The sequence below is a fragment of the Hibiscus syriacus genome, unplaced genomic scaffold (genome assembly GCF_006381635.1).
Source record: "Hibiscus syriacus cultivar Baekdansim isolate YM2019G1 unplaced genomic scaffold, ASM638163v2 tig00003454_pilon, whole genome shotgun sequence".
In the NCBI taxonomy this organism is placed as follows: domain Eukaryota; kingdom Viridiplantae; phylum Streptophyta; class Magnoliopsida; order Malvales; family Malvaceae; genus Hibiscus; species Hibiscus syriacus.
In genome coordinates this window covers 1,370,378-1,442,466 of record NW_024061972.1, presented here as the reverse complement: position 1 = coordinate 1,442,466, position 72,089 = coordinate 1,370,378, and positions in this window count along the sequence as shown.

The following is a 72,089-nucleotide window of genomic DNA, read 5'->3' as shown; positions in this document are numbered from 1 at the left end:
ATAGATAGGGGTGACGCCACAAGCATAAGCTTGATAAGTCCATAAAGTTCACTTAAGAACTAAAGAGAGAAACTCTCACAAATATTTAACTAAACAAAGTCAATTCCTTTCTTTAAAAAATGTAAGCTAAACTATTTATAGGATTAAGGATTTTTATGATGCATGTACAAGCTTTAGTGAGTAAACATTCATGGATGAATGTTTATTCTTTAAGTATATACAAAGCATGGCTTAGGTGAATGAATTTGATGAATGGATGTTCAACTTTTAATGCAATACATCCTTTGGCCGAATTCATCCCTCCTTGTGTGAAGTTTTGTTGATTTTTCTTCTATGGATGAATGTTCATGAATGTATCTTTGCTGAAATTCTTCCCCCTTGTGTGAACATGACTATTCAGCTTCTTGCATGAATATGCATGAATGGATGAACTTAAAAGCCTTTGAATGAATCATTGCACCTTCTCACAAATGTGTTGATTCATTTTAATTTTCTATTCTCATCCATGCATGTCTCCATTAATGCCTTCCATGCATAAGTCCTTTGAAGGAGATGAATGGTTGCAAATCCCGTATTTATTTCTAGCATGCACTGTCTTCAGTAATTTGGGCATATCTTGAGCTCCCGATATCATATTTATACGATTCAAAGTGAGTTGAAAAGATAATAGACAGAGTATTAGATTTAAAAAAGACACCATGACCCAAAAATTCCTAAAACTTGTTAAACAATAGCGATTAATATGAGTGACGTGAACTGTCCATTGGATTGCCTTGAATGTACCTGGCACTAAATACAAATTGTCTATAAGTTACAATGCTCAAGTTAACGAATAAGTAATAATTAACATTCTAATTTAACACATGATTCCATGGCTAATATAATAATGCAATTGATATGATAACATAAGTAAGGAATGTGCAACATATGCATGAAGTAAGCTAATAATGTGACAGATAGGAATATCATATAGAATGCAATAATAGGAAAATATATGAATATTCAAGCATAGTTTAGAATGTCAAAGCATGCTTATAACACATATAAAACATAAAAGAGTAAATAAGTAATAAAATAAGGAAGAACTCCCTTAGAATCATCTTGGAAGAACTTCAAAGTTGTGATCATGTTTTGTTTGAACTTGGTGGTCGGTAGGATCACATCATCCCCTCTTATTTACGATAATTTCTCCCCAAATCGATGTTTGGTACATAAGGGAACAACTTTTATCTCCATTGAATTGAAAATTCTTTCATCTTGCACCTTCTCTAACCTCATAATGCTTCACATGTTCAATCCTTTGGTTTTAAATCGTCATTCTGAAAAATAAAGTAAAGTTAGAAGTAAGTAATTCAATATCAAAGAAAACGAATGGATCAATTTCATGAATGGATAAATTTGGGCGTTTGAGGTCCTCCTTGGATTAGTTCATTGAAACTTCCCTTTCTTGAGATTGTTTGAACATTGAATGTAGAATAAACGTACTTCGAATGTCAAAGAGCACATGCTTTGGAATACCAATTGTTACATCCTTTGGAACTTCAATGGACAAATGTGATTCATCAATTTGCAATGGTATGACCTTTTGAATAACCTGCAAATCAAATGAAAGAATAGGAAGAAAAGATTGATTAATAGAAAGCAAAATTTCATTCTTCTCTCATTCTTTTCTCTCATAATCATGTCCCTTTTAAAATTTCTCTTCTTCATACTTCTCTCGTATGCTCTATTTACACTCTCATTCTTTTTTAGTTCCACTTTCACACTCATATTTTTCTTCACACTCAATCTCTTCAATATTCTCATTTTCAACTAATCCAAACGCCTTTGTTTTCTCACAATGTTATTTTTGCATAGCATCAAAGTTTTTCTTAAGCTAATTTTGATCTTGAAGTGCTTGGTGTGATGGTATTGGTACTAACGTGATTTTTTTTCTCCCATGGATGAATGAATAATGATTTAGGAACCTATCATACAATGCTTGTTTATCAAACTACTAAGGACGTCCGAGAAGTAGATGGCTTGAATTCATGGAAACAACATTACACAATACTTTATCTTCATATCTCCCAATAAAAAATGGCACAAGTACTTGCTCTATGACTTCTAACTCTTCATTTTCGTTTAATCCATGCAAAACATATGGGATGGGATGTTTGAACATTGTAAGTCCCAACTTCTTGACCATATATATGCTTGTAAGATTTACACAACTTCCATCATCAATGGCTACAAGGAATACTTTATCATTCACACGAAAATGAGTATGAAATGTATTCCCCATTTTCTATCCGTATTCCATTTGAAAGATTGGAAAATTGTTAGTGAAAAATTAATAATTGAGTAAGATGAAAGGAACTTACCAATAGTCACTCACAAATCCTCACGATCACTCAAAAAAAATGATGACGCTCCACTCAAAGCTCGTGTTTGCACTCGGGAATATAAATTGGCTTTTGCAATTCCCCTTATGGTCTCACACACTCGTTTAACCTTTTTTCTACTTGTTCCTCTCTTTCAAAGTTCTTAAAAGAACTAACTCAAGACCTTTCAAGTGCTATGGATGTCGGCTGAAAAGTTTGATAGTGTAGAGGAAAAAATAGAAAGGTAAAAAGATTAAATAATGAACGGTGGTCTTAGAAAATAAAGAAAAGAAAGAAAGGTTCACTTACAATGAAAAGATACTCACCATCTTCCTAGAAGAAACAATCAAAGGTCTTGAAGGCTTCTTTAGGATCGATTGGAATGATGATGTTACTTGTCACCTTTGGCACTTCTTTGCATTTTGCTTTCTTTCTTTCCTTTCTAATGTGGTCACACCTACACTAGATCCAGAAGTGATGCCTCAAGGTCCCATTACTCGATCTAGAGCCAAGCAATTCAAGGAATTACTCTTAACTAAGTGTATTGAAGCTTTCAATTTATTTGACAAGTTAACACGACCCAATACTAAGTTATATAATGTTTTAATAGCTTAAATGTAACTTAACATAACCACATCTTTATATTACGTGATGCATTATGGTATTTCAAGCATATTATTTAATTGTATTAGTCTTGCATTCATTTAGATAAGTTTCATTTCATTCATGAATTGCCAGCATGTTCATTTATTCATTTCTTAGCTAATTTCCATTCAATTCAGCTCCTAAGTCATATACATTACCTCACATATATTATATCATATAGTTCTTAGCTCATGACATGCATTTATAGCTCATAAGTCCACAAACATGCATAGTAGGAAGGTATTTCATTCATTCCAGCTCATTTCCTTTTATTTACCTTTTTTCTTTGCACATATAGGATCATGAGAGCATGACACACATTAGGATAACTTGAGGGAGTATTTGGCACTGTATAGTAGCTTACAATTTCCATGAAAGCTCGTGAAAAACAATAAAAAGCTCAATTAAGCTGGAGGAGCTAAGAGCTAGCTAAACTTAGCTTGGTGGACTAAATGAAGCTAAGTTGATAAAGGTGACCAAATGGGCAGCTGAAGCTAGCAAAAAGAATTGCTAAGGAACCAAGGAGGTCTCAGCTAGGACATTCATTCGCCACCAGCCCTTGCATTGCTAGCTATCTACACACTCAAGCAAGCATGAAGGAGAACCCTTGCACGCACAAGAAGATGCACATGATGATGTACTCCTGTGATGTGATCCAATTCAACATCATGTTTACAATGGCTATTCCACCCTTACAAGGGAATAAACTTTCTAACATTATACATATATATGTTTATTTAAAAAGTTTTAATATAGTTATTTTCATCTATATATATTATATCTATAGTTATTATGATGATAACTTATCCACTAATATGTGAGATATAAGTTATTATAATATATTATAGTTCACATTCTTATATTATACATTATATAAGTTTATATACTTAGTTTATTTCTTTATGTTATGTATGTAGGCATATTTGGCCAATACTTGGGAGCTACATTGGAGCTAAATGGGGCATGCAACAGTAAGGAAACTTACACGGGGACGATTAGGAGAGCATAAGGAGCAATTGATGAAAAGTTGTTCGGAGGCCGTGAGCTCATAGTTGGATTGAGCTGAAGATTCGAGCTACAAGATGACCTTATTTTAGCTGGGGAGCTGCACCATCATCATCACCAATTATGACTCTTCAAATATGTCCTAAGTTAAAATTTATGAAATCGTACCTTTTCTCGAATAGATGCCACCTGAAGAGGTACCTTTTCACAATAAGCTGCCATAATGTTTACCATGCTACAAGTCACCCATGGACAGCTCACCTCTAACTCATTGACAACATAAGTATCTCAAATATGAAGGGTTACCTTTCCCAAACGTTGTGACCTTTCATGAATGATGCTGCCCATGAAGATTCCTTTTAATCTAAGAGCATGCTGATGAAGGAATTGCAACCATTGGAGGTTTAAATCATCAAGAAACATGAGATAGAGCTTCATGTCTTTTCGACCACACACATGCCATGCACATGAAAGCCTTTGGCACCAAACATGAGGAGATACATCACCATTCAGCCAAGTGGAGAATAATGGCACCAAGATGAACAAGTATATCAATTCGGCCAAGGGAGATGTGATACGATCCAAACTTGCTCCAACTTTCTCCATGACTTGAAAACATTATGGATGTTATTCAAAGTTATTTCTAAGGGAGTTCTTCCTTACCATATCTTATATTATATCATTTATACATTATATTCTATCATAATCATGCATTCACATGTTAGTGTAAATTATCATATCATTCATACCATCCTATGTTTAGTTCATCATGTTTTCCATATCATTCATATCTATGCTATGATTACATATCATTTCTTGGGATATTATTATTACATGTTTCAATTTATCATTTATTATGAATATCATGTTATATGATATTCATGCATATAACATATCCACATGTTTATATTAATTGCTACACAATGATACTTCAAGCATGTTATTGTTTCATATTCGTTTTGCATTCATCTAAGTATGTTTCAATATATTCATGACATGGCAACATGCTTAATCATTCATTTGTTAGCTCATTTGCATTCATTTCAGCTCATAAGTCATATACATTATATCACATATAGTATATGATGATATACTTAGCTTATGTCATGCATTCATAGCTCATAAGACCATGATCATGCATATCGGCAAGGTAATTAGCTCATACAAGCTCAATACCATTGAATTACCTTATTTTCTTTGCACATGTAGGTACATTGGAGCATGGCACATTTTGGGAAAGCTTGGTAGAGTATTTGGACATTATATGCAGCTCACAAATAGCTCACAAATATCATGGCAGCTTGTGGAACACTAAGGAAAGCTCAACTTAGCTGGAGGAGCTAGCATGTAGTCGAACTTAGCTGGAGGCGAGCTTTGGACCAAAGTACTGAAAAAGTGGACTAAAGGTAGCTGGAAGTAGATGGGAGAGTAGCTGAGGAGCTAAAAAGACCAAAGCTAACTAGCTTGAGTTCATCAAGTTTTAGCTCACCTAGCTAGCTACCAAGACACTCACCTAGCTTACCTTGAAGCTAGTTCATTTCTAGGATGCCCATGGACTTCAAGACATCATCCTACGGTTGAAACCTCACCAAAACATTGTAATAAGACCCATGTACATTCAAGTAGGCTGCCATGTGCATCATTCAAGCATGTGCACTCCATGTGACATCAAATTGGTGCCAAAACACAAAGGGATGTTTCCTATTCGCCCAAAGACTCTTTCCTCTTCATTTTGGCGCCCAAATAACTTCCAAATGCATTCAAATCATCCTTAGGGCCGAACCAACACATAATTTTCGGCCAAGAGCATGTATCTTCTTTTCATCAACAACATCATCCATCTCTTCCATCAATTCCGCAACCATCTCTATCCTTTCTTTATTTTATTTCATTCTTATTATTTATTTTCATTACTTATATTATTATTCCCTTTATTAAGTCCATTATTAATCATATTTCTTATCTTATTTTGCAGCCCAAACTTATAAATTCAAGGACATCAGTACTTTTCAATCCTAGATCGGGACACAATAAGGCTATCTACTCTTCTCACCAAAATGTGTAGATTCGCCTTACATCAAGCGGTAATCAGAGCATAGTTGGATTGACAAAAAAAGTGTCATTGGCATGCAAAGCAAAAGAAAAACATAAGAAAAGACTCCTTCATCAAAATTGGAGTGCAAAAAGAACGAAAAAAAGACAAAATAAGAAAAAAATAAGAAAAGAAGAAAAAAAAAAGAAAAAGAGAAGTTCAAAAAGAGAAAGCAAGCCAATGAAAGTGATATACCATTGCGAAGTACATCAAAGAGGCCATCAACACTAAGAGAAGATAACCTTATTGTTTCTTGAGAAAGGTTGCAGTAAGTGTTGTTTCTTGAATTGTAAGTCACCTCTTCATTTTCTATCCTTTCATTTTTTTTCTTGTCTTCAACCATTTCCTTCTTTTAATACCTTGAATCATTTCTTCTACCTATCCATATCTTCTTCTTTTTTTCTACCCTAACCTATTTGCAGCCGATGCACACAAGGAAGAAATTAACTTGTTATAATCTTGAGTAAGTTCTTCAAAGGACCTAACAAGAGAAATTGAGTGGAAAAAGGCTAATTTAGAGAGTGAGATCAGAAGGGGAATTGTTAAAAGCCAAATTATATTCCCGAGAGTAAACACGAATGTTGAGTGGAGTGATCTCTTAATTTTCTTTGGAGTGAAGATTGTGAGGCTTTGAGAGCGTGCTGGTAAGGTTTTAATTTTTTTTTCTTTCTAATAACAATGTCTTATGATCTTTCATCTTTCCAAATAATGGAGAACGAACAACAAAGAACAAACACATTTCACACTCGTTGCCATGTAAATAGTAAAGTGTGTCTTGTAGCTATTGACGGAGGAAGTTGTACAAACATAGCAAGTACATACATGGTGAACAAATTGGGGCTTACAACAATTAAACATTCCATCCCATATGAATTGCAATGGTTGAACAACGAGGAAGAGATGAAGGTCACTGAACAAGTACTTGTTCCATTCTCAATCAGAAGATACAAAGACGAGATTCTATGTGATGTGGTGCCTATGAGTACGAGTCATTTACTTTGGGGGAGACCATGGCAATTTGACAAACGGGTTGTCCATGATGGATTCACAAATCGATACTCAATCATCCACAATGAAAGAAAATTCATTTTGACTCCATTATCTCCTAGCTAAGTGAGTGAAGATCAAACTCATTTGAAAATGATAATTGAAGCAATGAAAAAGTAACTTAAAGATAATGCAACTGAAGGAGAACATTTCGAGGAAGATTCAAATGAAGAAAAGCTTTTTGAAGTTGAGCAAAAGAGAGTGGATGTAGAAAACGTTGGAGCTAAAAATGAGAAGAATGAATTTGGAGAAAAAGAGGAGAGTGAAGAACAAATTTTATCTAACCTTTCTTCTCCCATCATTCCTTTTGTTTTGCAGGACCATTCAAGGGACATATCTTTTCAAGGAGATAAATCAAGAATCATGGCTTTTGGAGGACTAAAAGATGTGACTTTTGGTGATCCATAAAACATGTCTCTTGATTTTCAAAGGAAGTGTCACTTGAAATGCCAAGAGTAGCAGCCGTTGACATTCCAAATAGACTGCACATATTGAAGGGATTTCAAAAACCAATGGAGTTCTCTATCATTAAGCAACCAACTCCCATTAAACATCCACCTTAGTTTGATATTTCCATTCATCTTGTTTATAATTTCTCATATTCTAACTTTGATTTAATTTGCAGGAAATCAATTGATATACATGGGATTATCCTACCCAACGTTGATGCATCAAACGTGAAGGATGATTCAAAGGACACAACTTGTCATATGGAGGAACCAAGAGGCATGATCCATGGAAGCTTAAGAGAATTATCTTTTCAAGTGCCAAAAGCTATAACTTTTCATTCAATGGACATGACTTTTGAAGAACCAAACAATATGTCTTTTGGGGTACCAAGAGATATGATCATTAAAGACAACATGTCTTCAAAAGACATGACTCTTGACCATCCAACAAACATAGATAGGGAGTACTTATTTCACTTATTTATCATTAATCATTCTCTTACTTATGAGATTGCTTTCCTTTTTCAAGTCATGGACATTCAAGGAACTTATTTGAGGGATGTGATTTTTGATAAAGATCATTTCATAAAGATGACCGATGAATGGGTGAACGATTTGGAGAAGTCACTTTTCGATTTGAGGACAAATCACCCAAAACAAGGGGAGGATGATGTGATCCTGTCTAGCACGAACTTTCTTCATGACACACTCACATCAATGAAGATTCATCATGCTCAATATAAGGGAGTTATACCTTACTTTATATTATATTTACTCATTTATGCACTATATATTATTATGAGCATACTTTTGCATCTTAAACTATGCTTGAATAATCATATGTTATCATTCACTTGAAATTATATGAATTTATTGCATAACATATGTTTTCACATCTTTACTTAGCCTTATATTATGTTTACATATGTTTTAGATTCATTCATTATGTTTGCATATCATTTAGATATCATGACAGCATGTATTCATTCATTCATTAACTCATGTCATTTATTCTAGCTCATGTTATGTTTACATTAGCTCACTAGCTTTAAATCCATGTTTCTTTAGCTCATTTGCAGGCATGCGTCTATTTTCTAGCTCATATATGTTTTCTTAAAGCTCATGAACGTCCTATGCCTTTAATCTAGCTTATATACATGTTATCTTAGCTTCTAGATGATCATTCATATCACTCAAACACCTCACGACAACATGCATTTTACCTTAAATGAGCTCACACATTGCTTACTTGGTTTGTTTGTTAATTCCTATAGGTGAAACACAAAGCAAGGCATATTATGGTAGCTTGGTTAGCTAAAAGGATAAGCATACAAGCTCACACTAGCTCTTGAACATTATGGTAGCTCATTTCATCACTTAAGGAGCTTCAACTTAGCTGGAGGAGCTAGCATGTAGCTGAACCTATTTGGAGGAGAGTTTTGGACCAAATTGTTAAAAAGTGGACTAAAGGTAGCTGGAAGTAGCTGGGAGAGTAGCTGAGGAGCTGAGAAGACCAAAGCTAACTAGCTTGAGTTAATCAAGCTATAACTCACCTAGTTAGCTACCAAGACACTCACCTAGCTTACCTTGAAGCTAGTTCATCTCTAGGCTTCCCATGGACTTCAAGACATCATACTATGGTTGCAACCTCACCAAACCCTTGTAAGAAGACCCATGTGCGTTCAAGTAGGCTGCCATGTGCATCATTCAAGAATGTGCACTCCATGTGACATCAAATAGGCGCCAAAACACCAAGGGATGCTTCCTATTCGGCCAATGACACCTTCCTCTCTATTTTGGCATCCGAATAACTTCCAAATGCATTCAAATCATCCTTAGGGCCGGACCAACACTTAACCATTCGGCCAAGAGCATTTATCTTCATTAAAATTATGTATTTTCATTAAAAATCTTGTGTTTTCAAAAGGGGTTTCAACCTTGGCCGAACCATCATGTGTCTATTCGGCCTAAACCCTTTGAAAAACTATAAATAGGCTAGTGCAATTCATTTGTACTCATCTCATCTCTTATATAAAACATACTCTTGTGAGTTATTTCTCTTCAAAGTTCTTTATGTACTTTATCGATTAAACAAGTATAGTTCCTATACTTGTGGCGTCATTCCTTCAATTTTGATTCAAAAATTTCCAGATTGATATCTAGTGGGTTGAAGACACTATCACCACCCCTCAAGCAAGTTTGTGAAGACCGGGATTGTGCTTCATAGCATAGTTTCCTCTTTGGCGTGTTTGGGATACAACATCACCACTATTGCCATTTCATCAACAACATCATCCATCTCTTCCATCAATTTCGCAGCCATCTCTATCCTTTCTTTATTTTATTTCATTATTATTATTTATTTTCATTACTTATATTATTATTCCATTTATTAAGTCCATTATTAATCATATTTCTTATCTTATTTTGCAGCCCAAACTTATAAATTCAAGGACATCAGTACTTGTCAATCCTAGATCGGGACACAATAAGGCTATCTACTCTTCTCACCAAAGTGTGTAGATTCGTCTTACATCATCCATGGTTGAATGAATATTGATTGGTAAAACAATCATGAATGGTCCTCCTATCATATTACCATGGTCATCCAAGGAGTGCATGGCTAGCATGCATAGGAACAACATCACACATAACCTTGTCCTTGTACTTACTAATTGAGAAAGGAACCATGACCTGTTTGTTGACATTAAGTTCTCCTCATTCATTTAACCATTGTAATTTGTAGGGATTGGGATGCTTGAACGTTTTCAAGCCCAATTTCTCCACCATAATGGTACTTGCCACATTGGTACAACTTCCACAGTCTATGATCATGAAACACACTTTTTCATTAACATGGCAGTGAGTATGAAAGATGTTTTCCCGTTGTGCAGTGTCCTCTACCACTTGAGCACATAGGCTTCTTTTGACCACTAAGGCTTTGCCTTCCACTGGAGCACCAATCTCTGCTTCTTCCTCAACTTCATTTGGTGTTGTTTCTTCCTCCTCATAGTCAGACTAAATTTCACCATTTCCAAGTAGTAACATAGTGTTTTGGTTGGGACATTGTGTGGATACATGACCCCTCCCAAGAAATTTAAAGCATTGGATGTCTCTTGATCGTTCAGGGATCTCTTTTCCTTGAATATCCTTGCCAGGCTGAGAATCATTTGATGATTCAGACTATTCCTTCATAGGAGTAGGAGTAGACTTCTTCAAATTGTTAGGACTCCATCTTGAAGGCATGGTAGTGCGAGATATAGTTCTTCTTTGTAATTGCCTTTCTATTTTCATAGCCAATTGCACAATTTCATCAAGTTCTATGTAATGGTACAACTCTAGTGTGTTGGCAATCTCGAGATTTAGTTCGGTAAGAAATCTAGCCATGGTTGCTTCACGATCCTCCTCAATATTGACTCGGATCATTGCCACTTCCATTTCCTTATAATAATCCTCTACACTCCGTTGGCCTTTCTTCAGGTTCAGCAATTTCTGAAACATGTCCCGGTGATAATGAGTAGGAATAAAACGTTTACGCATGATACCTTTCATTTTGAGCCATGTCGAGATTGGTCTATCTCTATTCCTCCTCTGGGTAATAGTAAGTTGATCCCACCATATCAAATCATAATCGACAAACTCCATGGCTGCCAATCTTACTTTCTTGAGTTTAGAATAGTTGTGGCAACTGAAAACATGTTCCACCTTGCTTTCCCATTCAAGATATGCTTTCGGATCAATTTTTCCTTGAAATTAAGGAATCTTGATTTTTATATTGCTCATGTTATCATCAACACTGGCACCCCTAGGTCCATGTATCAATGTTGGTTCTTCTTTATCATAATTGTTTAGGACATCATCTTCTAGAAGAGGTTGCTACCTCCGAGGAGTATCATTGTTCCGAGTTTGTGGTTGATCTTGTCTTTGGTCTAGTTTCTCATGGAGAGCATCAAATTATGTTTGATACAATCTCATCATTTCTCCAATCAGTGCTTGCATTTGCAAATTGGGTTGACTTGTATTTCTTTTAGGACTTTGAGACATGGTTAATAGATAAATAAAACAAAAATAAAACCTTACCAACACACTCACAAAGCCTCTCAAAATTCACTCCAAAGAAATGATAGTATTACTCCACTCAACACTCGTGTTTACTCTCGGGAATATAATTATGGCTTTTAACAATTCCCCTTCTAATCTCACTCTCTCAATAACCTTTTTCCACTCAATTTCTCTTGCTAAGTCTTTTGCGGAACTTACTCAAGATTATAACAAGTTAATTATTTCCTTGTGTGCGTCAGCTGCAAATAGGATTAGGGTAGAAAGAATAGAAGAAAATGGAAAGGTAGAAGAAAAGTTTTAAGGTAAAAGAAAGAAATGGTTGAAGACAAGACAAATGAAGGTATAGAAAAGGAAGAGGTGACTTACAATTCAAGAAACAACACTTATTGCAACCTTTCTCAAAAAACAATAAGGTTACATTCTCTTAGTGTAGATGGCCTCTTTGATGTTCTTATAATGATAGAGCATTTATCCTTGGCTTGCTTTCTCTTTTTTTGACTTTTCTTCTTCTTTTCTTCTTTTCTGAATTTTTCTTATTCTTCTTTTTGTCTTTTCTTTTCTTTTTGCACTCCAATTTTGTTGAAGGGGTCTTTTTATCTTTTGAACTTCTTTTTTCTTTGCACGCCAATGACACTTTAGTTGTCAATCCAACTATGCTTTGATTACCGCTTGATGTAGGCTGATCTACACGCTTTGGGAGAAGAGAGTAGATAGCCTTATTGAGTCCCGATCTAGGATTGACATGTACTGATGTCCTTGAATTATAAGCTTGGGCTACAAATAAGATAAGAAAGAAATAAGATTAATATAGGAATAATAAATGGAATAATAAGATAAATAATGAAATGAAATAGTAGGGATAGAGATGGCTACGGAAATGATGGTCTTGATGGATGAAGTTGATAGTGTTGATGTTGAAATGGAGATGGTGTTGTTGTTGTATCTCAAACACGCCAAGCATGAAATAGTGTTAAGGAGCACAATCCCGGTCTTTACAAACTTATTTGAGGGGTAGTGATAGTGTCTTCAACCCACTAGATATTAATCTAGGAATTTAGGAATCAGGATGGAATGAATAACGGCACAAGTATAGGAATTATACTTGTTTAATCGATAAAGTTCACAAAGAACTTTGAATAAAAATTAACTCACAAGAGTAATTTATATATATGAGATGAGATAAGTACAAATGATGGCAAGCCACTCTTTTTATAGGAAATAGAAGGGCTTGGCCGAATGGTTACATGATGTTTCGGCTAGATACATGACTTTAGGAAGATACATAATGCTTCAAAATAAAATAACATGTTTATAGGCTTGGTGTTGGTTCTGCTATCCCTTCATGAAGGGGCTTGATAATTCGGCTAAGGATGGGAATGCATCTCCCTTGGCCGAATAGGCATGCTTGTTCATCTTGGCGCCATTTTATTCTCTTTGGCTGAATGGGCTTGTATATCCTCATGTTGGCGACAAATGCTCTCATGTGCATAGCATGTGTTGTGGCTGAATATATATGAAACTTTATATCATGTCCCATGGTGATCTAAGCCTCCAATGATTACAATGTCTTCACCAGCATGCTCTTAGATGTAAAGGCATCTTCATGGGCAGCATCATTCATGAAAGGTCACAATGTTTGAGAAAAGTAACCCTTTATGTTTGATCTACTTATGGTGTAAATGAGCTAAAGGTGAGCTGGCCATAGGTGACATGTAGCATGGTGATCATTATGACAGCTCCTTGTGAAAAGGTACCTTTTGAGGTGGCAACTATTCGTAAAAATGTACGATTTCACAAATTTTGACTTAGGACATATTTGAAGTGTCCTAAGTGGTGTTAATGATGGTGCATCTCCCCAGCTGAAAGGAGATCATCTTGTAGCTCAAATCTTCATCTCAATCCAGCTATGAGCTCACGAACTCTACACAACTTTTCACCACTTTTCTCCTTATGCTCTCTTAATCGTTCCCATGTAAGTATCCTTGTTGTTGCATGCTCCATTTAGCTCCAATGTAGCTCCCAAGTATTGGCCGAATGTGCCTACATGCATTACATAAAGAAATAAACTAAGTATATAAACTTATATAATGTATAATATAAGAATGTGAACTATTGTATATAATAACTTATATCTCAGATATTAATGATTAAGTTATTATAACAACCATAGATATAATATATATGAAAAATAACTATATTAAAACAATTGAAATAAACATATATATATGTAAAATTAGAAAGTTTTTTCCTTTGTAAGGGTGGAATAGCCATTGTAAGCATGATGCTGAATTGGATCACATCACCTTTCCCATTGATACTTCTAGTTCCTAATTCATATAACCAGTAGGTCAAAGTCCTTCATACCACCCCTTAAAGAAGCAATATAAAGTCTGGGTCTTTGCTCTCTATAGCATTGGTTCTTCTTTGAGTCTTTTTAAGATATTATCCTCACAACCATCCCTTTGTTTCATTAACCATAACCCATAGCCATATCAATCATCTTCCGCTTCCATCTCTCATTTATTAAACAACCCACCTATTCACCCTTACGTCTACCACCCTTAACCATCTCTTTTGAGCCATTCACTTGTGCAGGTTTTTTTCTTCCTTCCTAGATCCACAATTAATTGAAGAGGTACAAGTGCCTTATATCAAGATGTCTTCCCATACTTAGCCGAATCATTAAGCCCCTTCATGAAGGGTTAGCAAAACCATCACAAGCCCAAAGGATTCAATCATTCATTTTAAGCATTATGTACATTCATTAAAACTCATATATCAACCGAATAGCTATGTAACCATTCGGCCAAGCCCTCTCATTTCCTATAAATAGAGTGGCTTGGCATCATTTGTACTTATCTTATCTCATATATTAAAATTACTCTTGTGAGTTAATTTCACTTCAAGTTCTTTGTGAACTTTATCGATTAAGCAAGTATAATTCATATATTTGTGGAGTCATTCCTTCCATTTTGATTCTTAAATTCCTAGATTAATATCTAGTAGGTTGAAGACACTACTACCACCCCTCAAGCAAGTTTGTAAAGAACGGGATTGTGCTTCCTAGCACTATTTCCTATTTGGTGTGATTGAGATACAACCTCACCACCATCTCCATTTCATCGTCAACATCATCCATCAAGACCATCAATTCTGCAGCCATCTCTATTCCATCTTTATTTCAATTCATTTATTATCATTATTATTCCATTTATTATTCCTTTATTAATCATATTCCTTTCTTAACTATGTTAAAGCCAAGCTTATAATTCAAGGACATCAGTACTTGTCAATCCTAGATCGGGACACAATAAGGCTATCTACTCTCTCCTTTCAAAGCGTCCTATCCAGTTCCAACTTTATCCATGACTTGATCACACCATGGATATTATTCAAAGCTGGTTCTAAGGGAGTTCATCCTTACTTTATCTTATATTTACTTATTTATCCACTATATATTATTATGAGCATACATTGCAGATTAGACTATACTTGAATTATCATAACATGAGAATTCATTCATTATATGGTTTGCATCATTGATTGATATTCAAGCATATAATCTATAGTTATAATATTATTCATTCATTATCATATGATGCATGAGTTATTATTATAACCTATATTTCACATCTTTATATTATAAGTTATTTACTTTAAATACTTATCTTATATAATTCTTTCTTTTGTAGGTACATAGATGGCCACATGATGGGAGCTAATTTAAAGCTAGCATTGAAGTCCAAGAGCTATGGAAACTTGACTAGGACAACTCCGAGATAATTCATGATCATTTTGCGACAAAGTTGCCAGCTAACCCCCGAGGCTTTTGAGCTAGCTAGAGGTCTCATTTTAGTTGGAGAGTTGCACCATCACCACCACCACACAGAGCACTACAAATATTGTTTAGGTCAACTTTTTTTGGATTCGGACCTTTTCAAAAGAGTTTTCATTCCAAGAGGTGTCTTTTCACAAGGAGCTGACCATCACCATTTTTACGCCTATAACATCACCATATTTCATCACTATTTCATTCCTATATAATCACCATTCCCTTACCATTTGTTCACCATTAAATCATCCTTCATTCATCAATAAGGCATATGTCCATTTCACCATTCAAGGCCGAATTCATCAACACTTGAAGGATATTTATTCAACACTTCCGCAACCTAATTTTATATCATTTATTCTTTTCAATTGTGCAGATTACTTTAAATTCAAAGTGTAGCATTTGATGTCTCTCATAGATAGGGAAACAACAAGGTTGCCCACTTCTCCATCATTGAAGAAGTCTGGTTAGCCTTAGTCGGATTGACAATCAAGTGCTGCAACAAAAAGGAAAAGAAATGAGAAAAAAAAGACTCCTACAACAAATTTTGGAGTGCAAAAGAAAGAAAAGAAAAAGAAGAAAAAATTTCAAAGAAAAAGAAAAGTGAAGAAAGATGCAAAGTACAAAGAGAAGCAATATACTATCTGCCCAACAACAAACTAGAAGGAGGTATCCTTGTTGTTTCTTGTGAAGGAAGATAGTAAGTGTTGCAACTTAAGTTGTAAGTTATATTCACTTTCTTACTATTTTATTTCTTTATTCTTTCATCTTTTCTTATTTCATTACCATATCCTTTTCTTAACCTTTTTCTATCCTACCCTATCATAACCATTTCTATACCTAACCATCTCTTTTAAGACGGAGAACAAACTAAGAAACTTGCTCAATCTTGAGTTAGTTCTTAGAAAGGACACACAAGAGAGAATCGAGCGAAAAAAGGAAAACGAGAGGGTAAGATCATAAGGGGGTTAAAAAATCCAAAGAACATATCCCCGAGTGCAAACACGAGTGTGAGTGGAGTGCAATCTGAATTTTCTTCAGAGTGACCAAGTGAGGCTTTGTGAGTGCACTGGTAAGGTTTTAGTTTTCTTTATTTTTCTACTAACAATGTCTTGTGATCTTCCATCTTTCCAAACATTAGAAGATGAACAGCAAAGAACAAACACATTTCACACAAATTAGGGCTTTTAACGATTAAACATTCCAACCCATATGAATTGTAATGGTTGAATGACGAGGAAGAGTTGATGGTCACTGAACAAGTACTTGTGCCATTCTCAATTGGAAGGTACAAAGACGAGATTCTAAGCGACGTGGTGCCTACTAATATGAGTCATTTGCGGTTTGGACGACCATGGCAATTTGACAAATGGGCTACCTATGATGGATTTACAAATCGCAACTCATTCATCCACGATAAAAGAAAATTTATCTTGACACCTCTATCCTCTAGCCGAGTAAATGAAGATCAAAACACCTCGAAGGAATGCAATAAAGCAATGAAGGTGCAACTTGAAGAAGAACGTATGAAAGAAAGTTCATGTGGAGGAATGCAATTTCAAATTGAAACTAACATTGAAAATGATGAAAATCAAAGAGTGGATGAAGAAAACATTGGAGTTGATAATGAGATGAATGAAATTGGAGCAGAAGAGGAGAATAAAGAACATATTTTATCTAACCTTACCCTTCTCCTATCATCCTTTTTGTTTTGTAGGGAAATTCAAAAGACATGTCTTTTCAAGGAGATGATTCAAGAAATATGTCTTTTGAAGAACCAATATGTGTGACCTTTCGTAAAGACATGTCCTTTGACGTTCCAACAATTATGCCACTTGAAATTCAAAAAGATGTGTCGCTTGAAGTGCCAACAGTTGTAGCCATTGAAATTCCAAATACATTGCACATATTGAAGGGAATTCAACAACCAATGGAGTTCTCCATCAGTAAGCAACCAACGCCCATTAAACATCCACCCTGGTTTGATATTTCCATTCATCTTCTCAATAGATTTTTATTTACTTATTTTGATTTATTTTGTAGTAATTTGATTCATGTATGTGGTATTATCTTATCAATTTGTGATGCAAAGGATGATTCAAAGAACATAAATTGTCAAGGAAAAGAGCCAAAGGACGTGACTCTTCAAGAATCTAAGGTTGTGACTCTTCAATCAAAGGACATGATTTTTGGAGGACCAAGAATGTGTCTTTTAGAATGAAAAAAGTTATGAACGTTCAAAGCAGCATCTCTTTTCATTCAAAAGACATAACTCTTGGCCATCCAAAAGATGTGAACAAGGAGTATACTTTTAACCTAACAACGATTCATAATACCCATATTTATGAAAGTTTTCTTTCTTTTCAGGACAAGGAGGTTCAAGGTACTTATTGAAGGTTCATGACTTTTCACAAGGATCCTTTCATAAATCTTTTTAAAATGGAATGCCTTGAAAAAGTTGCTATTGAATGGATATATTTTGAATACAAATCAACAACGATTGAAGGGGTGTACAATTTGGAGAAGTCGCATTTTGATTTGAGGACAAATTGCCCAAAAGAAGGGCATGATGATGTGATCCTATCCAGCTCCAACTTTATCCATGACTTGATCACACCATGGAGATTATTCAAAGCTGGTTCTAAGGGATTTCATCCTTACTTTATCTTATATTTACTTATTTATGCACTATATATTATTATGAGCATACATTGTAGATTAGACTATACTTGAATTATCATAACATGGGTATTTATTCATTATATAGATTGCATCATTGATTGATATTCAAGCATATAATCTATAGTTATAATAATATTCATTCACTATCATATGATGCATGAGTTATTATTATAACCTATAGTCGACATCTTTATATTATAAGTTATTTACTATAAATACTTAGCTTATATAATGCTTTTTTTGTAGGTACATAGGCGGCCCCATGATGGGAGCTAATTTAAAGCTAGCATTGGAGTCCAGGAGCTATGGAAACTTGACTAGGACAATTCTGGGATAGCTCATGATCATTTTGGGACAAAGTTGTCAGCTGACCCTTGAGCTCATAGCTAATTTGAGCTGGAATTTTGAGATAGCTAGAGATCTCATTTCATCTGGAGATTACACCATCACCACCACCACACAGAGCACTACAAATATGGTCTAGGTGAATATTTTGTGGATTCATACCTTTTCGCAAAGAGTTGCCATTCCAAGAGGTGCCTTTTCACAAGGAGCTGACCAAATACTCATCTTCATGTACTTCATCTATAGCTAGCTCATCTTAAGCTCAAATACATGGAAAGTAGCTCAAATGATGAAAGGTTACCATCTACACATGTGACCTTTCATGACAAGTTGCTGCCCATTGAAGACCATGACACCTAGATGCACGTTGGAAGCTAAGTCTTGCCTAGTTGCTGCCTATCTTCATTCCATGGACTGCAAGACATCATCCTATGGTTGGAACCTCACCAAAGCATTGCAAAAAGCCCATATGCATTCAATTAGGCTGCCATGTGCATCATTCAAACATGTGCACTCCATGTGACATCAAATAAGCGCCAAAACACCAAGGAATGCTTCCTATTCGGCCAAAGACTCCTTCCTCTTCATTTTTGTGCCCAAATAACTTCCAAATGCATTCAAAACATCCTTAGGGCCGAACCAACACCTAACCATTCGGCCAAGAGCATTTATCTTCATTAAAATTATGCATTTTCATTAAAAATCATGTGTTTCAAAGGGGTTTCAACCTTAACCGAAACCATAATGTGTTTATTCACCCTAAACCCTTTGAAAACTATAAATAGGCTATTGTATTTCCATTGTAGACTCAACCCTTTTGATAAATTAAACTTTTGTGAGAATTATTCTCTCTTAAGTTCTTTTTAGAACTATATCGATTAAGCAAGCTTAATTCTTAAGTTTGTGGCGTCATTCCTTCCCCTTGATACTTTTGGTTCCTAGTTCTTATAACTAGTGGGTCAAAGTCCACGTTTACCACCCCTTATATGACTTATAAGAGAATGGTATTTGTTCCTTTATAGCATTGGTTCCTTCTTAGTTTTATAAGATATTATCTGTTCATCACCATCTTCCATTACCATTTCATGACTATATAATCACCATTCCCTTACCATCTATTCACCATTAAATCATCCTTCAGTCATTAACAAGGCATACGTCCGTTTCACCATTGAAGGCCGACTTCATCAACACTTAAACGATATTTATTCAACACTTCTGCAACATACTTTGATATTATTTCTTTCCATTTCATTCCTTATCAATCTCCATTTATTTCAATCCTTATTTTCATTTAATCATTTCTTCTTTTCAATTGTGCAGACCACTTTAAATTCAAAGTGTAGCATTTGGTGTCTGTCCTAGATCAGGAAACAACAAGGTTGCCAACTTCTCCATCATTAAAGAAGTCTGGTTAGCCTTACATCAAACGGTAATCAGAGCTTAGTCGGATTGACAATCAAGTGCTGCAATAAAAAGAAAAAAGAAGAAAAACAAAAACAAAAAGAAAAAAGAAAAGAAAAGAAAAGACTCTTACAACAAATTTTGGAGTGCACAAGAAATAAAAGAAAAAGAATAAAAAAATCAAAGAAAAAGAAAAGTGAAGAAAATTCCAAAGTACAAAGAGAAGCACTATACAATCTGCCAACAATAAACTAGAAGGAGGTATCCTTGTTGTTCTTGTGAAGGAAGATAGTAAGTGTTGCAACTTGAATTGTAAGTTATCTTCCACTTTCTTACTATTTCATTTATTTATTCTTTCATATTTTCTTATTTCATTACCATATCCTTTTCTTAACCTTTTTCTATCCTACCCTATCATAACCATTTCTATACCTAACCATATTTTTAAGTCGATGCACAAACTAAAAAACTTGCTTAATCTTGAGTTAGTTCTTAAAAAGGACACACAAGAGAGAATCGAGAAAAAAAAGGAAAACGAGTTGGTGAGATCACAAGGGCATCGAAAAAGCCAAGGAACATATCCCAAGTGCAAACATGAGTGTGAGTGTAGTGCAATCTGAATTTTCTTTGGAGTGACCAAGTGAGGCTTTGTGAGTGCGCTGGTAAACAATGTGTTGTGATCTTCCATATTTCCAAACATTAGAAGATGAGCAACAAAGAACAAACACATTTCACACTCCTAGCCATGTAGATGGTAAAGTGTGTCTTGTAGCTATTGACGGAGGAAGTTGTACAAACATTGCAAGCACATACATGGTGAAAAAATTAGGGCTTTCAACGATTAAACATTCCAACCCATATGAATTCCAATGGTTGAATGACGAGGAAGAGTTGATGGTCACTGAACAAGTTGTTGTTTCATTCCCAATTGGAAGGTACAAATACGAGATTCTATGCGACGTGGTGTATATGAATACGAGTCATTTGTGGTTTGGAAAACCATGGCAATTTGAGAAACGGGCAATCTATGATGGATTCATAAATCGCAACTCATTCATCCACGATAAAAGAAAATTTATCTTGACACCTCTATCCTCTAGCTGAGTAAATGAAGATCAAAACACCTTGAGGGAACGCAATAAAGCAATAAAGGTGCAACTTGAAGAAGAACGTATGAAAGAAAGTTCCAATTAAGAAATGCAATTTGAAATTGAAAAAAATGTTGAAAATGATGAAAATCAAAGAGTAGATGAAGAAAACATTGGAGTTGATAATGAGATGAATGAAATTGGAGCATAAGAGGAAAATAAAGAACAAATTTTATCTAACCTTACTCCTTCTCCTATCCTTCCTTTTGTTTTGCAGGGAAATTCAAAAGACATGTCTTTTCAAGGAGATGATTCAAGAAACATGTCTTTTGAAGAACCAATAGGTTTGACATTTGGTAAAGACATGTCCTTTGACGTTCCAATAGTTATGCCACTTGAAATTCAAAAAGATGTGTCGCTTGAAGTGCCAAGAGTTGTAGCCATTGACATTCCAAATACATTGCACATATTGAAGGGAATTCAACAACCAATGGAGTTCTCCATCATTAAGCAACCAACGCCCATTAAACATCCACCCTGGTTTGATATTTCCATTCATCTTCTCAATAGTTTTTCATTTACTTATTTTGATTTATTTTGCAGTATTTCGATTCATGTATGTGGTATTATCTTATCAATTTGTGATGGCAAGTGATGTAAGGCTCTTCTGATGCCTTAACAATTGATTGTGGATCTAGGAAGGAAGCAAAACAACCTGCACAAGTGAATGGCTCAAAACAAAATGGTTAAGGGTGGTAAACGTATGGGTGATTAGGTGGGCTGTTTAATTGAGAGATGGAAGTGGAAGATGATTGATATGGCTATGGTTATGGTTTATGAAACAAAGGGATGGTTGTAAGGATAGTATCTTAAAGAATACTCAAAGAAGAACCAATGCTATATAGAGCAAAGATCCAGACTTATATTACTTCTTTAAGGGATGGTATGAAGTACTTTGACCCACTAGTTATAAAGAACTAGGAACCAGAAGTATCAAGGTGAAAAGAGAAGGGGTTGACGCCATAAGTATAAATTATACTTGATAAGTCGATAAAAAGTCACCAGGACTTAAGGAAGAGAATAATCTCACTTTAATTAAAACAAAAGGTCTGATTACAAATGAAATAGGAAAGCCTATTTATAGTTTTTGAATAGACTTGGCCGAATAGGTACCTTCCTAAAATGACATGATTTTTAATAAAAATACATGCTCTTGGCCGAATGGTTATGTGTTGGTTTGGCCCTAAGGATGACTTGAATGCTTTTGGAAGTTATTTGGGCACCAAAATGAAGAGGAAAGAGTCTTTGTCCGAATAGGAAGCATCCCTTTGTGTTTTGGCACCAATTTGATGTTACATGGAGTGCTCATGCTTGAATGATGCACATGGCAGCCTACTTGAATGCACATGGGTCTTCTTGCAATGCTTTGGTGATGTTACAAACATAGGATGATGTCTTAAAGTCCATGGAATTAAAATAAGCAACAGCTAGGCGTGAATTAGCTTCCAACGTGTATTTAGATGACATGGCATCCATTAGGCAGCCTAGAGATAAACTACCTTCAAGGTAAGCTAGATGAGTGTCTTGGTAGCAAAACTAGGTGAGTTATAGCTTGATAAACTCAAGCTAGTTAGCTTTGGTCTTCTCAGCTCCTCACTCTCCCAGCTACTTCCAGCTACCTTTAGTCCACTTTTCAGCACTTTGGTCCAAAACTCTCCTCCAGCTAAGTTCAGCTACATGCTAGCTCCTCCAGCTAAGTTGAGCTTTCCTTAGTGTTCCACGAGCTGCCATATTCCATGTGAGCTATTTGTGAGCTGCATTTGATGTCCAAATAATCCACCAAGCTACCTCAACGTGTGCCATGATCCAATGTACCTACATGTGCAAGGAAACAAGGTAAGTCCATGGCATTGAGCTGTTATGAGCTAAATACCTTGCTGTCATGTATGATTATGGTGATGTGAGCTATGTTTGAAGGTCATGAGCTAATTATATCATCTCAAAATATGTGTAAGATAATGCATGAAGCTTAAGAGCTAATATGAATGCATATGAACTAATAAAATGATTTATAATGATGCTGCCTTGATGTATATATGATAATCATGCTTAATATGATTATAAGACTATCCTAACATGCTTATAACATTGTGTATCAATGATAAAGATACGAGTATATGTTGTATGCATGAATATCATATAACATGGTATTCATAAATGATAAATGGAAACATGTAATAATAATATCCTAAGAAATGATATGTAATCATAGCATATATTTGAATAATATGAAAAACATGATCAAATAAGCATATGATGGAAATAATAATATGATAATTTATACTAACATGTGAATGCATGCTTATGATAGAATAAAATGTATGAATGATATAGTATAAGATAGGGTAATGAAGAACCCCCTTAGAAACAGCTTTGAAGAACATCCATGGTGTGTTCAAGTCATGGAGAAAGTTGGAGCTAGTTTGGATTGTATCATCCTCCCCTTCTTTTATGCGATTTGTCCTCAAATCGAAGTAGTTTCTTATTGAATAACTTTTTGATGTAGAAAGGATTGAATCCTTATGTTTTCCTCCAATAGTTGATTCACACGAAATGTTCAACCTCTTGGCTTCAAATCTGGTAACTTCACATCCTTTGATGGAAGGACACAATGTTTGGAAACCGTCACATGTCATTTGAAGAAGAGTGACAAATCCCTTCACGAACCAACTTGATCCTTTTCCTTTATTCTTTGAATCATCATAATGCTTGGAAAGGACCTCTATATCTTCATTTCCTTTTTTTAATTCACCATGTTTGTTGGTGAAAAGGTTTGTCTCTTGGTTAGAGTCATCACATCGCTTGGTGAAGATAAGTGTTCTTTGAATGACTCCTTGGGGCTGATTTAAATCATCATGTCCTTTCACCATTGTGACTCTCCAAATTATTGTCTTGAAGGTTGGTATGATTTCTTTACCATAAGGATGAAACAAGTTTGTGTAAAACAAATCAAAGTTAGTAAATGAAAAACTATTAACAATATGAATGGAAATAGTAAACCATGGAGGATGTTTAATGGGCATTGGTTGCTTAATGATGAAAACTTCCATTGGTTGCTGAAATCTCTTCAATAGTTGTAAAGTACTTGGAGCCCCAATAATCCCAACTTGTGGCACTTCAAGTGACACATCTTTTTGAACTTCTAAAGACATCATTGTTGGAACCTCAAAGGACATATCTTGTGGATTACCACAAGTCACACCTATTGATTCTTCAAAAGACATGTTTCTTGAATCTCCAGCTTGAAAAGATATGTCTTTTAGAATATCGTGCAAGGAAAAAGAAATAGTAGAAGAAGATTTGTTAGGTAAAATTTGTCCTTCACTCAGTTTCTCTTCTCTACACTCATCCTTTTCAAATATGCCATTTTTAGTTTGTTTCAGTACTTGCAAAACATCCTTTTCAACTTTAACATATTCATTTCCAATTCTTCTTGTCTACTCAAAACATTCTTCTTCAATATTTTTCTTCATGGCCTTAGCTTCTCCCATTCCTCTATACGTGATTTGAGGGTAACCTAACATTCATGTACTTGATTTGGAAGCATAGGTGCCAATATGATTTTCTTTCCTTGATGTTGGAAATAGTACTTGTTAGAAAATCCATCATGGGTAGCCTTCTTATCATATTGCCAAGGACGCCCGAATATAAGGTGGCTTGCACTCATGGGCACCACGTCACAAAGGACTTCATCATTGTATCTTCCAATTGAAAAGGAACAATAACTTGTCTGATTACCTTGGCTTCCCCCACATCATTGAGCCACTGAAGTTTGTAAGGATGAGGATGCTTGGAAGTCTTGAGAACCAACTTTTCCACCATGTGAGTACTTGCTACGTTTGTACAACTCCCTCCATCAATGATCACCACACAAACTTTATCTCCCACGTGACATTTGGTATGGAAGATATTCTCCCTCTGTTCAACTTATTGACTTTGAATGTTCAAAGTCCTTTTGAATGCAAGGATGTTGGATGGAAGAGACATGTTAGCAAATAAGGAAAAAAATGAAATGTGTGTAGGACCTTACCATAATGTACTCTCACAAAGCCTCACGAGTCACTACAAGGAAAACTTGAATGTCACTCAATCCGCTCGTGTTTGCACTCTAGGACATTAATGGCTTTTACTTGTCCTCTTCTAATCTCACACACTCTCCAGCCTTTTTCCTCTCAATTCTCTTGTCCCAAGTTCTAGAAGACTATACTTAAGACTGTATCAAGTAAATTTTACTTGTTGTGCGTCGGCTGCAAATGGGTTAGTAGGAATGGAAAAATAAATATAATGAAAGGGTGGCTTAGAAAATAAAAAGAAGAGAAACAAAAGGGGTTACTTACACAAGTCACTTCACAACCTTTTATCACCTCAATCAATTAAAACGGCTTACTTGAATTACTTGGTGTTGGTTGATGAGTGCTTCAACTTCTTTCTTTTCTATGCTTTTCTTCTTTTTGAGTGCTGGATTTTTTTCTTTCTTTTGGAGTGCTTCAATTTCTTTTCTAATTTTCTTTTTCTTTGACTTTGCACTTCTTTTTGTATTTTTCTTTTTGTTGTTGTTGCACGTTTCTTTCTTCCACCAGAGCTCTGATTAACGCTTGATGTAAGGCTCTTCTGATGCCTTAACAATTGATTGTGGATCTAGAAAGGAAGCAAAACAACCTGCACAAGTAAATGACTCAAAAAAGAATGGTTAAGGTGGTAAACGTATGGGTGATTAGGTGGGTTGTTTAATTGAGAGATGGAAGCGAAAGATGATTGATATGGCTATGGATATGGTTTATGAAACAAAGGGATGGTTGTGAGGATAGTATCTTAAAGAATACTCAAATAAGAACCAATGCTATATAGAGCAAAGACCCAGACTTTATATTGCTTCTTTAAGGGATGGTATGAAGTACTTTGACCCACTAGTTATAAAGAACTAGGAACCAGAAGTATCAAGGTGAAAAAGAAAGGGGTTGACGCCACAAGTATAAATTATACTTGATAAGTCGATAAAAAGTCACCAGGACTTAAGGAAGAGAATAATCTCACTTTAATTAAAACAAAAGGTTTGATTACAAATGAAATAGGAAAGCCTATTTATAGTTTTTGAATGGACTTGGCCGAATAGGTACATGTTGGTTCGGCCAGCCCTTGTACCTTCCTAAAATGACATGATTTTTAATGAAAAAACAAGACTTTAATGAAAATACATGCTCTTGGCTGAATGGTTATGTGTTGGTTCGGCCCTAAGGATGATTTGAATGCTTTTGGAAGTTATTTGGGTGCCAAAATGAAGAGGAAATATTCTTTGGCCGAATAGGAAGCATCCCTTGGTGTTTTGGCGCCAAATTTATGTCACATGGAGTGCACATGCTTGAATGATGCACATGGCAGCCTATATGAATGCACATGGGTCTTCTTGCTATGCTTTTATGAGGTTGCAACTATAGGATGATGTCTTGAAGTCCATGGAATGAAGATAAGCAACAACTAGGCATGAATTAGCTTCTAACGTGTATCTTGATCACATGGCATCCATTGGGTAGCCTAGAGATGAACTACCTTCAAGGTATGCTAGATGAGTGTCTTGGTAGCTGACTAGGTGAGTTATAGCTTGATAAACTCAAGCTAGTTAGCTTTTTTCTTCTCAGCTCCTCAGCTACTTCCAGCTACCTTTAGTTCATTTTTCAGCACTTTGGTCCAAAACTCTGCTCTAGCTAAGTTCAGCTACATGCTAGATCCTCCAGCTAAGTTGAGCTTTACTTAGTGTTCCACGAGCTGCCATATTCCATGTGAGCTATTTGTGAGCTGCATTTGATGTCCAAATAATCCACCAAGCTACCCGAACGTGTGCCATGATCGAATGTACCTACATGTGCAAGGAAAAAAGGTAAGTCAATGGGATTGAGCTGTTATGATAAATACCTTGCTTCCATGTATGATTATGGTGATGTGAGCTATGTTTGAAGGTCATGAGCTGATTATATCATCTCAAAATTTGTGTAAGAAAATGCATGAAGCTTAAGAGCTAATATCAATGCATATGAACTAATGAAATGATTTATAATGATGATGCCTTTATGTATATATGATAATCATGCTTAATATGATTATAAGACTATCCTAGCATGCTTATAACATTGCGTATCAATCATAAAGATATGGGTATATGTTGTATGCATGAATATCATATAACATGGTATTCATAAAGGATAAATGGAAACATGTAATAATAATATCCTAAAAAATGATATGTAATCATAGCATATATTTGAATAATATGAAAACATGATCAAATAAGCATAGGATGGAAATAATAATATGATAATTTATACGAACATGTGAATGCATGCTTATGATTGAATAGAATGTATAAATGATATAGTATAAGATAGGGTAATGAAGAACTCCCTTAGAAACAGGTTTGAAGAACATCCATGGTGTGTTCAAGTCATGGAGAAAACTGGATCTAGTTTGGATTGTATCAGCAAGGACGATTCAAAGAACATAATTTGTAAAGTAAAAGAGCCAAAGGACGTGACTCTTTAAGAATCTAAGGCTGTGACTCTTCAATCAAAGGACATGATCTTTGGAGGACCAAGAATGTGTCTTTTTAGAATGAAAAAAGTTATGAACGTTCAAAGCAACATCTCTTTTGATTCAAAAGACATCAATCTTGGCCATCCAAAAGATGTGAACAGGGAGTATACTTTTAACCTAACAATGATTCATAATTCCCTTACTTACGAAAGTTTTCTTTCTTTTCAGGACAAGGAGGTTTAAGGTACTTATTCAAGGTTCATGACTTTCACAAGGATCCTTTCATAAATCTTTTCGAAAGGGAATTTCTTGAACAAGTTGCTATTGAATGTATATATTTTTAATACAAATCAACAATGATTGAAGGGGTGTGCAATTTGGAGAAGTCACATTTTGATTTGAGGACAAATCGCCCAAAAGAAAGGCATGATGATGTGATCCTGTCCAGCTGCAACTTTATCCATGACTTGATCACACCATGGAGATTATTTAAAGCTGGTTTTAAGGGAGTTCATCCTTACATTATCTTATATTTACTTACTTATGCAATATGTATTATTATGAGCATACATTACATATTAGACTATACTTGAATTATCATAACATGAGCATTTATTCATTATATAGTTTGCATCATTGATTGATATTCAAGCATATAATCTATAGTTATAATAATATTCATTCATTATCATATGATACATGAGTTATTATTATAACCTATAGTCCACATCTTTATATTATAAGTTATTTACTTTAAATAATTAGCTTATATAATGCTTTCTTTTGTAGGTACAAAGGCGGTCGCATGATGGGAGCTAATTTAAAGCTAGTATTAGAGTCCAGGAGCTATGGAAAATTGATTCGGAGAACTCCGAGATAGCTCATGATCATTTTGGGACAAATTTGCCAGCTGACCCCCGAACTCATAGCTGACTTGAGCTGGACTTTTGAACTGGAGTCTAGGTCTATTTTTTGTAGATTCGTACCTTTTCATGAAGAGTTGCCATTCCAAGAGGTGCCTTTTCACAAGGAGCTGTCCAAGGACTCATATTCATGTACTTCATCTATAGCCAGCTCATCTTCAGCTCAAACACATCGAAAGTAGCTAAAATGATGAAAGGTTACCTTCTACACATGTGACCTTTCATGACACCTAGATGCACATTGGAAGCTAAGTCACGCCTAGTTGCTACCTATCTTCATTCCATGGACTTTAAGACATCATCTTATGGTTGCAACCTCACCAAAGCATTGCAAGAAGTCCTATATGCATTGAAGTAGGTTTCCATGTGCATCATTCAAGCATGTGCACTCCACGTGACATCAAATAGGCGCCAAAACACCAAGGGATGCTTCCTATTCGGCCAATGACTCCTTCCTCTTCATTTTGGAGCCCAAATAACTTCCAAATGCATTTAAAACATCTTTAGGGCCGAACCAACACCTAACCATTCGGCTAAGAGCATTTATCTTCATTAAAATTACGTATTTTCATTAAAATTAATGTGTTTTAAAAGGGGTTTCAACCTTAACTGAACCATCATGTGTTTATTCGGCCTAAACCCTTTGAAAACTATAAATAGGCTATTGTATTTCCATTGTAAACTCAACCCTTTTAATAAATTAAACTCTTGTGAGAATTATTCTCTCTTCACGTTCTTTTTATAACTATATCGATTAAGCAAGCTTAATTCTTAAGTTTGTGGCGTCATTCCTTCCCCTTGATACTTCTGGTTCCTAGTTCTCATAACTAGTGGGTTAAAGTCCTTGTTTACCACCCCTTATAAGACTTATAAGAAAAGGGTCTTTGCTCCTTTATATTATTGGTTCCTTGTGAAAAGGCACTTCTAGGAATGGCAACTCGTCATGAAAAGGTACGAATTTACAAAATTTGACCTAGACCATATTTGTAGTGCTATGTGTGGTGAAGTTGATGGTGTAACTCTCTAGCTGAAAAGAGGTCTCTAGCTAGCTCAAAATTCTAACTCAAGTGAGCTGTGAGCTCGGAGGTCAGCTAGCAACTTTGTCCTAAAATTTTCTTGAGCTGTCTCGGAGTTGTCCTAATCACTTTTCCTTAGCTCGTTGACTCCAATGCTAGCTTTAAGTTAGCTCTCATCATGTGACCGAACATGTATCTACAAAAGAAAGCATTTATAAGATAAGTAATATAAGATATAAATATATAAATATGTGGTTCATAACAATAACTTCATACATTCATAATATCATCATCATAACTATAAATATAATGTATGTAAGCTATTATCATAACTATGGTATAAAGAAAGATTAAGTTAAAGGAAATCCCCTTTAATTATTGAGAAAGGTTAGAGATGCAAGTCAATTTTTGACGATGAATCGTATCACATCATCCCCTCTTCTGTAAAGTGATTTCTCTTCAAATCGAAGGGTGGTTACTTTTTAACATTCCTCCATTCCATAGTTATTGTTTCGTCAGAAATTGGGATCCCACCTTTAGGCTCTTGAATGAGATATGGCCATGTAATTCTGCTTTGAATGTTTAGGTCCCTTGATATCCCAAAAGTGGTATCTCTTAATACTCCAATAGGCATGATCATTGAATCCTCATAAGTCACATCCATTAGTTCTTCTAAAGACACATCCTTTGAATGAAAAATGGTGTTCTTTTGCTGCTCAATGGACACATCTTTTGTATTCCCAAAGGTCACTTCTCCTAAACATTCATTTTGGCCAATGGTGTCTCTTGGTACAACCTGCAAGTCAAAGAGACAATCTACATTTTCAAAGTTAGAATAATCATCTTCAACCTTGCATTCTGTCAATAGGAATTCTCGAATCAAGCACTTTGAGGAATAAGCACTTGTTCTCGGATCAGTTTTCTCCATGGTTGTTGCCTTTCCTTTCCTTATAGCCTCAACATTTTGCTTCATTTTGTCTTGATCATTCTGGACTTGTTTAGGTGTTAAAGGAGTAAGGATAATCTTCTTCCCTTTATGGCTGAACGAGTATTGATTGGTAAAACAATCATGAATAGTTCTTTTATCGTATTGCCATGGCCTCCCAAGAAGTAGATGGCTAGCGTGCATAGGGACAACATAACACATAACCTCATCTTTGTATTTGCCAATGGAAAGAGGAATTATCACCTCTTTGCTAATGTTAAGTTCTCCTCATTCATTGAGCCACTGTAACTTATATGGATTCGGGTGCTTCATTATTTTCAAACCAAGCTTTTCCACCATTATTGTACTGGCCACATTAGTACAACTTCCACCATCTATAATAACAAAGCATACCTTTTCATTCACATCACATCGGGTATGGAATATGTTTTCTCGCTGTGCATTATCTTCCGCAACTTGAAGATTCAAACTTCTTCTAATCACCAAGGCTTCTCCTCCATCAACGAGATCTACAAGAGTTATTTCTTCATTGACTTCAGTAGGTACCTCTTCTTCTTCTTCAGATTCAAATTCTATTTCACGATTTCCAAGTAAGAGCATGGTGTTCTTGTTAGGATAATGTGCAGCTACGTGGCCCCTCCCAAGACATTTAAAGCATTTAATGTCTCTTGTACGTTCAGTGATTTGCTTTCCTCGGTTAGGGTCTTTAATAACTTGCTGAGTCTTTGAAGATTCGGCTTGTTCTTTAACAGGAAGAGGAGTAGGTTTCTTTATGTTTGGACTCCATTTTGATGGTGTGGGTGCAATATTGCGGGATGTATGTCTCCTCTTTAGTTGTCTTTCAATCTTTATTACCATTTGCACCATTTCATCTAATTCGATGTAATGATACAATTATAAGGTATTGGCAATTTCGGGATTTAGTCCAGCAAGGAATCTCGCCATAGTTGCCACTTCCATATCTTTGTAGTAGTCCTCCACACTCCTATGGCCTTCTTTTAGATTCTGTAACCTTTGAAACAAGTCACGGTTATAGTGAACAGGAATGAATCGTTTTCGCATAATACCTTTCATTTCAAGCCAAGTTGAGACCGGTTGTTCTCCATTCCTCATTCGGTTCAAGGTAAGTTGATCCCACCATATTAAAGCATAGTCTATGAACTCCATGGTTGCCAATCTCATTTTCTTCATTTCGGAATAGTTTTGGCAACTAAAAACATGTTCCACTTTGCTTTCCCATTCGAGATAAGCTTCAGGATCAATTTTTCCTTGAAATTGAGGAATTTTGATCTTGCTATTACTCAGATTGTCATCAATAATGGCACGTCAAGGGCCTCGGAATGCTACTTGTTCTCCCTCGTCAAAATTTTCTTGAACATCTTCTTCTGGAGGTGGTGGTGGTTGTTGTCTTCTAAGGACTCCATTATTACAGCCTGATGGTAGATCTTGGTGTTGATCTATCTTTTCATGAAGAGCATTGAACTCTTCACGAAACATTCTCATCATTTCGCCAATGAGTGCCTGCATTTGTAATTTTGGTGTTCCTGTATTTTCTCTGGGGCTTTGAGATATGGTTAGTGAAATAAAAGTAAATTATAACCTTACCAGCACACTCACAAAAACCTCACTTGATCACTCCAAATAAAATTTCAGATTGCACTCCACTCACACTCGTGTTTGCACTCAGGGATATATTCTTGTCTTTTTCGATCCCCCTTCTGATCTCACCCTCTCGTTTGCCTTTTTTCGCTCGATTCTCTCTTGTGGGTCCTTTTTAAGAACTAACTCAAGATTGAGCAAGTCTCTATAGTTTGTGCGTCGATTTAGAATGGTTATGATATTGGGTAGGAAAGAAGAATGGTAAGAAAAGGATATGATAATGAAATAAGAAAAGATGAAAGAAAAGGAAATGAAATAGTAAGAAAGTGAAAATACTTACAACTCAAGTTGCAACACTTACTATCTTCCTTCACAAAAAACAACAAGGATACCTCCTTCTAGTTTGATGTTGGGCAGATTATATGGTGCTTCTCTTTGAGTGTACTTTGTAACTTTGCTTCACTTATTCTTTTCTTTTGATTATTTTTTTTTCTTTTCTTTCTTTTTGCACTCCAAATTTGTTGTAGGAGTATTTTTCTTTTCTTTTTGTTTTTTTTCTTCTTTCTTGTTGCTTTTGTTGCAGCACTTGATTGTCAATCCACCAAAGCTCTGATTACCGCTTGATGTAAGGCTAACCAGGCTTCTTCAATGATGGAGAAGTTGGCAACCTTGTTGTTTCCCGATCTAGGAGAGACACCAAATGCTACACGTTGAACTGAAAGTAATCTGCAAAAATTAAATAAATAAATGATTAAAATAGAATATGAAAGAAGAAAGGAAATAATAAGAAAAGGAAATGGATAGAAATGTTATCAAAGATGGTTGCGGAAGTATTATAAAAGAATCCTTCAAGAATAGAATAATTTGGCCTCCAAATAATGTTGATAGACGAATGCCTTGATGATGATTGAAGGATAATTTAATGGTGAAAAGATGAAGATGGCAATGGAATGGTAATGAAATTTTCGTGAAGGTGATGGACTATAGTGATGTTATAGGCGTGAAAAATGATGATGAACAGATAGTATCTTAGAAAACTAACAAGGAACCAATGCTATAAAGGAGCAAAGACCCGTTTCTTGTAAGTTTAATAAGGGATGGTATGAAAGGACTTTGACCCACTAGTTATAGAAACTAGGAACCAGAAGTATCAATGGAAGGGATGACGCCACAAAGTTAAGAATTAAGCTTGCTTAATCGATATAGTTCTAAAAAGAACTTGAAGAGAGAATAATCTCACAAAGAGTTTTTAATTGATCAAAGGGTTGTGTTTACAAATGAATGCCAAAGCCTATTTATATGTTTGTAAAGGCTTGTCCGAATAGATATATGCCTTTTCGGCAAACTATATGTCTTAAAACGAAAAAAATGATGCTTGGATGAGGGGAGACATCTTTGGCCGAATGGTTCCCTTGTCCCTTCATCTTGGCGCCAATTTAAAACAAGATGATGCTTTGGCCGAATGGTTAGAAGCCTCTTCATTTTGGCGCCCATTTCATCCACATGCATGGCACATGTGTGGGCTGTTCATGAGACACTCATATGGGCGGCGTAGGAGCTTATGGTGTGGCTTCTTCTTGGTGTGAATTTGAGCAGCAACTTAGGCGTGACTTGGCATCAAACTTGCATCTAGGTGACATGGCATCAATGGGGAAACAACTAATTATGAAAGGTCACATTTGTGTGAAACAACCTTTCATCATTTGAGCTACTTCCCATGAGTTTGAGATGGCCATAGATAAAGGACATGTGTATAAGTCATAAGATAACTCCTTGTGAAAATTCACTTCTTGGAATGGCAACTCTTCACAAAAAGGTACGAATTCACAAAATCCAGCCTAGACCATATTTGTAGTGCTCTGTGTGGTGATGATGATGGTGCAACTCTCCAGCTGAAAAGAGGTCTCTATCTAGCTCAAAAGTCCAGCTCAAGTGAGCTATGAGCTCGGAGGTCAACTGGCAACTTTGTCCTAAAATGTTCTTGAGTTATCCCGGATTTGTCCTAGTCACTTTTCCTTAGCTCGTTGACTCCAATGCTAGCTTTAAGTCAGCTCCCATTATGTGGCCGAACATGTATCTACAAAAGAAAGCATTTATAAGCTAAGTAATATAAGATATAAATATATAAATATATGGTTCATAACAATAACTTCATACATTCATAATATCATCATCATAACTATAAATATAATGTATGTAAGCTATTATCATAAACATGGTATAAAGAAAAATTAAGTTAAAGAAAATCCCCCTTTGATTATTGAGAAAGGTTGTAGATGCAGGTCCATTTTTTACGCTGAATCAGATCACATCACTAGCCGAATGGACACCTATTTATTCGGCCAAACCTATGCAAGCCTAAAAATAAGGCTTTGGATTTTCATTTGTACACAACCCTTTTGATAAATTAAACTCTTGTGAGATTATTCTCTCTTTAAGTTATTTTTAGAGCTGTATCGATTAAGCAAGCTTAATTCTTAAGTTTGTGGCGTCATTCACTTCCCTTGATACTTCTGGTTCATAGTTCTTATAACTAGTGGGTCAACATCCTTTCAAACCATCCCTTATAAAACTTATAATAAACGGGTCTTTGCTCATTTATAGCATTGGTTCCTTCTTAATTTTATAAGATACTATCTAAACCAGCACCATATTCCATTACTTCACACCTACAACATCTTCACTACCATCATCATTCCATCACCATAAAACCATCCTTCAATTATCAACAAGGCAAACGTCCAACAACATCATTGGTAGCCAAATTCTCTTACATTTGAAGGATAATTCAACATCACTTCCGCAACCCCTCTTTGATAACATTTCTTTCCATTTCAATTCTTTCCATTTCTGTTTCCTTTTCTTAATTATCCATTTAATTAACCAATTCTTCTTATTTCATGCAGATTACTTTCAATTCAACATGTAGCATTTGGTGTCTCTCCTAAATTGGGAAATAACAAGGCTTCCAACTTCTCCATTATTTAAGAAACCTGAATAGCCTTACATCAAGAAAATTTATCTTGACACCTCTATCCTCTAGTCGAGTAAATGAAGATCAAAACACCTTGAGGGAACGCATTAAAGCAATGAAGGTGCAACTTGAAGAAGAACATATGGAAGAAAGTTCTAGTGAAGGAATGCAATTTAAAATTGAACAACACGTTGAAAATGATGAAATTCAAAGAGTGGATGAATAAAACATTGGATTTGATCATGAGGTGAATGAAATTGGAGCAGAAGAGGAGAATAAAGAACAAATTTTATCTAACATTACTCATTCTCCTATCCTTCCTTTTGTTTTGTAGGGAAATTCAAATGACATATCTTTTCAAGGAGATGATTCAAGAAACATGTCTTTTGAAGAACTAATAGGTGTGACCTTTGGTAAAGACATGTCCTTTGACGTTCCAACAGTTATGCCACCTGAAATTCAAAAATATGTGTAGCTTGAAGTGCCAAGAGTTATAGCCATTAACATTCCAAATACATTGTACATATTGAAGGGAATTCAACAACCAATGGAGTTGTCCATCATTAAGCAACCAACGCCCATTAAACATCCACCATGGTTTGATATTTCCATTCATCTTGTCAATAGTTTTTCATTTACTTATTTTGATTTATTTTGCAGCAATTCAATTCATGTCTGTGGTATTATCTTATCAATTTGTGATGGCAAGGATGATTCAAAGAACATAATTTGTCAAGGAAAATAGCCAAAGGACGTGACTCTTCAAGAATCTAAGGCTATCAATCAAAGGACGTGATCTTTGGGGGACAAAATAATGTGTCTTTTAGAATGCCAAAAGTTATAAACGTTCAAAGCAACATCTTTTTTGATTCAAAAGACATCACTATTGGCTATCCAAAAGATGTGAACAGGGAGTATACTTTTAACCTAATAATGATTCATAATTCCCTTACATACAAAAGTTTTCTTTCTTTTCAGGACAAGGGGGTTCAAGGTACTTATTCGAGGTTCATGACTTTTCACAAGGATCCTTTCATAAATCTTTTCGAAAAGGAATGTCTTGAACAAGTTTCTATTGAATGGATATATTTTTAATACAAATCAACAATGATTGAAGGGGTGTACAATTTGGAGAAGTCACATTTCGTTTTGAGGAAAAATCGCCCAAAAGAATGGGAGGATGATGTGATCCTGTCCAGCTCCAACTTTATCCATGACTTGATCACACCATGGAGATTATTCAAAGTGGTTCTAAGGGAGTTCATCCTTACTTTATCTTATATTTACTTATTTATGCACTATATATTATTATGAGCATACATTGCATATTAGACTATTCTTGAATTATCATAACATGAGCATTCATTCATTATATGGTTTGCACCATTGATTGATATTCAAGCATATAATCTATAGTTATAATAATATTCATTCATTATCATATGATGAATGAGTTATTATTATAACCTATAGTCCATATCTTTATATTATAAGTTATTTACTTTAAATACTTAGCTTATTTAATGCTATCTTTTGTAGGTACATAGGTGGCCAAATGATGGGAGCTAATTTAAAGCTAGCATTGGAGTCCAAGAGCTATGGAAACTTGACTAGGACAACTCCAGGACAGCTCATGATCATTTTGGGACAAAGTTTCCAGCTGTCCCCCGAGCTCACAGCTGACTTAAGCTGGACTTTTGAGCTAGCTAGAGGTCTCATTTCAGCTGGAGAGTTGCACCATCATCACCACCACACAGAGCACTACAAATATGGTCTATGTCAATTTTTTCTGGATTCATACCTTTTCACGAAGAGTTGCCATTCCAAGAGGTACCTTTTCACAAGGAGTTGACCAAATACTCATCTTCATGTACTTCATCTATAGCCAGCTCATCCTCAGCTCAAACACATGGGAAGTAGCTCAAATGATGAAAAGTTACCTTCTACACATGTGACCTTTATGAGAAGTTGCTGCCCATTGAAGACCATGATACCTAGATGCACGTTAGAAGCTAAGTCACGCCTAGTTGCTGCCTATCTTTATTCCACAGACTTCAAGACATCATCCTATGGTTGCAACCTCACCAAAGCATTGCAAAAAGACCCATGTGAATTCAAGTAGGCTTTCACGTGCATCATTTAAGCATGTGCACTCCATGTGACATCAAATAGGCGCCAAAACACCATTGGAGGCTTCCTATATGGACATAGACTCCTTCCTCCTCATTTTGGCTCCCAAATAACTTCCAAATGCATTCAAAACATCCTTAGGGCCGAACCAACACCTAACCATTCGGCCAAGAACATTTATCTTCATTAAAATTTTGTATTTTCATTGAAAAATCATGTGTTTTCAAAGGGGTTTCAACCTTAACCGAACCATCATGTGTTTATTTGGCCTAAACCCTTTGAAAACTATAAATAGGATATTGTATTTCCATTGTAAACTCAACCCTTTTGATAAATTAAACTCTTGTGAAAATTATTCTCTCTTTAAGTTCTTTTTAGAACTATATCGATTAAGCAAGCTTAAATCTTAAGGTTGTGGCGTCATTCCTTCCCCTTGATACATATGGTTCCTAGTTCTTATAACTATTGGGTCAAAGTCCTTGTTTACCACCCCTTATAATACTTATAAGAAACATGTCTTTTCTCCTTTATATCATTGGTTCCTTCTTAGTTTTATAAGATACTATATGTTCATCACCATCTTCCATCACCATTTTTATGCCTATAACATCACCAATTCACGCCTATATAATCTCCATTCCCTTACCATATATTCACCATTAAATCATCCTTCATTTATCAACAAGGCATACATCCATTTCACCATTGAAGGTCGAATTCATCAACACTTGAAGGATATTTATTTAACACTCTCGTAGCCTACTTTGATATCATTTCTTTCCATTTCATTCCTTATCAATCTCCACTTCTTTCAATCCTTATTTTCATTTAATCATTTCTTCTTTTCAATTTTGCAGACTACTTTCAATTCAAAGTGTATCATTTGGTGTCTCTCTTAGATCGGGAAACAACAAGGTTGCCAACTTCTCCATCATTGAAGAAGCCTGGTTAGCCTTACATCACATGACCAGCCTTTATCCTATATTCAAGGTTACACCAAAAGCTTTCCTAGAATCCCATATGTGTGCCTGATGTGATCCTACCGACCACCAAGTTCAAGAAAAATGTTCACAACTTTGAAGTTCTTCCAAGATGATTCTAAGGGAGTTCTTCCATATTTTATTACTTATTTACTCATTTGTGCTTTATATTTGTTATAAGCATTCTTTTACATTCTAAACTATGGTTGAATATTCATATATTGTCCTATGTTTGCATTCTATATGAAATTCATGCATGTCACATCTTTAATTAGTTTGTTTCATGCATATGTTACACATTCCTTACTTATGTTATCATATAAATTGCATTATTATATTATCCATGGAATCATGTGTTATATTAGATTGATATTTATTATTTATTCATGAACTTGAGCATTGTAACTTATAGACATTTTGAATTTAGTACAAGGTACATTCAAGGCTATCCAATGGATAGATTCACGTCATTAATAGAGATTGCCATTTTTGAACATGTTCCAAGCATCTTTGGATGATAGCGTCTTCTTAACATTTAATCCCCTATCTCTTAGCTTTCCAACTCCCTTTTAATCATATCAATCCAATAATGGGAGATCAATATATGCCCAGATTAATTAAGACAGTGCATGCTATAAATAAGTACGGGATTTACACCAAATAAAGAGCCATGTTCACACCTGATGAATTTCCACCGTCATGAATCCATTTATGGCGTGTACAATCATACAAAGAGGCTAAAGGACTTGTTCACATTCAAGGGAAATGGATGCATTATTTTCAAATTCATTCACCAAATCCAAGTGCATGAAGGGAGCCTATAAGTCACGTTCACACTTGGTGCATGCATTCCAAATGGGGCTGAACATACAATGAAACAATCCTCCAAATTCATGCAAGTAAATAAACCAACATGATCACATCAAGAGAGGATGAATTCCTCTATGAAGATGTATTCACTTAAATTGATGAACATTCATTTATTTTATTAGTCCATGAACTTGAATAGGGGACGTACATTGTATCTACTTATGGATGAAAATTCATCCATGAATGTTCAAACATTAAATATTGTATGTGCATCCTATACATCTCTTAGGCCTATAAATAGCTTTCCATTTCATTTGTAAAAGGCAATTCACTTTGTTTAATCAAATAGTTGTGAGAGTTTCTCTCTTTAGTTCTTAAATGAACTTTATCGACTTATCAAGCTTATGTTTGTGGCGTCACGCCTATCTATTTCACCTTGATACTTATGGTTCTTATCTCTTTATAGATAGTGGGTCAAAGTCCTTGTTTACCATCCCTTAAAGAAGAAATATAAAATCTAGGTCTTTGTTCTTTAATATTGGTTCTTCTTTGAGTCTTCTTTAAGATACTACTTTTCATATTCATCTCCATCACCTTCATTCTACTACCATTACCGTACTTCATCATTTCCTTTAAACATATCACTAACTTATATATATTTTCCGCTACTATATTTATATTTCCATTTCATTACTTCCATCCTTCACTTCAATCTTCTTGAGCTTTCTTCTCGCTTTAGCTTGCTTATCTCGCTTATAATGGATATATATTTGTATTCGCCCGATCCCTCGAGAACGAGAAACAGCCCAATCCCTCTCAAAATAGCCCGCAGGAAACAGCCTACGAGTAGTGGTTCAACAGCGTAGTCAAGTTGCCAAACAAGGATAAGATTTCTCTCCGATCACAGTGCAAGTGCAGTGCTATATTACGTAGAAATAGATGCGGTTGAATAAGATGTTTTTGCTCAAGTGGAAACTTGGGTTGATCAATCGAAGGGGATGAAAGCGCTGTAAGCGGTTCAACTCGACTCTCTGGTGACGCGCTCACATCAATAAAAGGCCTGAATGCAGGTGCGTGTCCCAGATGAAGGTGTACTTTAGGAAGGTGCTTTGGTGGTTACCCTCCAGGCGGAGTGTTGGATATGCGACCTGGCATACATCTCGTGAAATATTGGATGCTTTCGTGGTTAGGTGGCTTGGCCCGGCCAAAGCTAGATATAGATCGGTTAGCGCTGGATCCGCTGGATAGAGGTAGCGGTACAGACAGCTATGGATAGAATTATGTCCGCTTCGTTGGGTCAGTAGATATGCCCAACATCTATTTTGACTATAAATGGTACATAGAAGCGCAGAGATCGGTAGCAGCCATTGACTACTTGGGTCATGCCTTGCAGCCAGAAAATAGGACTTCAAATGGGACTAGATCAGCTCAGCCTATTTACTTTATTTTATTGGGAACTCTGAACTATTTTTTAGCTTTCTTTTTTTGAGCATAATCCTTGTTGCTTTCCTAGATCGAAACAATCAAAGGTACAACCTTGACTTCACCATCCATCCAACTAAGGCTAGGTTGAACTGTATCATATGGTATTAGAGCCAGGTTGGATTGCAACAAGAATAAGCACAAGCAACATCCTACAATTCAATAAAAAGAAAATCAAAAAGAGAAGTGCCAACAAAAATCAGCAAGTTAATCCCAACATCAACAAGGGATTCCAAGTGAAGAAAAAAAACTAAAGAAAGGAAACAAAGAAAGCAAAATGCAAAGAAGTGCCAAAGGTGACAAGAAACATCCTCATTCCAACTGATCCTAAAGAAGACTTCAAGACCTTTGATTATTTCTTCTAGGAAGGTGGTGAGTATATTTGCATAGTAAGTGAACCTTTATTTCTTTTTCTTCCTTTTATAATACCACTCTTCATTATTTAATCTTTCTACATTTCTATTTTTTTCCTCTACACTAACGAATTTTTCAGCCGACGTCCATAGCACTTGAAAGGTCTCGAGTTAGTTCTTTTAAGAACTTTACAAGAGAGGAACGAGTGGAAAATGGCTAATCGATCGAGTGTGTGAGATCAGAAGGCGAATTGCAAAAGCCAAAGACATATTCCCGAGTGAAACACGAGTGCTTGAGTGGAGTGACAATATAATTTTTTTTGGAGTGACCGTGAGGTTTTGTTGTGTGAAATTTGGTATGGTCCTAATTTTCACATTTCAATTTTTTTACTAACAATGATATTTGATATTTCTTCTTCCCAAGCAATGGAGAACATTCAACAAAGAGAGAATGCATTTCATTTTCGTTGCCATGTAAACGGTAAAGTTTGCAAAGTATGTCTTGTAGCCATTGATAGTGGAAGTTATGCAAATCTTGCAAGCACATACATGGTTGAGAAGTTAGGGCTTATAACGTTCAAACATCCCAGTCCGTATGTTTTGCAAGGACTAAATGAAGATGAAGAGTTAGAAGTCATAGAGCAAGTACTTGTGTCATTTTCAATTGGGAGATATGAAGATGAAGTCTTGTGTGATGTTGTTTCCATGAATTCAAGCCATCTACTCCACGATTGTCGTTGGTAATTTGATAAACGAGCATTGTATGATGGGTTTTCCAACAAATATTCATTCAAATGCCAAGGGAGAAAGATCGTGTTGGTTCCAATGTGCCTAAATCAAGCCCATGAATGCCAAGTTATCATTAAATCACGTATAGAAGAATGTAATAAAACTAAAGCCATGAAGAAAGTTGAAAGAGAGGTTTCACGTGAGAAACAAATAACAGTGGAGGGAGATCAGAATGAAAATGACAAAATTGATGTGAGAAAAGTTGGAGTCGAAAATGAGAAAGTTGAAAAGATTGAATTTGAGAGAAAAGGGGGAAGTGCGTGTAGAAGAGAAAATGAAAAGATTCTAAGTGAGGTTGTGGTTAAAAGATATGGTGGAGTTGAACATGCACAAATCAAAGAAGAATATTATGAGAAAACCATGACATTTGGAGTTGAAAATGAGAATGTGATATTGCATGAGAAAGCCATTGGAGTAATTGAAAATGAGAGTAAGAGCATTGAGAGTGAACATGAGTGTGTTGAAAAACATGATCATGAAAGAAAAGAATGTGAGGAGAAGGAAGTTTTGTTTTATACTAATCAATTTTTTTCTTCTATTCATTCTTTGAATTTGCAGGTTATTCCAAGTGACATTCAAGGTGATTCAAGCATCATTTCTTTTGAGATTCCAAGAGATTTGTCACTTGAAATTATAAAGAACATGTTCATTAACCTTCAAAGTACATTCACCTTATACTCAATATCGAATGAACCTTATGAAAGGGAAGATTCAATGAACATAACTATGGAGAACATAAAGAGTCCAAACTCATTCATTCATGAATTTAATCATTTCCTTTTCTTTGATTTCATGTTATCTACTTCTAACTTTGTTTTATTTTTCAGGTTGTTGATTCAAAACAAAAGACTTGAACATGTGAAGCATTTTGAGCAAAGAAAACGGTGCAAGATGAGAATAAAAGAATTTCCATTCAAACGAAGATCAAAGTTGTTCCCTTATGTACCAAGCATCGATTTAGGGACAAAATACCTTAAAGAAGGGGGGATGATGTGATCCTATCGACCACCAAGTTCAAACAAAACATGCTCACAACTTTGAAGTTATTCCAATATGATTCTAAGGGAGTTCTTCCATATTTTATTACTTATTTACTCGTTTATGCTTTATATTTGTTATAAGCATGATTTTACATTCTAAACTATGCTTGAATATTCATATATTGTCCTATATTTTTATTCTATATGAAATTCATGCATGTCACATCTTTAATTAGTTTGTTTCATGCATATGTTACACATTCCTGACTTATGTTATCATATAAATTGCATTATTATATTAGCCATGGAATCATGTGTTACATCAGATTGCTACTTATTATTTATTCATGAACTTGAGCATTGTAACTTATATACATTTTGTATTTAGTACAAGGTACATTCAAGGCAATCCAATGGGTAGATTCACTGCACTCATAGAGATCGCCATTTTTGAACATGTTCCAAGCATCTTTGGGTGATGGAGTCTTCTTAACATTTAATCCCCTATCTATTAGCTTTCCAACTCCCTTTTAATCATATGAATCCGATATTGAGAGATCAATATATGCCTAGATTAATTAGACAGTGCAGTCTATAAATAAGTACTGGATTTACACCAAATAAAGAGCCATGTTCACACCTGATGCATTTGCACCATCATGAATCCATTTATGGCGTGTACAATCATAAAAGGAGGATAAAGGACTTGTTCACATTCAAGGGAAATGGATGCATTATTTTCAAATTCATTCACCAAATCCAAGTTCATGAAGGGAGCCTATGAGTCACGTTCACACTTGGTGCATGCATTCCAAAGGGGGCCGAACATACAATGAAACATTCCTCCAAATTCACGCAAGTAAATGAACCAACATGTTCAAATCAAGAGAAGATGAATTCGACTATGAAGATGTATTCACTTAAATGGATGAACATTCATTTATTTTATTAGTCCATGAACTTGCATAGGGGACGTATATTGTATCTACTTAAGGATGAACATTCATCCATGAATGTTCAATCATTAAATCTTGTATGTTCATCCTAGACATCTCTTAGGCCTATAAATAGCTTTCCATTTCATTTGTAAAAGGCAATTCACTTTGTTTAATCAAATATTTGTGAGAGTTTCTCTCTTTAGTTCTTAAGTGAACTTTATCGACTTATCAAGCCTATGCTTGTGGCATCACCCCTATCTATTTCACCCTGATATTTCTAGTTGCTATCTCTTTATAGATAGTGGGTCAAAGTCCTTGTTTACCACCCCTTAAAGAAGTAATATAAGGTATGGTCTTTTTTCTTTAACATTAGTTCTTCTTTGAGTCTTCTTTGAGATACTACTTTTCATATTCATCTCCATCACCTTCATTCTACTACCATTACCAGACTTCATCATTTCGTTTAAACATATCACCAACTTATATATATTTTCTGCTACCATATTTTTATTTCTATTTCATTACTTCCATTTAACTATTTTTTAGCTTTTTTGTTTGTGCAGGATCCTTGTTGCTTTCCTATATCGAAACAATCAAAGGTATAACCTTGACCTCACCATCAATCCAAGTGAGGCTAGGTTGAACTATATCAGTGCCCATGTGATCAGCAAGCGTGTACCATGCGTGTGACTTCATTCAAGGTGCGCCAAACATCCAACCAACATCAACATTCGGCCAAAGACCATCTAATTCATTTAGTCGCCAAATTGAGACAAGAACTATTCAACCAAGGCTTATGACTCTCCACTCCAACCGAATCATCACTTATGCTTCTAGATAATTTTTCAAATAATTATGTACTTTTAAAAAGATGCAAGGGCTGGTTGAACCACCATGTATCCTTTCGACCATGTCCCTTCATTTCTATAACTAAGCTAGTCCTATTTCTTTGTAATACACCTTTCTTATAATTTATTCAAGTGAGATTTATCTCTTTTCTTTAGTCCTTGGTGACTTTTATCGACTTATCAAATATTTTTATACTTGTGGCGTCAACCCTTTTCATTTGATACTTATGGTTCCTAGATTATAATCTAGTGGGTCCAACTCCTTTATACCACCCCTTAAATAGACTTATAAGGTTGGGTCTTTGCTATCCTATAGGACTGGTTCTTTCGTAGTTTATTTAAGAAACTATCCTACCATTTCCTTTGTTTCATAAGCCCAAACCATTTCCAAATTAATCATCATTCCGCTACCAATCTCATATCAGAAAATAGCCTTCCATTTTCACCTACAACAACTACCAAGCCATTTTATTTGAGACATTCACTTATTTGCAAGTTGTTTTGTTTCCTTCCTAGATCCACAATTAATTGAAGGTACAAGTACCTTACATCAAGCGGTATTCAGAGATTTGGTGGAAGATGCAACATGCAACAACAACAATAAATCAAAATAAAAAAAGAAGTGCAAGTGAAGAAAGTTCAAAAATCTGCAAAGAAAATTGCAAGCACTCAAGCAAAAAACAAACGAAAAATAAAATTGCAAAGAAAATGAAGTTTAAAGCACAAACAACAAGTTATCACCAAGCAAGTCAAGTAAGCATTTCTAATTGATTGTGGTGATAGAAAGGTTGTAAAGTGACTTTGCTGAAAGTAACTCCTTTTCTTCTTTTATTTCTTATTTCTAACCCACCTTATTACATTATATTTTATTTTCCATACCTACTAACCATTTGCAGCCGACACACAACAAGTAAGATTACTTGGTATAGTTTTGAGTAAAGTCTACTTAGAACTTGAGATAAAGAGGTCGAGAGGAAAAAGGCTCGAGCATGGAAGATTAGAAGAGGACAAGTAAAAGCCTTGAAGTCATATAATGCAAAAACGAGGGGGTTGGTATCATTCAAGTTTTGTTGGAGTGAATTCGTGAGGATTTGTGAGAGCATTTATGGTAAGGCCCTTTTAACACATTTCTTTTCTTTATTTTCACTAATCATGTCTTTTCCATCTAGAATTCTTGTAATTAAATAACTTTGAACATTTAAAGTCAAGAAGATGATCAAAGAGAGAACATCTTCCATACCAAATGTCATGCGGAAGAAAAAGTCTGCATAATGATCATTGAAGGAGGAAGTTGCACAAATATAGCAAGCACCCATATGGTGGAAAAATTAGGCCTAAAGACTTCCAAGCATCCTCATCCCTACAATTTGTAGTGGTTAAATAAAGTGGGAGAAGCCAAGGTTACCAAACAAGTAGTTGTTCCTTTCTCCATTGGAATATATAAGGATGGAATCCTTTGTGATGTTGTTCCAATGAGTGCAAACCATATTATTCTCTGATGACCTTGGTAGTTTGATAAGAAGGCTACTCACGATAGATTTTCCAATGAGTATTCTTTCCAACTTCAAGGAAGAAAGATCATGTTGGCACCTATGCTTCCAAATCAAGTCCACGAATACCAAATGACTATTAAAGCACGTATAGAAGAATGGGAGAAAACAAAGAAGGCCAAAGAAAGTAATATTCAAAAGATGAACATATATGACAACAGAGGAGATGTTCGGAAGCATTTGTCCACAAAGAAGGCTATACTTGTGCTTATGTACAAGAAAAACTTTCTACTTACTAACCCTCCTGAAGGCTTGCCTTCTTCCATCTCCACTCTTTTGTAGGAATTTAAAGACATGTTTTAATGTAAGGTACTCCTACATTTTAATTGATTATGGATCTAGGAATAAAGTAAAACAACTTGCGTAAATGAATGGCTATGGTATGAAAAAATGGTAGAGAATTTATGTTGTTATGGCTATGGTATGGGTGATGAAACAATGGAAGGTTGTGAGGATAATATCTTAGAAATGACCAAGGAAGAACCAACGCTATAGAGAGAAAAGACCCAGCCTTACAAAACTTTCCTAAGGGGTGGTAACAAGGACTTGGACCCACTATCTATATGGAGATAGGAACCACAAGTATCAAGGGAGGAAGGGGTTGACGCCACAAGTAAATAAATTACTTGATAAGTTGATAAAAGTCACAAGGACTTAAGCAAAGAGAATAATCTCATTTTAATTAATAAGAAAGGTGTGTGTACAAATGAAATAGGACTAGCCTATTTATAGTTTTTGAAGGGACTTGGCCTAATGGGTACATGGTGGTTCAGCCTACCCTTGTGTCTCACTATAATAACATAATTAATTAATAAATAATATGAAAAATTAGGTGTTGGTTCGATTGGAATAGAGGAGCATGAAAAAATTAAGAGGAATGATGTTTGGCCGAATAGTTATGTGCCCATTCATCTTGGTGCCTAAATGGAGTCAAACGCATAGCACTTGGCCTGGGTGGTCACAAGGCGTGCACAAAGCTCTCTAGGATGCTTGTGGTGCAACCTTATGCATAGGATGAATACCAAGCATGGGCAGCAGCCTTAGGCGTGAGTTGAGCTACATTCAAGCTTGCACGTGCTTAGCTAGCTAACAATGTAAAGGTTGGTACTGAATGAACTCCTTAGTCGTGACCTCCCAAGCTTCTTAGCAGCACCTTCAGCTACATTCAACTACAATTGATGTCACCATGAGCAACTTATCTTCAAATAGTCCAATTAGCTGAGATTAGCTAGCCTTGAGCTCCTCCAGCTGAGTTGAGCTTTCCTTAGTGTTCCACGAGTTGGCATGATGTTTATGAGCTAATTGTGAGCTGCATATGGCTTCCAAATACTCCACCAAGCTGTCCCAATGTGTCCCATACTCCAATGTACCTACATGTGCAAACAAAACAAGGTAATTCAATGGTATTGAGCTTGTAAGAGCTAATTACCTTGCTGCCATGCATGATCATGATCTTGTGAGCTATGAATGCTTGACATGAGCTAAGTATATCATCATATAATATATGTAAGATAATGTATAAGGTTTAAGAGCTAAATGAATGCATATGAGCTTACAAATGATCGTCTAAAAGCTAAGATAACTTGTATATAAGCTAGATATAAGGCATAGGACATTCATGACCTTTAAGAAAACATATATGAGCTAGAAAAGAGATGCATACATGTAATTGAGCTAAAGAAACATTGTTTTAAAGCTAGTGTGCTTAAACATAACATGAGCTAGAATAACATGACATGAGTTAATGAATGAATGAATGAATGAATAGATGCCGCCATGATATGTAAATGATATGAAAACATAATAAATGAAATTAAAACATATGTATAACATAATATAAAGCTAAGTGAAGATGTGGAAACACATGTTATGCATGAAAAATCGTATAGTATACAAATGAATGATAACATATTGATGTAAGGCTAACCAGGTTTCTTCAATGATAGAGAAGTTGACAATCTTGTTATTTCCCGATCTAAGAAAGACACCAAATGCTACACTTTGAATTGATAAGTAATCTATAAAATTAAAATAAATAAATGATTAAAATGGAAATATGGAAGAAGAAAGGAAATGATAAGAAAGAAAATGGAAATAAATGATATCAAAGTAGGTTACGGAAGTGTTGTATAATTATCCTTCAAGTGATGATGGTTTCGAACTCCATGGTGGTAATGGACGTATGCCTTGTTGAATATGAAGAATGATTTAGTGGTGAATAGATGGTAATGGGATGGTGATTATATAGGCGTGAAAATGGTGATGGAAGATGGTGATGAACAGAGAGTATCTTATAAAACTAAAAGGAACCAATGTTATAAAGGAGCAAAAACCCGTTTCTTATAAGTCTTATAAGGGATGGTGGTAAGGACTTTGACACACTAGTTATAAGAACTAGGAACCAGAAGTATCAAGGGGAAGGAATGACGCAACAAACTTAAATAAGCTTGCTTAATCAATATAGTTCTAAAAAGAACTTGAAGAGAAAATAATCTCACAAGGATTTGATTTATCAAATGGTTGAGTACAAATGATATGCCAAACCTTATTTATTGGTTTGTATAGGTTTGGCCGAATAGTTATGTGTCCATTTGGCTAGATACATGTCTTTTTAATGAAAATACATGTCTTAAAATGAAAGTAGATGATTCTTGGATGAAGGGAGATTTCCTTGGCTGAATGGTCTCCTTGCTCTTCATCTTGGCACAAAATTTAAAACAAGATGATGCTTAGGCCGAATAGAGAGAACCACTTAGTTTGGCACCCATTTCATCCACACGCATAGCACATGGGTGGCTGGTCATGAGGTACTTACATGGGCGGCATAGGGTTCTTATGGTGTGGCTTCTCCTTGGCGTGAAGATGAGCAGCAACTAGGTGTGCCTTGGCATCCAACTTGCATCTAGGTGACATGACATTAATGGGGCAGCAACTAATTATTAAAGGGCACATTTGTGTGAAACAACCTTTCATCTTTTGAGCTACTTCCCATAAGTTTGAGCTGAAGTTGAGCTGGCCATATATGAAGGACATGTGTATGAATCTTAGGACAGCTCCTTGTTAAAAGGTACTTATCGGAATGACAACTCTTCGTGAAAATGTACAAATCCACAAAAATTGACCTAAACCATATTTGTAGTGTTTTATGTGGTGCAGATGATGGTATAACTCTCCAGCTGAAATGAGGTCTCTAGCTAGCTCAAAAGTCCAGCTCAAGTGAGCTATGAGCTTAGGGGTCAGCTGGAAACTCTGTCCCAAAATGTTGTTGAGCTGTCCCAGAGTTGTCCTAGTAAAGTTTCCATAGCTCTTGGACTCCAATTGTAGATTTAAGTCAGCTCCCATCATGTGGCTGAATATGCACCTACAAAAGAAAGCATAATATAAGCTAAGTATTTAAAGTAAATAACTTATAATATAAAGATGTGGACTATAGGTTATAATAATAACTCATGCATCATATGATAATGAGCGAATATTATTATTATAACTATAGATTATTTTCTTGAATATCAATCAATGATGCAAACCATATAATGAATGAATGCACATGTTATGATATTTCAGGTATAGTCTATTCTACAAATTTATGCTTATAATAATATATAGTGCATAAATAAGTAAATATAAGATAAAGTAAGGAAGAACTCCCTTAGAACAAGATTTCTATAACCTCCATGGTGTGATCAAATCATGTAGAAAGTTGAAGCTAGACAGGATCACATCATCATCCCATTCTTTTGGGCTATTTGTCCTCAAATTGAAAGTGACTTCTCCTTAGTGTCCTCCCATCCGATAGATGCAACAGTGATCTTTATGAAAAGATTCTTTTCATAAGTCATGTCCTTTGAATAAGTGTTTTGAATGTGCATGACCTGAAAAGAAAGATAACTCTCATAAGTAAAGACACGATTGAATACATATAAAGGAAAATTGTACATTCTGTTGGTATTTGATGATTGGTTAAAAATCATGTATATTGAAGACATGTTGCTTTGAATGATCATGTCCCTTGGCATCCCATAAGTCATGTCCATTGGATCATGAAAATTCATAATTTTATGCTCTTGAAGGGTCACATCCGTTTAGCCCTTATGATTCACATCTCTTGGCTCTTTCCCTTGACAAATTGTGTCCTTTAAATCATTATTGAGATCACAAATTGATAAAATAATTCCACAGACATGAATCGAATTGCTGTAAAATGAATCAAAATAAGTAAATGAAAAACTATTGACAAAATGAATGGACATATCAAACCAGGGTGGATGTTTAATGGGAGTTGGTTGCTGAATTCTTTTCATAATTGGAAATGCACTTGGAATGTCAACGAACACAACTCTTGGCACTTCAAGGAATGCTTCTTTTGGAACTTCAAATGGTATAACCTTTGAAATATTAAAAGACATGTTTTGTGATTCACAAAAACTCATGACTATTGGTTCTTCAAAAGTCACATATTTTAGCCCTCCAAAAGCCATGATTCTTGAATCATCTCCTCGAAAACATACGTCTTTTGAATTTCCCTGCAAAACATAAGAAAAGATAAAAGGAGTAAAGTTAGATAAAATTTGTTCAAAAGTCTCCTCTTATGCTCCAATCTCATTCCTCTTATTTTTAATTCCAATGTGTTCTTCATCCACTCTCTGATTTTTATCATTTTCAACGTTTTGTTCAATTTCAAATTACATTCCTTCACTGCAACTTTCTTCCAAACGTTATTCTTCAAGTTGTTCATTCATTATTTTAATGCGTTCCTTCAAGGTGTTTTTTAATCTTCATTTACCCGGCTAGAGGATAATGGAGTCAAGATGATTTTTTTACTGTGGTAGAATGAGTACCAATTTGTGAATCCATCATACAATGCTCGTTTATCAAACTGCCAAGGTTGACTAAAAAGAAGATATCTTGAATTTATGGAGGCAACATCACAAAAGACTTCATCTTCATATCCCGCAATTGAAAAGGGCACAACTACTTGCTCTATGACTTCAAACTCTTCATCTTCATTTAATCCTTGCAAAACATATGGGCTGGGTTGTTTGAATGTTCTAAGTCCTAACTTCTTGACCATGTATGTGCTTGCTTTGTTTGTACAACTACCTCCATCAATAGCTACAAGACACACTTTACCATTTACGTGGCAACGAGTGTAAATGTGTTTGTTCTTTGCTCTTCATCCTCCAATGTTTGGAAAGATGGAAGATCACAAGACATTGTTAGTAAAAAAAAATTAAAACCTTACCAGCAGGCTCACAAAAGCCTCACTTGGTCACTCCAAAGAAAATTCAGACTTCACTCTACTCGCACTCAAGTTTGCACTCGAGGATATGTTCTTGGCTTTTTCTGATCCCCCTTATGATCCCACCCTCTCGTTAGCCTTTTACCGCTCAATTCTTTCTTGTGGGTCCTTTAAAGAACTAACTCAAGATTGAGCAAGTTTCTTTATTTGTGCGTCGGCTTTAAAAGGAAATGGTTATGGTATAGAAATGATAAAGGTAGGATAGTATAGTTAAGAAATGATAAGGTTGTAAATGAGAAAAGATTAAAGAAAATGAAATGAAATAAATAGAAAATGAAGATAACTTACAACTAAAGTTGCTACACTTACTATCTTTCTTAACAATAAACAACAAGGATACCTCCTTCAAGTTTGATGTTGGGGAAGATTATAATGTGCTTCTCTTTGTACTTTGCAACTTTCTTCACTTTTCTTTTTCTTTGAATTTTTTTCTTATTTTTTTTTTCTTTCTTTTGCACTCCAAAATTTGTTGTAGGAGTCTTTTATTTTCTTTTTGTTTTTTCTTCTTTCTTTTTCTTTTTTTGCAACACTTGATTGTTAATCCGACTAAGATTTGATTACCGCTTGATGTAAGGCTAACTAGGTTTCTTCAATGATAGAGAAGTTAACAACCTTGTTGTTTCCCGATCTAGGAAAGACACCAAATGCTACACTTTAAATTGATAAGTAATCTGTAAAATTAAAAGAAATAAATGATTAAAATGGAAATATGGAAGAAGAAAGGAAATGATAAGAAAGGAAATGGAAAGAAATGATATCAAAGTAGGCTGCAGAAGTGTTGTATAATTATCCTTCAAGTGATGATGGATTCGATCTCCATAGTGGTAATGGACGTATGCCTTGTTGAATATGAAGGATGATTTAATGGTGAATAGATGGTAATGGGATGGTGATTATATAGGCGTGAAAATGGTGATGGAAGATGGTGCTGAACAGATAGTATCTTATAAAACTAAGAAGGAACCAATGTTATAAAGAAGCAAAGACCAGTTTCTTATAAGTCTTGTAAGGGATGGTAGTAAGGACTTTGATCCACTAGTTATAAGAACTAGGAACTAGAAGTATCAATGGGAAGGAATGACGCTACAAACTTAAGAAATAAGCTTGTTTAATCGATATAGTTCTAAAAAGAACTTGAAGAGAGAATAATCTAACAAGGATTTGATTTATCAAAGGGTTGAGTACAAATGTTATGCCAAAGCCCTATTTATAGGCTTGTATAGGTTTGGTCAAATAGTTATGTGTCCATTCCGCTAGATACATGTCTTTTTAATGAAAATACATGTTTGAAAATGAAAATAGATGATGCTTGGATGAGGGGAGATTTCCTTGGTCGAATGGTCTCCTTACTCTTCATCTTGGCACCAATTTTGAAAGAAGATGATGCTTAGGCAAAATAGAGAGAACCCCTTTCACTTTGGCACCCATTTCATCCGTACGCATGGCACATGGGTGGCTGGTCATGAGGCACTCACATAGGAAGCATAGGATGCTTATGGTGTGGCTTCTCCTTGGCGTGAAGATGAGCAGCAACTAGGTTTGACTTGGCATCCAACTTGCATCTAGGTGACATGACATCAATGGGGCAACAACTAATTATGAAAGGGCACTTTTTGTGAAGCAACCTTTCATATTTTGAGCTACTTCCCATGAGTTTGAGCTGAAGTTGTGCTGGTCATATATGAAGGACATGTGTATGAATCTTAGGACAACTCCTTATGAAAATGTATTTCTGGGAATGTCAACTCTTCACGAAAAGGTACGAATCCATAAAAATTGACCTAAACCATATTTATAGTGTTTTGTGTGGTAAAGATTATGGTGTAACTCTCCAGCTGAAATGAAGTCTCTAGCTAGCTCAAACATCCAGCTCAAGTGAGCTATGAGCTCAGGGGTCAACTGGCAACTTTGTCCCAAAATGTTATTGAGTTGTCCTGGAGTTGTCCTAGTCAAGTTTCTATAGCTCTTAGACTCCAATTATAGCTTTAAGTCATCTCCCATCATGTGGTCGAATATGCACCTACAAAATAAAGCATAATATAAGCTAAGTATTCAAAGTAAATAACTTATAATATAAAGATGTGGACTATAGGTTATAATAATAACTCATGCATCATATGAAAATGAATGAATATTATTATTATAACTATAAATTATATGCTTTGAATATCAATCAATGATGTAAACCATATAATGAATGAATGCACATGTTATGATAATTCAGGCATAGTTTAAGGAGCAAAATCATGTTTGTATATCCTTAGAACCATATTTGTATAACCTCCATGGTGTGATCAAATGATGGAGAAAGTTGGAGCTAGACATGATCATATCACATATTATTATTCAAGAATAGTTTAAGGAGCAAAAACATGTTTATAACATTAAATGATATATATAGAAGATAATAAAGGATAAAGTAAGGAATAACTTCCTTAGAATCAGCTTTGAATAACATCCATGGTGTGATCAAGTCATTGAGAAAGTTGGAGATAGTTTGGATCGTATCATCCTCCTCTTCTTTTAGGCGATTTGTCCTAAAATCAAAGTAGTTTCTCATTGAAGACCTACTTGATGTAGGAAGGATTGAATCCTTATATTTTCTTCTAATAGATGATTCACACGAAATGTTCAACCTCTTGGTTCAAATCTAGTAACTTCATGTCCTTTTGTGGGAGGACAAAATGTTTGGAAACCATCATATGTCCTTTGATTCAAAAATTGTGTCTTGTACTCTGAATGTTGTATCCTTTCAAAACATTGTATCTTTTCTCTCTTACTCCTTGAATCATCATGATGGTTTGTGAAGAAATTTGACTTTTGATCTCCTTCAAGCAAGTGGATAAAGTCAAAATCTTTAAGTTTTGTGCTCTTCTAGATGATTGCCTTTAAAAAGGTGGACAATGCTTGCTTCACACCATCGTAGTGGCTGGATTTGATACACCAATCAAACTCAAGATGAAAAATGATATTGCCATCATAGATTGATTGGATAAAACCACTTATACTAATCAAATTGCTACAAAATGAATCAAAGTTATAAAATGAAAAACTAATGACAAAATAAATAGAATTTGCAAACCAAAGTGGATGTTTAATGGGCGTCGGTTGCTTAATGATGGAAAACTCCATTGGTTGTTGAAATCCCTTCAATAGGTGCAATGTCTTGGATTATCAATGATCTCATTCCTTGGAATTTCAAGTGGTATATCCTTTGGAATGTTAAAGGACATAATTGTTGGATCTTCAAAAGATATGTCTTGTGGATCACCAAAGGTCATGACTTTTGGTTCCTCAAAAGACATGTTTCTTGAATCTTTAACTTGAAGTGTCATGTCTCTTGGATTATCCTGCAAGGAAAAAGAAATAATTGGAGGAAAAGAGTTGTTAAGTAAATAATGCTCTTCATTCTTCTTTTCTTTTCTACATTAATCAACTCAAATGTTTCTTATATCAATATGATTTTCCACTTGTTCTACTTGTTGTTCTTGATAGACTTCTCTTTCAACTTTCTTCATGGCTTTAGTTTTTCCCATTCCTCTATACGTGACTTAAGGGTCACTTGGCATTCATGGACTTGACTTGGAAGCATAGGTGCTAATATTATTTTCCTTCCTTGATGTTGGAAAGAATACTCATTGGAAAATCCATCATGAGTAGCCTTATTGTCAAATTGCTAAGGTCATCATAATATAATGTGGCTTGCATTGATGGGAACCACATCATAAAGAACTTCATCCTTGTATCTTCTAATTGAAAAACGGATAACAACTTGTTTGTTACCTTTGTTTTCCCCACATCATTGATTAACTAAAGTTTGTAAGGATGAGGATGCTTGGAAGTCTTTAGGCCTAACCTTTCCACCATATGAGTACCTGCTACATTTGTACAACTTCCTCCATCATTTATCACCACACAAACTTTATCTCCCACGTGGCATTTTTTATGGAAGATATTCTCTCTTTGTTCATCTTCTTGACTTCGAATGTTCAAAGTTCTTTTAACTACAAATATGTTGTATGAAAGAGACATGTTAGCAAATAAGAAAGAGGAAATGTGTATAGGACCTTACTAATAATGCTCTCACAAAGCCTCACGAGTTGACTCCAAGGAAACTTGAATGTCACTCAATCCGCTCGTGTTTGCACTCTATGACTTCAAGGCTTTTACTAGTCCTCTTCTGATCTCATACGCTCAAGCCATTTTCCTCTCAATCTCTTTATCTCAAGTTCTAAGTAACTTTACTCAAAACTATACCAAGTAAAGTTTACTTGTTGTGCGTCGGACAAAGTCATTTCACAACCCTTCTATCACCATAATCAATTTTAAAGGCTTACTTGAATGGCTTGGTGATGAGACTTGTTGTGTGATTTTCAACGTTTTCTTACTTTTCTTTCTTTTCTTTCTTCTTTTTGAGTGCTTTCAATTTTCTTTGCTGATTTTTTTTATTTCTTTCACTTGCACTTCTTTTTGTACTTTTATTGTTGTTGTTGCACGTTGCTTCTTCCAACAAAGCTCTAAATACCATTTGATGTAAGGTACTCCTACATTTTAATTGATTATGGATGTAGGAAGGAAGCAAAACAACCAAAATAAGTTAATGGCTCAAATAGATGGTGATGTAAGGCTATCCAAGCTTCTTCAATGATGGAGAAGTTGACAGCCTTGTTGTTTCCCGATCTATGAGAGACACCAAATGCTAAACTTGAATATATAAGTAATCTACATAATATAAAGAAAAAAATGATTAAGGGATTGATAATTAAGAATGGAAATAAAAATGGAAAGAAATAATAGTGATAGAAATGTTATCAAATGTTGGTTGTGAAAGTGTTGTTGAATTATCCTTCAAATGCAATAGGATTTGGCCTCCAATCGTGATAATGGACGCTTGCCTTGATGAAGATTGAAGTATAGTTTTATGGTGATGGGATGATAATGGAAGTGAAGATGTCGTAGGTTTGAAGTAATGAAAGATTATGGTGTTTTAGATAGTATCTTATAAGACTAAGAATGAACCAATGCTATAGATGAGCAAAGACCCGATTCTTATAAGTCGTTACAAGGGATGGTAGCAAGGACTTGAACCCACTAGTTATAGGAACTAGGAACTCGAAGTATCTATGGAAGAGGTTGATGCCACAAACCTTAGGAGCTTGCTTAATCGATATAGTTCTAAAAAGAATTTGAAGAGAGAATAATCTCACAAAGATTTATATTATCAAAAGGGTCGACTTTACAAATGAATGCCAAAGCCTATTTATAGGCTTGTAAAGATTTGGCCGAATAGATACATGCCTTTTCGGAAAAATACATGACTGAATTTGAAAATAAATGATTATTTGATTAAGGGAGATGTCCTTGGCCGAATGGTCTCCTTTTGGTTTATCTTGGCGCCAATTTTTAAGCAACACCTTGCTTCTCCAAATAGGGAGAAGCCCTTTCACTCTGGTGCCCTATTTTTCCACATACATGGCACATGGGTGGCTGGACTTGAGACACTCACATGGGCGGCATAGGATGCTTATGATGTGGCTCCTCCATGGCGTGAAGATATGCAATAAGTTAGGCGTGACTTTGCATCCAACAAGTGTCTAAATGACATGATATCAATGGGGTAGTAACTTGTTATGAAAGGTCACATATATGGAAGGTAACCTTTCACAATTTGAGCTACTTTCCATGTGTTTGAGTTGAAGATGTGCTGGCCATAGATGAAGGACATGTATGTGAGTCTTAGGACAACTCATTGTGAAAAAACACCTCTTGAAATGGTAACTCTTCATGAAAAGGTACGAATCCACAAAAATTGACCTATACCATATTTGAAATGCTCTGTGTGGTGGTGATGATAGTGCAACTCTCTACCTGGAATGAGGTCTTTAGCTAGCTCAAAAGTCCAGCTCAAGTCAGCTACGAGCTCGGGGGTCAGCTGGCAACTTTGTCCCAAAATGTTCTTGAGCTATCCCGGAGTTTTCCTAGTCAAGTTTCCATAGCTCATGAACTCCAATTCTAGCTTTAAGTTAGCTCCCATCATGTGGCCGAATATGCACCTACAAAAGAAAGAATATTATTAGCTAAGTAATGTAAGATATAAATGTATAAATATATGGTTTATAATAGTAACTTCATACATTACATAATACCATCATCGTAACTATAAATGTAATGTATGTAAACTATTATTATAATTATGGTATAAAGAAAGAATAAGTTAAAGAAAATCCCCCTTTGTTTATTGTGAAAGGTTTGAGATGCAAGGTCATTTATGTTGATGATTCAGATCACATTATCCCCCTTCTTTAAAGTAATTTGTCCTTAAATTGAAAGGTGGTTTCTTTTTAACATTCTTACATTCCATAGTTATTGTTTCGTTAAAAATGGGGATCTCTTTAATAGGTACTTGTTTGAGATATGTCCAGGTAATTTTTCTTTGAAAGTTTAGGTCCCTAGAGATCCCAAAAGTGGTGTCCCCTAAATCTTCAATCGACATGTTAATTAGGTCCTCAAGAGTCATGGCCATTGGTTCTTTTAAGGTCAAATCCTTTGAATGAAAATTTGTATCCTTTTGCTATTCAATAGACACATCTTTTGGATTTTTAACGGACACGTCTCCTAAACCTTCATTTTGACAAAAAGTGTCTCTTGGTACATCCTGTAAGTCAAAGAAAATATCTACATTTTTAAAGTTAGAATAATCATCTTTAACCATGCATTTTGTCAGTAGGCATTCTCGTATCAAGCTCTTTGAAGAATAAGCACTTGTTCTCGGATCAGTTTCCTCCAGGATTGCTAATGCTTTTACTTTTCTTATAGCCTCAACACTCTGTTTAATTTTGTCTTGATCATTTTTAACTTGTTTCGGCGTTAAAGGAGTAAGGATAATCTTCCTCCCTCTATGGTTGAATGAGTATTGATTGGTAAAACAATCATGGATAATCCTTTTGTAGTATTGCCATGGCCTTCCAAGAAGTAGATAGTTAGCGTGCATAGGGACAATATCACACATAACCTCATCTTTGTATTTTCCAATTGAAAAAGGAACTATCACCTGTTTGTAAACATTGAGTTCCCCTCATTCATTGAGCCACTGTAGCTTATAGGGACTCGGGAGCTTCATTGTTTCAAGCCAAGCTTTTTCACCATGATTACCTGGCCACATTAGTACAACTTCCACCATCTATAATAACAAAACATATCTTTTCATTCACATGGCATCGATTATGAAAGATGTTTTCTCGTTGTGCATTGTCCTTGGTGACTTGAATGTTCAAACTTCTTTTTATTACCAAAGCTTCTCCTCTATCAACGGGATCTGCAAGAGTTGTTTCTTTATTAACTTCAGTGGGTGCCTCTTCTTCTTCTTCAGATTCATATTCAATTTCACCATTTCTAAGTAAGAGCATGGTGTTTCGGTCATGACATTGTGTAGATAGGTGACCTCTCCCATGACATTTAAAACACCTAATGTCTCTCGAACGTTCAGTGGTTTTGATGCAAACACTTTTTCACCTACAAAGGGAGTACTCCTGAACATCTTTATATTGAATTTACTTTATACTAGTTATATACAATATGCTTTTATAGTACATTTTATGATAAGAATTATTGTTATGTAGTTAATAAATGCTTAATATGAACACAATATGCACATTGATATTTAAACATGTTAGGATAGTCTTATAATAATATTAGGCATGATTATCATATACATCAAGGCAGCATCATTATAAATCATTTCATTAGTTCATATGCATTCATATTAGCTCTTAAGCTTCATGCATTATCTTACATATATTTTGAGATGATATAATTAGCTCATGACCTTTGAACATAGCTCACATCACAATAATCATACATGGAAGCAAGGTATTTCACTCATAATAGCTCAATATCATGGAATTACCTTGTTTTCTTACACATATAGGTACATTGGAGTATGATGCACGTTGAGATGTCAAGGATACACATACAAGATTTAATGATTAAACATTCATGGATGAATGTTTATCCCTAAGTAGATACAATGTACGTCCCCTATGCAAGTTCATGAACTAATAAAATAAATGAATGTTCATCCATTTAAGTGAATACATCTTCATAGCCGAATTTATCCTCTCTTGATGTGAACATGTTGGTTCATTTCCTTGCATGAATTTGGAGGAATGTTTCATTGTATGTTCGGCCCCCTTTGGAATGCATGCACCAAATGTGAACGTGACTCATAGGCTCCCTTCATGCACTTGGATTTGGTGAATGAGTTTGAAAATAATGCATCCATCTTCCTTGAATGTGAACAAGTCCTTTAGCCTGATTATATGATTTTACACGCCATAAATGGATTCATGAAGGTGGAAGTGCATCAGGTGTGAACATGGCTCTTCATTTTGTTGTAAATCTCATACTTATTTCCAGCCTGCCCTGTCTTAATTAATATGGACATATATTGAGCTCATAATATCGAATTGATACGATTCAAAGTGAGTTGGAAAGATAAGAGATAGGGGAGTAATTTTTAAGAAGACTTCATCACCCAAAGATGCTTAGAACATGTTCAAAAAATGGTGATCTCTATGAGTGACGTGAATCTATCCAATGGATTGCCTTGAATGTACCTTGTGCTAAATGCAAAATGTATATAAGTTATAATGCTCAAGTTCATGAATAAATAATAAGTAGCAATATACTGTAACACATGATTCCATGGCTAATATAAAAATGCAACTTATATGATAACATAAGTAAGGAATGTGTAACATATGCATGAAACAAACTAATTAAAGATATGACATGCATGAATTTCATATGGAATGAAAACATAGGACAATATATGAATATTCAAGCATAGTTTAGAATGTAAAAGCATGCTTATAACAAATATAAAGCATAAACGAGTAAATAAGTAATAAACTATGGAAGAACTCCATTAGAATCATCTTGAAAGAACTTTAAAGTTTTGAGCATGTTTTGTTCGAACTTGGTGGTCGGTAGGATCACATCATTCCCCCTTCTTTAATGCGATTTGTCCCCAAATCGATGTTTGGTACATAAGGGAACAACTTTGATCTTCGTTTATCTTTTATTCTCATCTTGCACCGTTTTCGTTGCTCAAAATTCTTCACATGTTCAAGTCTTTTGTTTTGAATCAACAACCTAAAAAATAAAACAAAGTTAGAAGTATATAACTTAGAATCAAAGAAAAGGAAATGATTAAATTCATGAATGAATGAGTTTGGACTCTTAATGTTCTCCATGGTTATGGTCATTGAATCTTCCTTTTCATAAGGTTCATTTGATCTTGAGTATGAGGTGAATGTACTTTGAAGGTTAATGAACGTGCTCTTCTATTCCTCTATACGTGATTTGATGATAACTTGGCATTCATGGACTTGATTTGGGCACATTGGAACCAACGTGATCTTTCTCTCTTAGTGTTTGAATGAATATTTGTTGGAGAACCCATCATACAATGCTCGTTTATCAAACTGCCAAGGACGTATGAGGAGAAGATGACTTGATGTGATCCGATTCAGCATCATGTTTATCATGGCTATTCCACCCTTACAAGGGAAGAAACTTTCTAACTTTACACATATATATGTTTATTTCAAGTATTTTAATATAGTTATTTTCATTTACATATACTATATCTATAGCTATTATGATGATAACTTAACCATTAATATGTGAGATATAAGTTATCATAATATACTATAGTCGTATTCTTATAATATACACATTATATAAGTTTGTATACTTAGTTTATTTTTTTATGTTATGCATGTAGGCACATTCGACCAACACTTGGGAGCTGCATTAGAGCTAAATGGAACATGTAACAGCAAGGAAACTTACATGGGACCAATTAGGATAGCCCAAGGAATAATTGGTGAAAAGTTTTCCGAAGGCTGTGAGCTCATAGCTGGATTGAGCTGAAGATTTGAGCTACAAGATGACTTTATTTCAGCTGGGGAGTTGCACCATCATCATCACCACTTAGGACACTTCAAATATGTCCTAAGTCAAAATTTGTGAAATCGTACCTTTTCGCGAATAGTTGCCACCTCAAGAGGTACCTTTTCACAAGGAGCTGCCCAAACGTTCACCATGTTACAAGTCATCTATGGCCAGCTCACTTTTAGCTCATTCACACCCAAAGTAGCTCAAACATGAAGGGTTACCTTTCCCAAACATTGTGACCTTTCATGAATGATGCTGCCCATGAAGATGCCTTTTCATCTAAGAGCACGTTGGTGAAGGAATTACTAGCATTGGAAGCTTAAATCACCGAGAGACATGAGATAGAGCTCCATGCCAATTCGGTCACACCACATGCCTTGCACATGGAAGCTTTGACGTCAAACATGATAAGGCACAAGACTATTCGGCCAAGGAGAGGAAATTGGCGCCAAGATGAACAAGCATGCACCATTCGGCCAAGGAAGATGTCTCTCCACCCTTTGACCGAATCATTAAGGCCTTTCATGAAGAGTTAGTCGAACCATCACAAGCCCAAAAGACTTAATCATTCATCTCAAGCATTATGTATTTTCCTAAAGACATGTATCTAGCCAAAACATCATGTAACCATTCGACCAAGCCCTCTCATTTCCTATAAATAGAGTGGCTTGCCTTCATTTGTACTCATCTCATCTCTTATATAAAATATACTCTTATGAGTTATTTCTCTTCAAAGTTCTTTGTGAACTTTATCGATTAAGCAAGAATAATTCATATACTTGTGGCGTCATTCATTCCATCCTGATTCCAAAATTTCTAGATTGATATCTAGTGGGTTGAAGACACTATCACCACCCCTCAAACATGTTTGTGAAGACCAGGATTGTGCTCGTTAGCATTATTTCATCTTTGGCGAGTTTGAGATACAAATCAACACCATCTCCATTTTATCTTTGCCACCATCAACAACATTCATCAATACCATCAATTATGCAACAATGTCTATCCTATCTTTATTTCATTTCATTACTTATATTATTATTCCTTTATTTAAGTCCATTATTAATCATATTTTCTTATCTTCTGTTGCGGCCCAAACTTATAAATTCAAGGACATCAGTACTTGTCAATCCTAGATCGAGACACAATAAGGCTATCTACTCTCTTCTCCCAAAGCGTGTAGATTCAGCCTACATCATGGCTTGAATTCATGGAAACAACATCACACAAGATTTCATCTTCATATCTCCCAATTGAAAATGACACAAGTACTTGCTCTATGACTTCTAACTCTTCATATTTATTTAGTCCTTGCAAAACATACGGACTGGGATGTTTGAATGTTATAAGCCCCAACTTCTCGACCATGTATGTGCTTGCAAGATATGCACAACTTCCACCATCAATGGCTGCAAGGCATACTTTATCATTTACATGAAAACGAGTATGAAATGGATTACTCCTTTGTTGTTCGTATTCCATTCAAAAGATGGGAGAATTGTTAGTGAAAAATTAATAGTTGAATAAGATGAAAAACCCTTACCAATAATCACTCACAAATCCTCACGATCACTCCAAAAAAAATGATGATGCTCCACTCAACGCTCGTGTTTGCATTCGGGAATATAAATTGGCTTTTTCAATTCCCCTTCTGATCACACACACTCTATTAGCCTTTTTCCACTCATTCCTCTCTTGTAAATTTCTTAAAAGAAATAATTCGAGACCTTTCAAGTGCTATAGATGTCGGCTGAAAAATTCGTTAGTGTAGAGGAAAAAATAGAAAGGTGGAAATATTAAATAATGAAGGGTGCACTTATAAAAGGAAGAAAAAGAAAGAAAAGTTCACTTACTATGCAAAGATACTCACCACATTCCTAGACGAAACAATCAAAGGTCTTGAAACTTCTGTAGGATCGGTTGGAACAATGATATTGCTTGTCACCTTGGGCACTTCTTTGCATTTTTCTTTCTTTGTTTCCTTTCTTTATATTTTCTTCACTTGGAATCCCTTATTGATGTTAGGATCAACTTGCTGATTTTTTTTCATTTGGTATGTAACTTTTTGATTTTCTTTTTATTGAATGGTAGGATGTTGCTTTTGCCTGTTCTTGTTGCAATCCACCTTAGCTCTGATACCATATGATATAGTTCAACCTAGCCTCACTTGAATGGATGGTGAAATCAAGGTTGTACCTTTGATTTTTTCAATCGAGGAAAACAACAAGGATCCTGCAGAAACAATAAAGCTAAAAAAATAGTTAAATGAAAGTAATGAAATGGAAAGATAAACATGGTAGCGGAAAATATATATAAGATGGTGATATGTTTAAAGGAAATGATGAAGTATGGTAATGGAAGTAGAATGAAGGCGATGGAGATAAATATGAAAATTAGTATCTCAAAGAAGACTCAAAGAAGAACCAATGTTAAAGAACAAAGACCCAGACTTTATATTGCTTCTTTAAGGGATGGTAAACAAGGACTTTGACCCACTATCTATAAAGAGATAGGAACCAAAAGTATCTGGGTGAAATATATAGGGGTGACGCAACAAGAATAAGCTTGATAAGTCGATAAAGTTCACTTAATAACTAAAGAGAGAAACTCTCACAAATACTTGATTAAACAAAGTGAATTGGTTCTTACAAATGAAATGGAAAGCTATTTATAGGCTTAAAAGATGTATAGGATGCACATACAAGATTTAATGACTGAACATTCATGGATGAATGTTCATCCTTAAGTAGATACAATTTACGTCCCCTATGCAAGTTCATGGACTAATAAAATAAATGAATGTTCATCCATTTAAGTGAGTACATCTTCAAAGCCGAATTCATCCTCTCTTTATGTGAACATGTTGGTTTATTTCCTTGTATGAATTTGGAGGAATGTATTATTGTAGGTTCAGCCCCCTTTGGAATGCATGCATCAAGTGTAAATGTGACTCATAGGCTCAATCCATTCACTTGGATTTGGTGAATGAGTTTGAAAATAATGCATCCATCTCCCTTGAATGTGAACAAGTCCTTTAGCCTCATTGTATGATTGTACACGCTATAAATGGATTCATGAAGGTTGAAATGCATTAGGTGTGAACATGGCTCTTCATTTGGTTGTAAATCCTATACTTATTTCTAGCCTGCACTGTCTTAATTAATCTAGGCATATATTGAGTTCCCAATATCAGATTGATACGATTCAAAGTGCATTGGAAATATAAGAGATAAGGGAGTAAATGTTAAGAAAACTTCATCACCCAAAGGTTCTTGGAACATGTTCGAAAAATGGCGATCTCTATGAGTGACGTGAATCTGTCCATTGGATTGCCTTGAATGTACCTTGTACTAAATACAAAATGTATATAAGTTACAATGATTAATTTCATGAATAAATAATAAGTAGCAATATAATGTAACACATGATTCTATGGCTAATATAAAAATGCAATTGATATGATAACATAAGTAGGGAATGTGTAACATATGCATGAAACAAACTAATTAAAAATGTGACATTCATGAATCTCATATAGAATGCAAACATATGACAATATATGAATAGTCAAGCATAGTTTAGAATGTAAAAGCATGATTATAACAAATATAAAGCATAAATGAGTAAATAAGTAATAAAATATGGAAGAACTCCCTTAAAATCATCTTGGAAGAACTTAAAAGTTGTGAGCATGTTTTGTTTAAACTTGGTGGTCGGTAGGATCACATCAATAGCACGTCGAGGGCCTTAGAATACTGCTTGTTCTCCGTCATCAATATTTTCTTGAACATCGTCTTCTGGAGGTGGTGGTTGTTATCTCCTAGGAACTCCATTATTTCGGGCTGGTAGTAGATCCTGACGTTGATCTTTGTTTTCATGAAGAGCATCGAACTCTTCACGAAACATTCACATCATTTTGCCAATGAGTGCCTACATTTGTAAGTTAAGTGTTCCTGCATTTTCTCTGGGGCTTTAAGACATGGTTAGTGAAATAAAATAAAATAAATCCTTACCAGCACACTCACAAAAGCCTCACTTGATCACTCCAAAGAAAGTTCAGATTGCACTCCACTCACACTCGTGTTTGCACTTGGGGATATGTTATTGGCTTTTTCTGATCCCCATTATGATCTTACCCTCTCGTTTTCCTTTTATCGCTCATTTATCTCTTGTGGGTCCTTTTAAGAACTAACTCAAAATTGAGCAAGTTTCTTTGTTTGTTCGTCGGCTTAAAAAGGAAATGGTTATGGTATAGAAATGATAATGGTAGGATAGAATTGTTAAGAAAGGATAAGGTAGTAAATAAGAAAAGATGAAAGAAAAGGAAATGAAATAAAATAAATGAAGATAACATACAACTCAAGTTGCAACACTTACTATCTTCCTTCACAATAAACAACAATGATACCTCTTTCAAGTTTGATGTTAGGGAAAATTGTAATGTGCTTCTCTTTAGTGTATTTTGCAACTTTTTCTTCTCTTTTATTTTTCTTTTGAATTTTTTTTTTTTAATTTTCTTTCTTTTTTTACACTCTAAATTTGATATAGGAGTTTTTTTTCTTTTTCTTTTTCTTTTCTCTTTTCTTTTTCTTTTTGTTGCAACACTTGATTATCAATCCGATTGAGCTTTGAATACCGCTTGATGTAAGGCTATCCAAGCTTCTTCAATGATGGAGAAGTTGGCAGCCTTGTTGTTTCCCGATTTAGGAGAGACACCAAATGCTACACTTAAATATATAAGTTATCTACATAATATAAAGAAAGAAACGATTAAGGGATTGATAATTAAGAATGGAAATAAAAATGGAAAGAAATGATAATGATAGAAATGTTATCAAATGTTGGCTGCAGAAGTGTTGTTGAGTTATCCTTCAAATGTAATAGGATTCGGCCTCCAATGGTGATAATGGATGCTTTCCTTGATGAAGAAGATGGTAGTGTTTTATATAGTATCTTATAATACTAAAAATGAACCAATGCTATAGATGAGCAAAGACTCAATTCTTATAAGTCGTTATAAGGGATGGTAATAAGGACTTGAACCCACTAGTTACAGGAACTAGGAACTCAAAATATCTATGGAAGAGGTTGACACCACAAACTTTAGAAGCTTGCTTAATTGATATAGTTCTAAAAAGAACTTGAAGAGAGAATAATCTCACAAAGATTTATAATATCAAAAGGGTTGAGTTTACAAATGAATGCCAAAGCCTATTTATAGGCTTGCAAAGATTTGTCTGAATAGATACATGCCTTTTCGACAAAATACATGACTTAATTTGAAAATAAATGATGCTTTGATGAAGGGAGATGTCCTTGGTCGAATGGTCTCCTTGTGGTTCATCTTAGTGCCAATTTTGAAGCAACACTTTGCTTTGGCCGAATAGGGAGAAGCCCCTTCACTTTGGTACCATATTGTTCTACACGCATGGCACATGGGTGGCTAGTCATGAGGCACTCACATGGGTGGCATAGGATGCTTATGGAGTATCTCCTCCATGGCGTGAAGATAAGCAGCAAGTTGGCGTGACTTGGCATCCAACATGTATCTCAATGACAAGACATCAATGAGGCATCAACTTGTTATGAAAGATCACATTTCTGGAAGGTAACGTTTCACCATTTGAGCTACTTTCCATGTGTTTGATCTGAAGTTGTGTTGGCCATAGATGAAGGACATGTAGGTTGTCTTAGGACATCTCCTTGTTAAAAGGCACCTCTTGAAATGGAAACTCTTCGTGAAAAGGTACGAATCCAAAAAAAATTAACCTATACCATATTTGAAATGCTCTGTGTGGTGGTGATGATGGTGTAACTCTCCAGCTAAATGAGGTCGTTAGTTAGCTCTAAAGTCCAGCTGAAGTCAGCTATGAGCTCGGGGGTCAGCAGGCAACTTTGTCCCAAAATGTTCTTGAGTTGTCCCGGAGTTGTCCTAGTCAAGTTTCCATAGCTCATGAACTCTAATGCTAGATTTAAGTTAGCTCCCATCATGTGGTCGAATATGCACCTACAAAAGAAAGCATATTATTAGCTAAGTAATGTAAAATATAAATGTATAAATATGTTGTTTATAATAGTAACTTCATACATTACATAATACCATCATCATAACTATAAATGTAATGTATGTAAACTATTATTTTAACTATGGTATAACGAAGGAATAAGTTAAAGAAAATCTCCCTTTGATTATTGTGAAAGGTTGGAGATGCAATGTAATTTATGTTGTTGATTCGGATCACATCATCCCCCTTCTTTAAAGCGATTTGTCATTAAATCGAAAGGTGGTTTCTTTTCAACATTCTTCCATTCCATAGTTGTTGTTTCGTCAAAAATGGGGATCTCTTCAATATGTACTTGTTTGAGATATGTCCATGTAATTTTTCTTTGAAAGTTTAGGTCACTAGACCCAAAAGTGGTGTCCAATAAATCTTCAATCGGCATGTTCATTAAGTCTTGAAGAGTCACGTCCATTGGTTCTCCTAAGGTCACATCCTTTGAATGAAAATTATGTTCTTTTACTATTAAATATACACATCTTTTAGATTTTTAATGGACACGTCTCCCTAAACCTTCCTTTTAAAAAATGATGTCTCTTCGTACATCATGCAAGTCAAAGAAAAACTCTGTATTTTCAATATTAGAATAATCATCTTTAACCTTGTATTTTGTCAGTAGGTATTCTCGTATCAGGCATTTTTTCTCGGATCAGTTTTCTCCAGGATTGCTAATTCTTTTTCTTTTCTTATAGCCTCAACACTTTGTTTCATTTCGGCGTTAAAGGAGTAAGGATAATCTTCTTCCTTCTATGGTCAAACGAGTATTGATTGGTAAAACAATCATGGATAATCCTTTTATCGTATTACCATGGCCTTTCAAAAAGTATATGGCTAGCATGCATATGGAGAACATCACACATAACCTCGTCTTTATATTTGCCAATTGAAAAAAAAAACTATCACCTGTTTGTTAACGTTGAGTTCCCCTCGTTCATTGAGCCACTGTAGCTTATAGGGACTCGGGTGCTTTATTGTTTTCAATTTAATATTTTCCACCATGATTGTATTGGCCACATTAGTACAACTTCCACCATATATAATAAAAAAATACCTTTTCATTCACATGGCATCGGGTACGAAAGATGTTTTGTCATTGTGCATTATCCTCGGTGACTTGAATGTTCGAACTTTTTTTTATTACCAAAGATTATCCTCAATCAATGGGATCTATAAGAGTTATTTATTCGTTAACTTTAGTGGGTGCCTCTTCTTTTTCTTCTTCAGATTTAAATTAGATTTCACTATTTCCAAGTAAGAGAATGGTGTTCCGATTAGGACATTGTGCATATACGTGGCCTCTCCCAAGACATTTAAAACACCTAATGTCTCTAAAACGTTCAGTGGTTTGCTTTCCTCGGTTGGGGTCTTTACTTGCTCGCTGAGTCTTTGAAGATTCAGCTTGCTCTTTGACAGGAGAAGGAGTAGGCTTCTTTATGTTCTTCGGACTCCATTTTGATGGTGTGGGTGTAACATTACGAGATGTATGTCTTATCTTCAATTGCCTTTAGATCTTCATTTCCATTTACACCATATCATCTATTTTAGTGTAATGATACAACTCCAAAGTGTTGGCAATTTCGGGATTAAGTCCGGCAAATAATATAACCATAGTTGTTTCACGATCCTCCTCAATGTTGACTCGGATCATGGCCACTTCCATCTCATTGTAGTAGTCCTCCACACTTCTCTGGTTTTTCTTGAGATTTTGTAACTTCTAAAACAAGTCTCGATGATAATGAACAGGAATGAATCATTTCCACGTAATACCTTTCATTTCATGCCAAGTTGATATCGGTCGTTCTCCATTCCTCCTTTTGTTAAGAGTAAGTTGATCCCACCATATTATGGCATAGTCTATGAACTCCATGGTTGCCAATCTCACTTTCTTCCTCTCGAAATAGTTATGGCAACTAAAAATATGTTTCACCTTGCTTTCCCATTCGAGATGGGCTTCAAGATCAGTCATTCCTTGGAATTGAGGAATCTTAATCTTGATGTTACTTAAGTTGTCATCAACAATAGCACGTCTAGGGCCTTGGAATGCTTCTTGTTCTCTGTCATCAATATTTTCTTGAACATCATCTTCTAGAGGTGGTGGTTGTTATCTCCTAGGAACTCCATTATTCTAGGCTAGTGGTAGATCCTGACGTTGATCTATCTTTTCATGAAGAGCATCAAACACTTCATGAAACATTTGCATCATTTCGCCAATGAGTGCCTACATTTGTAAGTTAAGTGTTCCTGCATTTTCTCTGGGGCTTTGAGACATGGTTAGTGAAATAAAATAAATTAAAATCTTACCAGCACACTCACAAAAGCCTCACTTGATCACTCCAAATAAAGTTCAGATTGCACTCCACTCATACTCGTGTTTGCACTCGGGGATATGTTCTTGGCTTTTTCTGATCTCACCCTCTTGTTTGCCTTTTACCGCTCATTTCTCTCTTGTGGGTCCTTTAAAGAACTAACTCAAGATTGAGCAAGTTTCTTTGTTTGTGCGTCGGCTTTAAAGGAAAATGGTTATGGTATAGAACTGATAAATGTAAGATAGAATGGTTAAGAAAGGATAAGGTAGTAAATAATAAAATATGAAAGAAAAGGAAATGAAATATAGAAAAATGAAGATAACTTACAACTAAAGTTGCAACACTTACTGAAGATTGAAGGATGGTTTTATGGTGATGGGATGGTGATGGAAGTGAAGATGTTGTAGGCGTGAAGTAATGAAAGATGGTGGTGATTGACTAATGTTATAGATGAGCAAAGACCCGATTCATATAAGTCGTTATAAGGAATGGTAGCAAGGACTTAAACCCACTAGTTATAGGAACTAGGAACTAGAAATATCTATGGAAAAGGTTGACGCTACAAACTTTAGAAGCTTACTTAATCGATATAGTTCTAAAAATAACTTAAAGAGAGAATAATCTCACAAAGATTTATATTATCAAAAGGGTTGAGTTTACAAATGAATGCCAAAGCCTATTTATAGGCTTGCAAAGATTTGGCCGAACAGATACATGCTTTTCGGAAAAATACATAACATAATTTGAAAATAAATTATGCTTTGATGAAGGGAGATGTCCTTGGCTGAATGGTCTCCTTGTGATTCATCTTGGCGCCAATTTTGAAGCAATACCTTGCTTTGTCCTAATAGGGAGAAGCCCTTTCACTTTGGTGCCCTATTTTTCCACATGCATGGCACATGGGTGGCTGGTCATGAGGCACTCACATGGGTGGCATAGGATGCTTATGGTGTGGCTCCTCTATGACGTAAAGATAAGCAGCAAGTTAGGCGTGACTTGGCATATAACATCTGTCTAAATGACATGTCATCAATGGGGCAACAACTTCTTATGAAATGTCACATTTGTGGAAGGTAACCTTTCACCATTTGAGCTATTTTCCATCTGTTTGAGCTGAAGATGAACATGTAGGTGAGTCTTAGGACAAGTCCTTGTGAAAAGTCACCTCTTGAAATGGTAACTCTTTGCGAAAAGGTACGAATCTGCAAAAATTAACCTAGCCTATATTTGAAATGCTCTGTGTGGTGGTGATGATGGTGCAAAATCTCCAGCTTAAATGAGTTCTTTATCTAGCTCAAAAGTCCAGCTCAAGTCAGCTATGAGCTCAGGAGTCAGCTGGCAACTTTGTCTCAAAATGTTCTTGAGTTGTCCTGGAGTTGTCCTAGTCAAGTTTTCATAGCTCATGAACTCCAATGCGAGCTTTAAGTTAGCTCCCATTATAAGGCCTAATATGCACCTACAAAAGAAATTATATTATTAGCTAAGTAATGTAAGATATAAATGTATACATATGTGGTTTATATTAGTAACTTCATACATTACATAATACCATCATCATAATTATAAATATAAGGTATATAAACTATTATTATAACTATGGTATAAAAAAAGAATAAGTTAAAGAAAATCCCCCTTTGATTAGTGTGAAAGGTTGGAGATGCAAGTTCATATGTTTCTGATTCATATCACATCAGATGGTTTGGTGGTAGATGTAAAGGTGAAATGGTAGGCTATTTATTTTATGAGAAATGGTAGCGGAAGTATTTTGTTATGGCTATGGTATAGGTGATGAAATAATGAATGGTTATGAGGATAGTATCTTAGAAATGACCAAGGAACAACCAGTGCTATAGAGAGCAAAGACCCAGCCTTACAATTCTTTCCTAAGGGGTGGTAACAAGGACATAGACCCACTATCTATATGGAGATAGGAACCTCAAGTATCAAGGGAGAAAGGGGTTGACACCACAAGTACATAAATTACTTGATAAGTCGATAAAAGTCACAAGGACTTAAGCAAAGAGAATAATCTCACTTTAATTGATAAGAAAGGTATGTGTACAAATGAAATAAGACTAGCCTATTTAAAGTTTTTGAAGGGACTTGGCCGAATAAGTACATGGTGGTTCGGCCAGCCCTTGTGTCTCTCTATAATGACATAATTAATTAATAAATAACATGAAAAAATTAGGTGCTGGTTTGTTGGAATGGAGGGGCATGTCTCATGGCCGAATAGTACTTGAAGCCCTTCAAGTTGGCACTAAATTGGAGGAGGAATGATGATTTGCTGAATGGTTATGTGGCCATTCATCTTGGCACCTAAATGGAGTCACACGCATAGAACATGGCTTGGATGGTCACAAGGCGTGCACATGGCTCTCTAGGATGATTGTGGTGCAACCTTATGCATAGGATGAAGACCAAGCATGGGCAGCAACCTTGGGCGTGAGTTGAGCTACCTTCAAGCTTTCATGTACTTAGCTAGCTAACAATGTAAAGACTAGTGGTGAATGAACTCATTAGCCATGACCTCCCAAGCTTCATAGCT